General features: G+C 36.4%; 8 protein-coding genes across 9 annotated transcripts in view; 4 read left to right on the top strand and 4 right to left on the bottom strand.

Moving 5' to 3' along the window:
• Positions 1-6,058, top strand: part of LOC112518709 — an 8,519-nt gene extending 2,461 nt beyond the window's left edge. Inside the window, exons 2-7 of the mRNA XM_025126498.1 lie at positions 1,324-1,454; positions 2,167-2,284; positions 3,288-3,404; positions 4,485-4,600; positions 4,680-4,834; positions 5,573-6,058. Of these exons, the coding sequence (XP_024982266.1) occupies positions 1,324-1,454; positions 2,167-2,284; positions 3,288-3,404; positions 4,485-4,600; positions 4,680-4,834; positions 5,573-6,020 (1,085 nt within the window). The 3' untranslated portion in view covers positions 6,021-6,058. The remainder of the gene's footprint in view (positions 1-1,323; positions 1,455-2,166; positions 2,285-3,287; positions 3,405-4,484; positions 4,601-4,679; positions 4,835-5,572) is intronic.
• A 985-nt stretch (positions 6,059-7,043) lies between these two features.
• LOC112517607 (BSD domain-containing protein 1) lies at positions 7,044-8,806 on the bottom strand. Its single transcript, XM_025124950.1, has 2 exons — positions 7,774-8,806; positions 7,044-7,719 (listed from the first exon to the last, which is right to left on the bottom strand). The coding sequence occupies exons 1-2, from the start codon at positions 8,677-8,679 to the stop codon at positions 7,240-7,242; spliced, it is 1,386 nt and encodes a 461-aa protein (XP_024980718.1). The 5' UTR covers positions 8,680-8,806; the 3' UTR covers positions 7,044-7,239.
• A 2,149-nt stretch (positions 8,807-10,955) lies between these two features.
• LOC112517645 (exosome complex component RRP4 homolog) lies at positions 10,956-16,697 on the top strand. The gene is made up of 7 exons (XM_025125007.1): positions 10,956-11,159; positions 11,430-11,531; positions 11,632-11,677; positions 12,054-12,143; positions 13,441-13,506; positions 13,811-13,879; positions 16,085-16,697. The coding sequence occupies exons 1-7, from the start codon at positions 11,005-11,007 to the stop codon at positions 16,541-16,543; spliced, it is 987 nt and encodes a 328-aa protein (XP_024980775.1). The 5' UTR covers positions 10,956-11,004; the 3' UTR covers positions 16,544-16,697.
• A 992-nt stretch (positions 16,698-17,689) lies between these two features.
• On the top strand, positions 17,690-20,030 carry LOC112517946 (transcription termination factor MTERF4, chloroplastic). 2 transcript variants are annotated; one of them, XM_025125381.1, is made up of 2 exons: positions 17,690-17,767; positions 18,181-20,030. In XM_025125381.1, the coding sequence occupies exon 2, from the start codon at positions 18,218-18,220 to the stop codon at positions 19,790-19,792; it is 1,575 nt and encodes a 524-aa protein (XP_024981149.1). In that variant the 5' UTR covers positions 17,690-17,767; positions 18,181-18,217; the 3' UTR covers positions 19,793-20,030. The 2 variants fall into 2 exon arrangements, with proteins under 2 accessions (XP_024981149.1, XP_024981150.1); XM_025125382.1 differs by having other exon boundaries at positions 17,703-17,767; positions 18,188-20,030.
• Positions 20,031-22,929: 2,899 nt separating this feature from the next.
• Positions 22,930-26,609, bottom strand: LOC112518398. The gene is made up of 4 exons (XM_025126072.1): positions 26,233-26,609; positions 25,480-25,690; positions 24,071-24,240; positions 22,930-23,153 (listed from the first exon to the last, which is right to left on the bottom strand). Exons 1-4 carry the CDS (start codon positions 26,488-26,490, stop codon positions 23,127-23,129), a joined length of 666 nt encoding a protein of 221 aa, XP_024981840.1. The 5' UTR covers positions 26,491-26,609; the 3' UTR covers positions 22,930-23,126.
• Positions 26,610-30,722: 4,113 nt separating this feature from the next.
• On the top strand, positions 30,723-51,010 carry LOC112518671 (piezo-type mechanosensitive ion channel homolog). The gene is made up of 21 exons (XM_025126449.1): positions 30,723-30,771; positions 31,387-31,467; positions 33,713-33,869; positions 34,002-34,159; positions 34,928-35,084; positions 35,191-35,377; positions 35,586-35,701; positions 36,185-36,269; positions 37,390-37,605; positions 37,712-37,889; positions 38,317-38,445; positions 38,530-38,703; positions 39,944-40,171; positions 40,296-41,816; positions 41,903-44,364; positions 44,443-44,838; positions 45,962-46,120; positions 47,202-47,705; positions 48,730-48,874; positions 49,826-49,970; positions 50,875-51,010. Exons 1-21 carry the CDS (start codon positions 30,723-30,725, stop codon positions 51,008-51,010), a joined length of 7,383 nt encoding a protein of 2,460 aa, XP_024982217.1.
• Positions 51,011-57,323: 6,313 nt separating this feature from the next.
• LOC112518069 (sugar transporter ERD6-like 7) lies at positions 57,324-61,531 on the bottom strand. Its single transcript, XM_025125635.1, has 16 exons — positions 61,367-61,531; positions 61,234-61,296; positions 60,922-61,011; positions 60,780-60,839; positions 60,568-60,699; positions 60,356-60,431; positions 59,982-60,046; positions 59,815-59,907; positions 59,535-59,615; positions 59,346-59,430; positions 59,155-59,261; positions 58,981-59,040; positions 58,872-58,919; positions 58,713-58,778; positions 58,518-58,632; positions 57,324-57,439 (listed from the first exon to the last, which is right to left on the bottom strand). The coding sequence occupies exons 1-16, from the start codon at positions 61,523-61,525 to the stop codon at positions 57,324-57,326; spliced, it is 1,416 nt and encodes a 471-aa protein (XP_024981403.1). The 5' UTR covers positions 61,526-61,531.
• A 4,373-nt stretch (positions 61,532-65,904) lies between these two features.
• Positions 65,905-68,089, bottom strand: LOC112518256 (probable LRR receptor-like serine/threonine-protein kinase RKF3). The gene has a single exon (XM_025125890.1). The coding sequence runs from the start codon at positions 68,030-68,032 to the stop codon at positions 66,071-66,073; it is 1,962 nt and encodes a 653-aa protein (XP_024981658.1). The 5' UTR covers positions 68,033-68,089; the 3' UTR covers positions 65,905-66,070.
• Between the last annotated feature and the right edge of the window lie 2,980 nt (positions 68,090-71,069).

Raw genomic sequence — 71,069 nt, 5'->3', positions numbered from 1 at the left:
GATATATGTTGGTCTACTCAAAGTGACTTAGACAATTGAAATTGAAATATTTATGTCATGTAAACCATGACTTCACTATTTAGTAAGATATCATGTCCGTATACATGTTATACTCGACCATCTTCTCCAGATGGGATATACTCGACTTATCTCTATCCATTGGTAGATGATATCTTTGTTAGTAACAAAATATGACATTTGCCATCTATATCTTGTCTTTATCCATTGATAGATGATATCATCCCATTGGGCTAATCATCATTCATTTTTAGCAATTGAAAAAACTCTTCTTGAAAATTCCATCCAAACTGCCTTGTTTTCTTGTAGTGGATAATGTATCCTGATATAACTGCATAGAGTTACTCCTTACTGTTGCTCTTTTATATCAGTCATCAGTGTTAGTAACAAAATATCGCATATGCTATTTATATCGTCTCTATCGTCCATTGGTAGTTGATATTATTCCAATGGGCTGATCAACGTTCATTTTTAGCAGTTGAAAAAGCTCTTGGAAATTCTATCCAAACTGTGGGATAATGTATCAAGGGTATAATTGTACATTAATGTGTTACTTGTTACTGTTGCTTTTTTATATCTTTGTTAGTAACAAAATATCACATATGCTATCTACTCACAGTTTTTTTTGGCAATTGTTAGTGTACAGACCGGCTTGTATACATCTCAACTAATGCTATGAGACTGTGAAGAAAACAACTGAAAATCCCTAGCGCCCTAAAAAGACTTGAACTGCCGACCCATCCCCCTAAGTAGCTTTTATTTGCTAGTTGAGCTGGCTTTCAAGGTGACTGAACTTAGATTTCTTAGGTACAGAACCTTAGAAACTGCATGAGTAGAACTCGTATATCTTTTGTTGTGTTGATTTCAAATGAGAAAAAAAGGCTAAGGTTATGGTTACCTTTGGTTAGCTTTAGCTAATTGACATATCTTAGACCATCTTCAATGGTGAAAACAAATCTTACACCAAATACCAAATTTGACACCAAATCATTCGAACAGGGACACCAAATTCGGTATAACGAATAGTAACACACCAAATTTGGTTTGTAACACTATTCACTTACACCCATAGGAAAAGATAAAAAAGAATATACCTAGAGTGTTACATTGTGTGTAAGATTTGATGTTACCCATTGAAGTAGATTCATTGTTTGCACCAAATTTTACACAAGTTTTTATGAATTTGGTGTTACCCATCAGAAATGCCCTTAGAAACTGTACCCTATTTGTCTTTAATACATTTCTCTTTTGTATGATTCTTTAAAGGATATGAATTTGATTCCATGAGCCTTTTTTTAACTGCAGGATCTGAAGAAGTGCAGCCATTGGTAGAAACTGTTAAGATATGTTCAAACCAAGAAGATTTGGAGGCCTGGAGAGCTCAGATCAGGATCAGAAAAGGGTTTGTAGCCAAGGAGTCTGTAAAAGGGCATATGGCAAGTTCTTTCTTTCTCATGTTGAAACTCTCTGTTCTTGAACACAAGCTTGGATTGATGATAGCATCTCCAACACATTCTCTATAATTTCTCTAAAATGGAGAAATAAAAGTAAAATCTCCAAAAAGAAGATGGTTACATTCAACTCTAAATGGTTTCTCCATTTTGAATATTTCAACATTACTAATATTATTTAGATATTCAGTAAAGTAATATCCCAACAAACTTTCAAATAAACTTTGTATGAAATGACATGGGCCGATTCAAATAAGAAATGTAAATACCGTGAGAATATAGGAAAGGAAGATTCATATGTGAATCCACTGAAAGATCCAAAAAAAAATCTATTTGAAAATCAGATCATTCATATGGGTTCACATATGCTTCTTCAAATGAAGTTTTTCAATGATTCACATGTGAAGCTTTCCTTTTTACCTTGTCATGATATTTAGTCTTCTTTTTGAACCTCCCATTGAAATGCTAATACATTCACCTTTATTTGTGGAAACAACAAAAAACATTAAAATTTGGAGAATTTATCTATCTTTCTCCATTTTAGAGAGAGTTTTGGAGGATCTGTTGGGAGAAACAAATTGTTAGAAACTCGAACATCTCAAATTTATCCATTTTGTAGAATCAGTTGTAAATGCTCGAAGATTGACCCCTCTTTTCTTCGCTATGCATATAAGAGTGGACTTCCATTGATTGACAGGTGAACGTTGTAAGAGGTTTGAAGTTGTATGAGAACATACTTGGTGATACCGAGTTAACTCGGTTAATTGACTATGTGCATAAACTCCGAGTTGCTAGCAGAAACGGAGAACTCTCAGGTGGATCCCATGCTTCGTGATGCTTTTTTAGTTAAACAAACTAGTTCATTCCTTTGAGACTGAAGTTTTGACATAGTAAGGGACTGGACAGGTTTGACAATTAAAGTATTCTGCAATTAAATATAGCTTTACTTTCATCGTAGGCTTCGGTCACATTTTTTGTAACCATGGGTATCCAAGATAACAGTAATGAGACCCTCAAGATAATAACCAAGAAAATCTTTGTTTGCCAGATGAGCTAGCTCCAAGGTTTAGACTATGGCACTTTATCCTGAGTGGTCTTGAGTAGACTTGAACTAACGACCAATCGGAGGAAACCAATACTTAGAGGCTGTTTATCAAATGTTTGTCAGGTACTTACCGGGTGTCACTGTGGTGCAATGTCATGCATCGATCTACAAGCCCCAAGCCCCAAGCCCCAAGCCCAATGTTATGCTATATATTCTAGAAGGGGTAAATTCTAAATAAATTGATAGTATAAGTAGGGGTAGGCGGGAGAGTATAAGTGCGTTTCTTAGGAGAGCTCTAGCCTTTCGAATAGCCATAAACCTCTTGTTTACTGTTGAATTTAGCAATCATTTGATAAATACCGGTTCATTTTAATGTTTGTCTGATCCTTAATTTGGGTTCATAACTTTATCCTTTATTTGGCTCTATCCGACGACCTGGGAGGAACCCAATACTTGGCCTTCATTTATCAGATAAGCTGACCCTCCAGGTTTAAGCTTTGTCACTTTAGGCCATCCTTAAAATAGTTCTTAAATATTACCATAAGGAATCCATGTGGCATGGGCACATTAATGAATAATAATGTTTAAAGAAACTCAAGATAACTCCATATACCGATTCTAATCAAGATGATCTCAATCCCTCTTTTGGGAGTTCATTTGACATATTTCTCATGCTTGTTTCATTTTATGTTTTAGGTAAATATTCAATTACAAAGTACTAGTTAATATTGCCGGTCCATAAATCCTTTTTCTCGACATTCTGATGTTATTAGGTGAGACGTTTATCACGTACAACCAGCAATTGAAAACGATCAAGAGAGAGGCTATTCAGTTTGGAACTCCGATATTTGGACAGATAAGAGATGAAACTACAGGTTTTTACCAAGATAGTAAGTAACCGTCAACTAATAGTTGCTTAAATTTCTGGAAACGGATAAACATTACTATTGGAGTTCCATATCAACTAGACTTTGACAATTTCTCCTCAATATATGTTGGAACCCTCTTCTCTCCTCAAACGCTCTTTTGTAGATTAATCTGCTGGGGTTCCACATATTCTCATTGGGGCGTCTGTCTTGTCTAGTCCCCTCTGGCACAGTATGTGCTTGGCTTGACTTGGACAATTTCTCCTCAATGTATGTCGGAACCCCTTCTCTCTTCGAGGGCACTTTTGGGGTTCCACATATTCTCATATGATATCAAAGTCAAGGTTTACCACTTTAGGGAACCCGACTAGCCCCCTCTTGACCCTCTGGCACCATCGGCTAGATTTAGAAAATTTCTCAACTATGTATGTTGGAACCCTCTCTCTTTAAGCACTCTTTTAGACAGTAACCTAGTGCAGTTCCACATATTTTGACATGGTATCAGAGTCAAGGTCTACCACTTTAGGAACTCGACACATGGGGGCACCCTTCTCGATTCTCTAGGACAATCTATTTATGTTGGCTAGACTCGGACTATTTCTACTCAATATATTGGAACCCCTCATTCTCTCCTCAAAGGCTCTTTTGGAGAGTAATCTGATGAGTGATGAGGTTACACACATTCTAACATGGTATCGGAATCAAGGTCTACCACTCTAGGGACTCGACACATGGGGGCACCCCTCTCGACCCTCTAGGACAATCTATGCTCGTCGGCTAGACTTGAACTATTTCTCCTCAATATATATTGGAACCCCTCATTCTCTCCTCAAGGCTCTTTTGGAGAGTAATTTGATGAGGATCCACATATTCTAACATGGTATCAGAGTCAAGGTCTACCACTCTAGGTACTCGACACATGGGGGCACCCCTCTTGACTTTCTAGGACAATCTATACCCGTTGGCTTAGACTTGGACCATTTCTCCTCAATATATTGGAACCCCTTATTCTCTCCTAAAGGGCTCTTTTTGGCAAGTAATCTGATGGGGTTCCACATATTCTCACAATTACATTGATACCTTACTTTATAACATGATCTACAGGCCATATCGAGCCAATACCAGCTCCTCTCGAAGGTGTCATTAACCATCTGATTAAATACCATCTAATTACTGAAAACAGACGACCAAACAGCTGCATCATAAACTTTTTCGACGAGGTATATAATCTGTCGTTCCAAACTTATGCATGTCATTTTGAATAAGGGACAAACTGAAGCCTGTTTACGTTTCATGTAGGGGGAGTTTTCGCAGCCTTTCTTAAAGCCACCTCATCTCGACCAACCCATTTCTGTCCTTTTTCTCTCGGAATCAACAATGGCTTTCGGGCGTACTCTAGCCTGCGATAAGGATGGAAACTATAGAGGACCACTCATGCTCCCTCTTAAAGAAGGGTAATAAGCATAAACTACTCTTTCAGTATGATCAAACTTCTTTAAGTTCCTTCTCAGTTCAAATATTCAGAATTTCAAAGAGTTCCAAGAGACTCTGCTCTATGTTTGGCAAATTAGGTGTTTTGCCGATAAACTAGTTGTTGGCTTATAATTTAGTCATGTTTGGTAAAAATTAGTTGATAAGCTAGATGATGGCTAATAAACTAGTCATGTTTGGTAAAAACTAATTGATAAGCTAGTTGTTGGATAATAAACTAGTCGTAAAAATCAGCTGATAAGATCAAAAAAGGGGCGCTATTGGAAAAAGGTGGAAAAATCTCCTAGAACTTATTGAAACGTTGCTTGAAGTAGTATTTCAAAAAGCTAGCTTATGGCTAATCAAATAAAATCATTTCGATAAGCTCAAAAAATAAGCTAGCTGTTGGCTTATAAGCTAGTCATTTTTAGTAGAATCTAATTGATAAGCCAGCTATTAGCCGATAAACTAGTCATGTTTAGTAAAAATCAGCTACGGAGCTCAAAAAATGGATTTAATTGAGAAAAAAGTGGAAAAATCTCCAACTTCTTATTGAAACACTGCATGAAGTAGCATTTCAAAAAGCTAGTTTATGGCCAACCAAACAAGGCTATTTCAATAAGCTCAAAAACTAAGCTAGCTTATGGTTGTCAAACATGTTCTGTCAGTATCCATGATTTGCAGTAGGATGACAAAAACAACCTTTTCTTCCTCATCTGCAGGTCACTCTTAGTGATGAGAGGAAACAGTGCCGATATGGCTAGAAACGTCATGTGTCAATCTCCAACTAAAAGAATCAACATCTCATTTTTTAGAGTCCGGATAGACTCCAACGACGAAAAGACCTCATCAGCGACAGCAACGGATGATGCCATGACAGTGTGGCAGCCAGGTGTTCCAACACCAAAAGGAACCACTCTTAACGGTTATGACTCGATGGATAAAGTCTCCAAATGGGGTGCACCACAACTGCTAATGTTAGCCCCGGTCCGGCCAATGGTCATGAGCCCGAGACGATTACCTCGTGGTGGCACCGGTGTTTTCTTTCCATGGAACGTTGGATCAAGAAAATCGGCAAAATATGTACCTCCTCGAGCCCAAAGAGGACGGATTCTCGCACTTCCTCCAGCACCGGCTGAACCACACAAAGTGGACCCCGCCTCTGGTTAGACCATAGCTTATTCAGGTCAAGTCTAGGAGTCGTTTACCAAACACTTATTGGGTAAGCACTTGCCAGGTAAGCATCCTTACTTACCTTATCGGGTAACATTACCGGCCATCATAATGGATTGTTGGTGGTAAGCGCTTATTGGGTAAGAGTCACCACTCTCATTACCATGTAAGACTCTCGATTCTTGCATCATCTCTTACTTGGTAAGATTCTCGGTCATTGCTATGCTAGCCCGGTAAGATAAGATAATGACTTGATAAAGTGCTTACCCGGTAAGTGTCCGGTAAATGGTCCCCGACTTGGTCTGCAAATAGGCCATGTTACATTTTGGTAAATGAGTTTAAGCAGGAAATTAACTAGGGTTAACATCGGTGAGTAGGGTGTCCTCTGGATATCAGTATCACTTGAGTGTTTTTGAAGTAATTAGTCAAGTGAAAGTTTAAAATTGTGAATTATTATATAATTATTAATATAAGTACTTAACTTCAAGATTAAAGGGGTTTTGTTTGATGAGTTTACAAGTAAAAAATGTAACTGCCTATGAACCAAGACTATCTTTGCTGCCCAACAGTATCCGAGTTACCCCTAGAACCCAATTTTTCTGGAGGTCAAGGTTCAAGACTTGCTAAGGGGCCGTTTGCGTATCGATAGAACCCAAAAGTTCCAACAGTATCCGAGTTATCAGTAGAACCCAATTTCAGATTTTCTATAAAGAAAAGTCAAATTAATTTCTCCATCTCGAGTTTACCCGCTTTTACATATTGTTACATTATCTTAGAGGAACAAAATGATCAGTAACAATGTAACAATGGTTGTTTCTCGTTCATTTGTATTCGTTCGTTTATATTTGTTTTAAGCTCATTTATGTTTTCTTTAAGTTTGTTAATTTAGGTTCCTTTAACATCTTAACGAACGAACGAACACATTTTTTGTTCTTTTACCACTTGCTTTTGTTCAGTTAAGTTAAACGAACATGAAGATGTCCGTGTCCGTGTCCGTTTACGGCCCTATATACAACTAGTGATACAACAAATGGATATCATTATCAACAATACCTGATTACTGTTCCAATTATAGTAACACAAATGACATAAAAGCACCTGCTTTCTAAAACGACAGGATCCCAGTATAAACCCAAACATAACAACAAATCTGGATTATAACCCACAACAAACAATGCAATTGCAAAACACCTTTGGTGAAATCAAATCTGCTTCATTACTTACCGGTTTTCCCAGGTTCATCGTCATCATCTTCTATATCCCAACTCAAATCTTCATCATCTTCAGCAACATTCAATTGTTTAAACAAATCACCACCATTCTTTAGGCTATCACCTTGAGAAACTCTCTTTTCATCATGTTCGCCAAGATCCTCGATCTCATCCCACTCGATATCTTCCTCCTCATGCGAAGAAGATCCCTGATTTTCCTTGGTTTTTGGAACCGATTCAACGGTCTCATTGGGCAAATCTCGACTACTCGGTTTTGAATCGTCTGCATTGTTCTTGTCAACAATGGCAGCATCAGTGTTCTTCTCCAGATCTTTGTCAACAACATTTTCGCTATGATCGAGATCTTCATTAGATTTTGGCATCGATTCTGCGGTGTTATTGTTAACAATGGCAGAATTGGGGTTCTTCTCCAGATCATCATCAGCAACATTAGAACTTACAGCTTCAGATTCATGAATAGGGTTCTGTTTCGTTTCGATTTGTGACGAATCCTTGATGTTTGAGGTGTTTGATTTCACTTGATTAGATTCTTTTTCTTCTTCATCTTCATCTTCATCTTCATCTTCATCATCAACATCCCAACTCAATTCTTCTTCATCATCAGCAGTTAAGGATCTCCTCACCAGATTAGCTCTCATGTCCTCTTGCTGTTTAAGCTTATGAACCCTGTAGAAATACCTGGACCAAAAGCTTCCATCATCAACCTCATTAGGAACAAGTTTTCTGTAAATTGCTTCTATGGATCCATTATCTCCAATGAGTTTCTCAATCTCGCTTTCCTTATCATCCAACAGAAACCCTAATTTCCAGTTACTATAATCATCTATGTCCTCAGGATCTACGCAATAAGTTCGAGCATCAGTTTGGATCGCATTCAATTGAGACTCGAAACGGCTGTACCCTCTCGAATTCAAACCACTACGATTCTGTGCTGATTCCGAAGCATCAGAATCATCAAAATCTGAAGGTTCGAGAAGAGCTTCCTTACCTTGTGAGATGATATCCGCTGTCGATTTCAACACTCCATCGATCGCTGAAGCTCCGACCTCGATCGAAGACGGTAACTCCTTCACTGCACGGCTCGCGACTTCACGGAACAAATCGGATTCTTTCCTCAAACCTGATCCGAATTCCTTCAGATCTCGACGGTATGTTTCGAGTACTGATTCCGATCTAGTCGTTATAGTCTTCACCAGATCTCCAAAGCTCCACAAACCGCCGCCACCGCCACCGCCACCGCCACCGCCAACGCCGACAACCTCTGCGGAAGAAGTCAAATTTAAATCCGTAAACTCCTCTTCAGCTCTTCCTATTTCTTGATGCTTTGGAGATTGATTTGGGCGACGATCGGTATCGGAATTTCCATGACCGTCCATATTTTCCGGCTCAGTATCGTCGGATAACATAGATTTGAAGAAATTCATCTATAATTCAACTGATTGAGAAAGATTGTTGTCAAAGTTTGGTAAAGAATGCGTGTGATTTCCTTTTTAGGGATCACGTTACGAAAGAAAGAAGATCATGAGAAGGGTTGGAAATGAGAGACAGTTACTGGATAACTACCGCCTTTGGAGTAGAGTGACAGTCTGATAGCTGTACCTTTATGCCATGAATTGGGCCTTCATCATTCAAAGCCCACATATTTAACCCATTTCCATATACACTTGAATAATTACAAACAAATCTCTCTCTCGAAGGGAATTGATGTGACTTGTGAGAGTGTTTGTGATACGGCTTGGTGTCGTTCGGGGTCAAATTGTAAAATGCATCGTATATGTGGTTTGAGAAAATCACATATATTTTTGGGGAGTTTATAAATCGTTTTACTTGTAATATTCAATACTATCACTTACTCTGGATAAGATTTTTACTTCATCAAAATAGTATTGTATGCAACAATTTACTTCGGAAGTTCTAACCATGGTAATAGTTGTCATCCTCACTTACCAAGTAAAATTTTCGGTCATTGTCTTCGCTCTTACCAGGTAAGATTCTTGGTTCTTGCCATATGCATTCGGTAAGGTAATGTGACTTAGTAAGCGCTTATTCAAGTAAATGTTTGGTAAACGGCTCTTTAAACTGCAAAAAACGTATCATACATTGTGGTGTTGTTCATGCGACAGATATATATATATATATAATTAATATGCAGTGCAGTGCATTTGAACCCAGTTTGCTAATTTAAAACTGTATCACATAATGCGGTTTGTAAAAAAAATGCAAACCGCACCGCATTTTGTGGTGCGGTGTGGGTGGTTTATGCTATTTGACAATTCAGATGAACACCCTTAGATATGACGGTCATTGAGAACGATCTCTTTATGTCTCTGTTAAGGAAATATACGTGTATATCTTATATTTCAGATCCTATATTTTGTCGGTGAGATATAATAGATTTATTTAATTAGATATAAGTAACAACAAAAAAATTTACAAGTTAAATATTTAGAAGAAATAAATAATATTTTATTAAATATATAAAATATTTTAATAATATTATTAACGTCATAGCCTAAAAAAATTGTTGGATTTAACGTAATTTTTATAAGTAATTTTAATGTTTTAAGTAATTTTGAATTTTAATTTATTATTTTAATTTTTTTTAATCTATAAGGGTGTGTTTTGTTTGCAGAAATGTTTCTGAGGGTTTTGGATTCCATGAGATTTGGATTGGATTGGATTTAAAATCCATTCCTGTGTTTGGTTTGCAGGATTTGGACATAATATGACCATAGTGTATACCATGAACTTCAACTATATATCTTGAAGAATCATAAAACTGCATATAGAAGTTGACTAGAAATAGCAAAATTCCTATGATCATGCATCTGAAGAATCAGTTTAAGCAAGCATATAGCAATGACGATGAAACCATCATATGTACAGAGCACACTTAAACAAAAACTATATACTTGAGAAAAGTTTTCAACAAACAAGGAGGACTACTCTGTTCATACCTATTCAGATTTAAGCATCTACAAACGGTGTTATATGATTTACCTGCTGAGAGTGATACGAGAAGGCGGCGAACAGGAAAGGCGTTTTGGCTCGAGGGGTTTTGGCTCAAGGCGGTTCAGGGGGCAGCTTCGTGAGGGGAAAAGGAAGGGAGCACCGGCGAGACGACCTTAGGGCACAGCTTCACAAGGGACGGGAAGGGAGCACCGACGAGACGACTTTAGGGCACAGCTTCGCAAGGGACGGGAAGGGAGCACCGGCGATGGAAGGGAAGCGATGGGAGGGAATATGGGTGAAGGAAGCGGGATGAAGGAAGGGAGACGCAATAATCGACAGGAAGTGATGGGAAGGAAATGATTGGATTTGAAATCCCGCCCCTTTGCAAAGGATTTCCAAATCCCGCATACACTGGATTTTAATCAAATCCCTGGATTCCAAATCCCTTCAATTTGGCAAACCAAAAATAGGATTGGAATGAATTTAAAATCCAAATCCCCCCAAATCCATTTCATTCCTGCAAACCAAACGCACCCTAAGAGATGGTTTAAGAAAGATGACACAGTAGCACAAGGACAAAATGGTAAATTGCACCATTTATGTGATTGCTAGAAAAATAATTTCAAAAAAAGGAAAAAGGTATTCATCAAGAATTCGGATCCGGGTGCGGGTCGTAACCAAATAGCGTTTAAACATTTGGGCCTATTCAAACATTAGGGTTTTCTGCAACCGGAAAAAACAAGGTTTAGGGTTTATGCATCTCTTCTCTTCATACAGATCGAAGAAAAATTACAGAGATGAGAGGTATGGAGATGTCATTGAATCAAACGCAAAAATTGAGGCTGCAAAGAGCACTTGAACTTTTGGAAACTCTCTCATCGGGAATTAATTCTAATTCTTCTGTCACCGTTGCCGATACCATTCCCGTTAACCAAGAAGATGGCGTCCTCAAGTAATCCTAAACCCTAATTATCTTGAAATATTTTTTTTTCTTTCTGTTTTTTGATTTCTGACTTCGAGTAATGATGTAGAAAGTTATTAGCAAGGAGAACCAATTTTGTAATGAAAAACCCTATCCATTTTCATTCGTAATCATTGTAATATAATTCAAGTTTTGGAACAGGAACGTTTAACTTTTGAACTGATTTGGCTACAATTATAGTTACAGAATTGGGTAATTGTGTTTCTCTTTCCAATTTCTAATACTGTTGTGATCTTTTAGAGGCCATGGGACGACAGAGCTTGAGGGTGAAGTTGTGGCAACTGTGTGTGGAGTAATCGAGCGTGTAAATAAACTGGTTTATGTTCGCACTTTAAGAGCCAGGTCATCGGTCATTTCTTTATCTGAATGTGTGTTTCCTTATATCACTCTAAAGTGATCTTGATAGAGTTGAAGCTAAATGCTGGATCTGAAAATGATGTAGGTATAAGCCTGAGGTTGGTGATATCATAGTAGGCCGCGTTATTGAGGCAAGTGACAACTGGATTTCCTACTTCTCTTGACTTTTATGATATAGCTATACCAATATCTTAATCTGGCTGTATATGACCTTCTTCTCAACTGGAAAAAAGGAAATTGTTTAGCAGTTATCTTTTAACATTTAGTGAGCTTAGAAAGGGTCGTTGGTAACCCGGTTACGGGTAGAGCCCAGCCTTTCAAACCTCACCGAAGGTGAGGAATGTTTGTGAATATATGTTGTATGTAAATATTATATACTTAAAAAAAGTTTTACACAAGCAAGGACTAGGAGTGTGGTAATCATTTTTTTGCTAATTTGATCAGTGACTAGTTGATAGCTAAGATCAATTATGGTAAAGGGAGTTTTTTTTCTTGATATATGTGAAGGTTGCTCCAAAGCGGTGGAGGTTGGAGATTAATTTTAGCCAAGATGCAGTGTTGATGCTTTCTTCAATGAATTTGCCTGATGGCATCCAGGTATATCTATCACCATGGCGTATCAATAAATGACTCGTATACAATGGATTTTCATCAATAATATAATTCTGAGCTGGATGGTTGGCTGGAGTCACATTTAAAACACTAGCCGTGTCGCCAACTTTTAGCTTCCAATCGCTTGCATCAATATCTTTGATTCATGTATGCTATTCTACAGGCTATTCTAAAGAACAAAATTCTCAACATGTATTGTAGTCAACATAAAGTTCTAATCTATACGAATGACACAAAAGTGACCTTGAACATGCTGAGAAGCATAATTACCATCTCATGGATATTACATGTCACTGTTAATAATTGAACAAACAGTTGTACAACTGAGTAGATAGTCAACACATTGTTGGAAAGTGAGAGCAGGGATGAGATTCTGACCACATGTGAAGGTTAAATTTTGTACTTTTATGATGCCCTAGAATTTGTGCTGGGCTGGCATATATCTAGCATGGGATCTAGTTGGCACATTATTTTTAATGCCACCATACTTTGCCTTACTCAAAGCAGATGTATATATATATATATATGTATATCTATTTATATATATTATACCACACATTTCTAGGGATCTACAACTTATCAATAAATCTTTTGGTCTTGAAGTTGAAAATATTTCCATTACTAATAAAGAACACAACTCCCTGTCCCCCTAAAAAATGCAATGCATGACTTGGCATGTAATTTTATAATTTTATTTGACTAGTAATAAAATACCTAAAATACCAACAAGATGAAATTTCAGAAACGTATGGGCCACAATCAACGCCATAAATATCTTATAATGATTGATGATGGGCAGATAGGTAAATTTGGATTGTTTTTTTTTTCAATAAAAGAGGCATTGCATGTGTTTGAGGACAACCCTAAATAGAAAATAGTCCATTTTTTTGGGATGGAGGGAGTATCGAACTTCAGTTGTAAAAATCTGTTTAACTAAGAAGAATTGTACATGGATTCTTTGAATAACTTCTGTAATGTTATTGTTCCAAATACTTCTTGAACAATGAAATAACTTCTGTAACGGAAAAAGTCAGTATATATGAAACGTTAAATTGCAACCATTTGAATGCAGAGTGTCGACCTTGAATGAGCGAGCAGTTGGGCATGTTCGCCTTTAGTGCATTCTGCATTTTTATTTATTCGTCTATCGTATTATCAGTAAGGTGTATGTTATTGGCTTAACTCTTCACAAGGAGTATATATTAACTCTGATTCAATTGTTATCTCTAAACTTGTCTGGATTGGTGTGATTTCTCCATCTCATTTATTCTTAAATTGCTAGAGGCGGCGAACTGCAGTGGATGAGCTCAATATGCGTAGCATTTTTGAAGATGATGATGTCATCTGTGTAAGTTCATAACCTCTGCGCTGAAACTAGTCTAGTATCCCTTTGGATGGTTTGTTGTGCAAATTAAAGTTGACATCAGATTCTATATTGTTCTTCGTTATAACAAGTCATTATTTGGCAAATAGCATCTAAAATGCGTGCGTAATTTATTCTAGGACCGTTCTTAACCTTGCATTTTCATTCTCTTACATGTGGCTTACTTAAGATTTAGGGTGGGGGTGGCATAAGTTAAGTTTACATGCGGACACCAATGTTAGAAAATATTTATACTACATAAATCATGTGCTCCATTTTGTTCTTCTAGGCTGAAGTCCGTGATTTCATGCGTGATGGGAGTCTGCAACTGCAAGCAAGGAGTCAGAAGTATGGAAAGGTTTGGCTTGCCTTACTCTAACCTATGTGGTCATGTTATGCTTATGTGGTCTTTTCTTATCGCTTGCATATACAGACTTGCATATTGTTGTAAATGTAAATCAAGGGTGCATTTGGTACGTTAGAGGATGGGACATGACAAGACAAAAAACTTCTTGTCCCACTTTGGAGCGATTAGAATGGGACAGGACAGGACAGGACCGAGTGGGACAAAAATACATTTTTGTTGTCCCAGCAAAATAGGTGGAACAAAAAATCAGGGAAAGACGACTAGTTTGGCAAATTACTAAACTAGCCGTATCAAATTATAACCCTAAAACCTTCGCATAATTCTTTGCCCACCGACCTCACTTTCACCCGTCCGGTCCTGCCACGTCTAAGTCATGTCCAGTCCCATTTATGTACCAAACGCACCCCAAGAGAACAAACGCAAGTGCTCATTTGCAAGCTCACACCACCCACAGTGTACCGAAGTAGATGATGTTCAATTCATGTTCTACACCCAGCCTGTTATAAGTAATCCACTCCCCCTCTACACCCCACCCCATGGGAATTCGGCCACTAGATTGCAATGCAACACATTTATAAAAAAATGAAAAATAAGACTCGCAGATGAGTAAAAACACGAGAAAAAAAACCACTTTCATTGGTTAAGTCTCACAATGCTGATGTCAACTTGAAAAACCTGTTATTTGCAAACCGCAATGAGCATTTAACTTTCACGGCTGTTAGCAATCTTTTGTAACGAGTTCTTGTGCTACAAGCACGGAAATGTTCTCATATTTAGTGTCAGTCATTATATTGTTTACCTAGAGCCGTTGTTTATTTGTTTGGGGTGCGTTTGGCACACTGTACGATATAGGAAGATGTGACAATTAGACCGGGACTGGACAAGACTGAGTGGGAAAAAAAATACCTTTTTGTCCCACCAAAATAGGTGGAACAAAAATCAGGAAGATGTGACAGGTTTGGTGAATTACTAAATTACTCATGTCAAATTACAATCCTAAAATGGTAAAACCTCCCACAATTCATTCACTTGATACCCCCCTCTTGTTCGTCAAAGCTCGTCCAGTCTCGTGTGCGTACCAAACACACCCTTTTAAGATTGTTTACTTTATAATTATAAATTTTAAATCTTTTATGATCTTTGTTGAAAGACTATTTTGTACGCAATAGTAAATATGCTTGTTTTTCTATTTCTTTATTTTCTTCTATGATCTAGCATTACTTTGATGGAATCTTTGTGAGGGATTTGGATTTGGGAGGATTTTGGATCGGAAGGATTTGGAATCTTTGGTGTGTTTGGTTTGTAGGATTTGGAATGTTCAGGGTCCGTTTGGTTTACATGATTGTTTTCAAGAGATTTGGATTTCATGGAGGGATTTGGATTTGGAGGGATTTGAAATCATTGTTGTGTAGGATTTGGAATGGAATTGGACTTCATTATTTATAGAAAAAATTATAAATAATTGAATTATATTTTTATTTATTGATTATTGCAAAACAAATATTTTTAACATTTTTTAAAACTTTATTGCATACAATTCTACGAAATCCTAAGAAATCCCGAGCACTCCCTAAGGATTTCAAAATCCTATATTTGAAGGATATCAATTAAATCATAGGATTTCAAATCCGGACAATCCAACAAACCAAACATGGGATTGGAATGGATTTGAAATACAATGGATTTGATTGTATTCCATTCTTTGTAAATAATTAATAGAAATTTATAAAAATAATTAAATTACTTTTTTATTAATTGATTATTACAAAACATATGTTTTGAACATATTTTAAAATATTATTACAAACAAATTCTATGAAATCCTACAAAATACCAAGTACCCCTATGGGATTTCCAAATCCCACTGTTTGTGAGATTTCAATTAAATCCCGGGATTTCAAATTCAAATATTCCTTCAAACCAAATATAGGATTGAAATGAAATTCAATTCCAAATCTCTCCAAATTCGGGAAACCAAACGGGACTCAAGTTTTGGCAGGGGGGGTCTTCTCGGAAACAACCTTGTCTCGTGAGACAGATGTAAGGTCTGCCTACATCTTTCCCCACCAAACCCTACCTTCGGGTGCGATGTACTATGTTTGTTTGCGTGGTTTAATTTGTGATCCCAAGCTCTGTATGGGATATACAGGTTCGTTTGGTTCAGTTTTATTAATGATACTAAATTCTTTTACGCAGCTAGAAAGGGGTCAAATGCTCACAATATCTCCGTATCTAATAAAGAGGCGCAAACAACATTTCCACCACCTAGATCAATACGGAATCGACTTAATCCTTGGCTGTAACGGATTCATCTGGGTCGGCGAGCACGTTGAAACCAAAGATAACATGATAGAAGAAGAACCCATTAAACCTGACCCACAAAACAACAAATCCAAAACCTCAATGAGCCTTGAAGAAGAAGAACAAACTTACACCCCACTCGAAACCCGACAAAACATATGCAGGATTGCAAATGCTATTCGGGTTTTGTCTACATTGGGATTTAGTATTACCATAGATGTGATTCTGGATGTTGTTGATCTGAGTATATCTAAGGGTCTCGACATCCATGAGATGCTTGGTGCCGAATTTTCTGTTTTGGTTGCTGAACGGGAAGCTGAACGAAGAAACTCGTCGACCCGAAGGAAACGGTGAATTCGAGTTTTGGTTGGATCAGAGATGTATTTGTAGTTGGCCAGAAAAGTAAAAATAGTTTGTAGTCATGATAGAAAGGGATTTTGTATTAGAAGTGAGGGATTTGTTGTGTTATAACTTCAATTTTAATTGGTTTCATGGTTTGGTTTAGTAATTTTGTTTTCTTGTGCTTAATGCATAAAATAGCAATTACTTCCATATATATTTTTTTATCGTAGTATTGTATTTTTTATTTATTTTTAGATACAGAAGTTTAAGAAGGTACCTGGACCCTTGATTACATTTAATTTTAAACTCATTCATGAATCGCTCTTGTTATGGGGATTGATCCGGTGCATCTCATTATAATGTGTATTCAAGGGTGAAGGTCTTTTTTATGTTTCTTATCTTAACTTTCTTTCTAACCAAAACCCTACCCTGTAGCAAAATAGGTAAATTTTCCAAAGTAATTCTAATTAAAAGTACATTATTGTAATAAGACTAAAATTAATGTACAAAGTTATTGTAATTCTTTTATGATAGTACAATTTTTTTTGGTTATCTTTTTGCTTTTTTTTGAGATGGTAACCATCATTCGATTCCAAGTTATGTGCGGTTTGTCTTGTTTATGATACCAAAAGAAATCAAAACTGTTTTGTCGGCTTGGTACTTGGACTCAACTAGTGATGCAGATTGCTCGAACTTTTTTAGGCATAGGTCTTTCAAACGTATTTTCTATAAGCAAAAACGAGTCTGGCTCGGGTTTTTGGGTGTGAAAATAGGACTTATTAGGTTTTTAAAGCCAATTTTGCAAGCTCTTGGAAAACAACATTTCATGATCGAGCTTTTAGGGCTGGTATGACTCAAGCTTTTTAGTCGAGGCTTTTTGTGCATTTCTAGATGGGATAGGGGCTAAAATAGAATACAACCATAGAATAGGGGCTAAAATGGCATACAACCATAGAATAGGGGNATACAACCATAGAATAGGGGCTAAAATGGCATACAACCATAGAATAGGGGTTAAAATAGAATACAACCATAGAATAGGGGCTAAAATAGAATACAACCATAGAATAGGGGCTAAAATAGAATACAACCATAGAATAGGGGCTAAATCCACAATTAAGTTGCATTATAATATGGTGGAAATATCCGGTATCCAACAGACCAACACACTTGAAGTATCGCAAATCCAACCAGCAGCGCTCCTCCGCTCACCGGCGGTTTCTTCCTGTCTAACCGGTAAGTCCTTCTCATGATTCCTCCGTCTGTTTTCATTTTGTAGCTCAATTTCTAAACTTATTCATGTATGAACAAAATAATCGTAGATTTCTGTATGTTCAATGCGCAGTTCGACTTTCTCATCCTGTTGTCAGTGATTATCCCTAGGGTTTTGTTTCCCCGTTTATATTGATGCCTAATATCTCTGTTTACTAGCAATTTGGAACTGAAATAGAAAAGAATGAAAAGCATAACTGTAACGTACTTGCAGGTATTATCATAATTGGTGTCGTAAATTGTTACAGTTCGATGTTTATTGTACACAATGGACCTTGAATTGATCTTTTTGTTGTTTGTATATTGGTTCCAAGCCAGCCAGATGCTTTTGATGTACTCGTTTGAAGCCCAACGCTTCTAATTTTTGCAATTTTTAGGGTGCAGATTGATTCGGATGTGCAAGGTTCAGCAAACATGAAGATTATAGGCTATAATTGTATTCCAAAATCAAGTATATTGCTCGTGAATCATGATCTATCCGCCCTTATGTTTTGCAAAACCCTAACAGCTACTGCATCAACCTTAGTGGTTTCAAGTAATTACCAGAAGAGGATTAATTTAGTCGGGAATTTGCAATGTTCTGTTGCCAGTAGACCATATGCATCTAATTCAGTAGGTTCGTCAACTTCCAAGTCGGAATCTGTTCGTAGGAGTAGAAAACAAGGAGGATCCTCATCATTATATGGTCGTGCTAGTTTACTAGAAATGAAGAATGAGAGGATTGCAACTCGAGCCCGTGTTTATGATTTTTTGAGAGGTATTGGTATTGAACCAGATGAGCTTGATGGTTTGGAGCTTCCTGTGACAGTTGATGTTATGAAGGAGCGTGTGGATTTTCTTCACACCCTAGGGTTAACAATTGAAGACATAAATAATTATCCTCTTGTTCTTGGCTGTAGTGTCAAGAAAAACATGATCCCTGTCCTTGATTATCTGGGTAAATTGGGTGTTAGGAGATCCACTTTGACTGAGTTTTTGAGACGATACCCTCAAGTTCTTCATGCCAGTGTTGTTGTGGACCTTGCACCTGTTGTTAAACATCTCGAAGGCATGGATATCAAACCAAACAACATTCCTCGAGTTCTTGAGAAGTATCCGGAGGTATTGGGATACAAGCTTGAGGGGACAATGAGCACATCTGTGGCTTATTTGGTTGGAATTGGAGTGGCAAGAAGAGAAATTGGTGGGATTTTAACTAGATATCCAGAAATTCTGGGAATGAGAGTGGGGAAAGTGATCAAACCTTTCGTTGAATATCTGGAAAGTTTGGGAATACCGATGCTAGCTGTGGCCAGATTGATAGAAGAACGACCTCACATTCTTGGGTTTGGATTGGAAGAGAAAGTTAAACCAAATGTCAAGTTTTTAACAGAATTTGGTGTCAGAATGACATCTATTTCATCTGTAATTGCACAATATCCTGAAATTATAGGACTGGACCTTGGAGCAAGGCTACTTAAACAGCAAAGCTTCCTCAACTCCGTAGTTGATTTCAGCCCGGAAGATTTTGGGAAAGTTGTAGAAAAAATGCCACAGATTGTAAGTCTGAGCAACACACCGGTCGTGAAGCATGTGGACTTTCTGAAAAGTTGTGGCTTCTCTTTAGATCAAGTGAGAAAGATGGTTGTTGGGTGTCCACAATTGCTTGCTTTGAATATGGATATAATGAAACTCAACTTCGATTATTTCCAAAGCAAGATGGGAAGGGAGTTGGATGAGTTAGTTGATTTCCCAGCGTTCTTTACTTATGGTTTGGAGTCAACCATAAGACCAAGGCATCGGATGGTTGCAAAGAAGGGACTTAAATGCTCTCTTGCATGGCTTCTTAACTGTTCTGATGCGAAATTTGAGCAAAGGATGAATTATGACACGATAGACATGGAGGAAATGGAAGATGATTCATCATTCGACATGAATACTCTGATGGAACCCAGAAATGAAGAATCGGATTCTGATTACGATGAGGACAGTGATGAAGAGTACTTGTAGTACCGATCATGCCAGCACAAGGCGGAGTTTTGTTGTAAAATGGAGCCTTCACAAGCAAACTACAATGAGGTTAGCTAATATATTCTACCCTAAATTAATCAACTTTTATCTCTCATGTATTAGTTTTTTCATAATTTGATGACAGAAAGAATGATTAGTTAGCAATTAGCAACCAAACATGCAAACCAATGTCGAAAACAGGTTGAAGAAGTTAAGATTGCATTGATGTTTCTGTGTATATTTTCTTGGCTCCCAGTTTCATGCATGCATACTATTACTTGGTAGAACTTTTTTTGCCCGAGTATTTGCATCTTTCAACATCAATGGAAGGAAGGACGCCCTTAGGCAAAGGATGAGAACCATATGTGTAAAATACTAGAGATGGGCATAAATACCAGACCTTTCGGTCTAGATTGGACTGGTCCCTGACCAGACCATGACGTCATCAGGCTGAACCAAACCAGACCACCGGTCCTACCGGTACAAGGGTTTTTATGAAAATTAGAAAATCAAACCAAATGGACTAGACGAAGACCGTAGCAAACCACATTTTCAGTACTGGTCCTGTGGTCCATGCATATCTATAGAACTAGACTCTAAATTCAGAGAAGAGACTTCTACTGCTAGTGAAAGTTTGAAGCAATGGTTATCTACATTCAGATGGTGAACAGGGTTCCCTAATGGGACAAGGCAAATCACCATGCCTAGCAGGCGAGGAGGTGGGCATCCTTGCAGAATAAGTAAGACCTAGAGTTCGACTCCAAGCACCACCCACCCCTGGGACTAGCAATTTACTTCCTCATGATGGCCGTGGCGTCATATCCCAGAGAGAAGAAACCTTTTTTAGCACTCTGAAAAAGTAGAGTTACTGTTCTTTCTCCCCCATTCGACCATTTAATTATTCAATGATTGATGTTAGATTCTGCTTCTTCAGTCTATATGCAGAAAACGAATACTGAGGGAATTTTATTTTATTCGCCTCGCTTGCTAGAATAAGCACAATGGAGATAAAGTTTGGTTGAGAGAGACAAAATGTACTAGCGGTATGGAGTTAAAAGCCTTTACTAGTTGTTTACCTTCTATTTCTACGTCTTAGGGTCTGTTTACCTACTGGTTTGCCGGTATTAATTCCGTCAGGACTGCTTACTCAATTGGCATCAGCTAGTTTACCTAAAACGACTGATCTGACCGATGGCATTGAACAAGAACGTACCTGGCCAACCTTATTATTTCACTTGCCGGGTCAGCACAAGATGATAAAATGTATTTTATTGGTAAGCACTTATGACAAAATAAACAAACATTTTCAACCGGTGCTTACCCAAACCGAACCTCTTACCCGTACCACATTCTTTACCTGTTAGCACCTACCTAATTTGTGTTGGTAAACGGCCCTTTAGTCCGGAATATTGTCTATTACTAAAGACCCTCTTTAGGAGTCGGTAAGGGACCAAATGAATTCCCGTTTGTTATAGGTGACTTGAGTATTTTTATTTTGGGTAACCATGATTGTTTTGGACAACTCGAACGCATCTTGACTGATCCCATGAGAGACCCTGGAGAAGAAAATCCTCAACGGCCTTGAGAATACTTGAACCAGTGATCTATGGGAGGAAGAGCCTCAAAGCCTCACCTTTATTTGGCGATCAATAGTTTGTTGCTCCAACCATGCTCCAAATATTGGGCTTTAGGTTTTTTTACTTCAAGTCTCAAACATTCGATCCACATCGTATTGGTATCCTGTCTTAACGATCAGGTTCTAGAAAACGTCATTTTCTAGTGAATTAGCTTGGACAAGAGCATGATTAATTTGAGAGTAAGGGGAGTCACTATCTTACTGCATTAATATGACAAGGATTAAGAATCTTACCCGGTAAGAGGTAAGGCAAAAAACCAGAGTCTTACCTTATAAGTGAGGGTAACAACTCTTACCAGTAAGCGCTTACAGGGTAAAGTTGTTGCGGCCATTTTGATAGCCAAAAATCTAACCAATAAGCATTTTGGTAAACGGCCCCTAAAACTAAGGATGCATGACAACTTCAAACTTGTAATATGGCCATTTGATTTATCGAGATTAATGGTCTCCAAAGTTACCTTTTACTCCTCTTGATGTGGCCTGAACTAGGTATGGCAACGGGGCGGGGATGGGGAGAGTTTTGTAATCCCCGACCTCGGTTTGTAGTAACATTCTTTGGCCCCGGTCCCCGGCGGGTACGGGGATTAACATCCCGTCTCCGGTCAAACCTTTATCAATCTCCGGTCAAACCCCATTAAGAATATCCATTAATTTGAGTCTACCGTGGATCCCAGGACCCGGGGACCTGTTTTAGCGGGGAATCCCCATCCCCGTCGGGTTGGGTGAACCGGGTTCCCCATTGGGTCGGGGCAAATCACTATCCCTAGCCTGAACCTTATAAAAAGATGTACACCACCCTTTCGAACACCTCACTGCACCGGTCCCACGACTGTCATGAAAAGGTAAATCACTGTTAGTTAACAGTTAATGGTGGTTCCATGGTTGTGGATTCCACCATTCTTTGGGAAAAGAAAAGAGACGATGAATTCCGAGCTCGCAAACAAGTGGTTACATTAAAAGCCATTTGATTCCATTCCATATCTAAATTTTAGCAGGTTCTTTGGTTCGCAGAATGAATTGATCAGATTCCATCGAATTCCATGGTCGAGGGATTTGACCATTCCTTGGTATATGCGAAGGATTTGAGTTACATTTTGATGATAGATATAACAAAGTATATGATTTAGTGCTAGAAAGACTAAAATGGCCTCTACATCTAATTTAACCGACACCATCACCACCACTCTCACTACCGTCAATTAAGATCATCGTTCCATCACACAATGCCATTATTATTCACCACATCCACTTAACCCCCCACCTTAATTTTACTAAAATAGTTTAATTAGCTCTCGAGGTATTATAAAATGAGATCCCACCCCACACTCCCTGTCTCTATACCATCACACCACTAGCGTCATCATCACAGCCACCAGCCTCACTCCTGACATATGCAAATTCCTTCCAATCAACCAAACGTTTAGTCAAGTTTCAATTCTTCTAAGTCAAATTTTTTGAATAGATTCCAATTCCACCAAGTTTCGTTCCGTGAACCAAAATCTGCCAAGAGTCCATTTGTATTGTGGATCACAAAAGGTATAAATTTCATCGCTAATTTTAAACACATTGTGAACATACATACAAAAATAGGATATACATTTTCCTACCTATTGTAAACAGACCTTTTGTACTTGGATAAACTATAAAAATTCCAAAACCCCAATTAGTTTTTCTGCATAAAGATCTTCGCAGCATGACCTAATCAGTTTTCTGTAGCCATCCAAGCTGCACAAAACATCAAAACAATTTCATTCTTTATAGATAATTTATAAAATAAATTATAAAAATAATTAAATTGCATTTTTTTCACCGATAATTACAAAACGAATGTTTTCAACATATTTTAAAACATTATTACAAATAAATCCCTTTAAACCAAACGTAGTATTGAAATGTAATTCCATTTCAAATCGAGCAGACCAAACAGGCCTTTAGATAAATCATTTAAACTTCAAGATTACAACATTTATCGACGTTCAAGTACAAATCATTAACGTATTAAGAGATATGGTTCGTTAAAATATTTTGGCCGAAAACATGTCTCACGTATAAGCAGAGTAAGTTTGATGCCTATAAAAGGAGCACAAGATTTCGGTTTCAAAATGCCCCAATCAAATGCACTTAAATGGAGTACAGAAAGATGAGTTAAATCTTAGTTTTACACGCACAAAAAACCTGAAGCCCAGACCTAGCAAGTTCAAAGCCCAGGCCCAAGTCATGCCTAAAAGCCGGAGCGGGCCAAGTTTTTTTCAAATGCCCTGGTCTAACAAATCCAGAAAAAGCTGGACCTGTCTTGTTTTTGGGCCCGGAAAACGGACACAAGGCCTGAACCTCATGCATATCTAGTTTTACATCCCACTTTATAGCACGGTGAAGAGATGCACAAGGCCGGGCCAAATCTTTTTTCAGCAAGCACAAAAAAAGGCCCAAGCTTCCCCAAAATTCCGGCCTGATCAGGCTTTGAGCTCACTAAGCCTAGGATTTTTCGAGCCGGGATTGGGTCGGACCTGAACCGAGCTTGGGGTTTTTTGTGCATCTCTAAGCACGGGTACCCAACTAGTACAAGTTCTTTTTTTTTTATATAGACAACTAATACAAGTTAATGAAGAGAAGCAAGGCCGATGAAGTGCAAGAAATACTACCTTCCATGCATACATAGCGAAAAAAGCCATAGTATCTGCAGACCAGACGAGCGCGAAAGATTTCAAGAAAAACGGGATTGTGACATTCAGCAACGGAACAAGGAGAAACAGATAATTGAGAGCTTCCTTTTCATTCTTTGAGCAGTCTCGTGCACGAAGGGAAGGAATAGCTGTAAAACCGTAAAAGCTTTTTTAACATGACGTTCCTATTAAACTATAACCTTATAATCGTTAGGGTTGCTCAACTCGATGTCACCAATTCAAATCTCCTCGGGCCAAGGACCTTGAGGGGGTTTGCATACTATTAGCTTCAAGACATCAGGGGATTAGTCGAAGCCCTACAAACTGGTCTAGACACTCACAGTTAGAGATGCACAAGATCCGGACATTTGGGCCCAGGGTTTGCATGACCGTTGTAACACCCTACTTTTATATTAAGTTAAACATTTATGTTTTAAGCCTTAAATACAAGGGTTATAATTATGCAAAATACTCCAGCAGCTGAAGCATCCTTAGATTCCATACTTATCAATTATAAGTAGCTTACAAGGCAAAGCATGAAAAATCAAACCTAAAGTGATGAATTGTAGTAAGGGCTAGAAGTATGACTAAGTAAGTCTACTAAGCATAACAAAGCAAGCTAGTTATGAATTGGTAAAATTCATGATGACAATCAAAAGTTAGAAGCATGACAAATAAAAGCTAGAAGAATGACAAATAAAAGCTAGAAGAATGACGTGTCAAGATTCTTTTATATTAAGCATGAGGTGTCAAGATTCTCTTCTCCTCAAGTCGGTGTTAAACTCTCATAAGAGTACATGTTTGAGAGCAAAAAGAACAAGTAACTAATGCAATGAATTTATCTTAAATAAGGATTGAAGTGTTATTATTAGCTCCATACCAAAAATAAAAAATCTCTCTTTTCATACATAATCAAGCTTGAAGAAAGGAATCAAGGGATTAGTCGAGGCCCCACAAGCTTTTTGAAGCACGGGCCAGGCTTTGGGGTTGAAAAAGGCCCGATTCGACTTTTTTAGGCCAGGGTTTTTTCGGGCTTAACTGGGCTTCTCCAGGCCAGGGGATTAGTCGAGACCCCCATGAGCTAGTCTAGACACCCACAGTTAGAGATATACAAGGTCTGGGCTTTTTTGGGCCTGGGCCCGAGCCTTCCAAGCCAGTTTTCAGTGAGCAATAAAAAGGTTCTGGGTTTTTTAAGTCCCTTTGGGGTTGAAAAAGGGTCGGATGAGATCTTTTCAAACCAAAAATTTTCCAGGCTCTTCCAGACCAGGCTTCGGCTTTTTTGTGCATCTTTATCCATGGTTACCAAAAAAAACAGTAAAAACTTGTGTGCATATAGAAAGAAAGATTTTGGTGAAGATATATGATGAGATCAGAGTGGTAGTACTTACTGAACATCCAGATTGACCACATCCCCATTAATCTCCATATATCAGGTTCATTTGAAGGGAATATGAGGTTAAAAGAGAGAGCTCCACCCACCAACATTGATGCATAGGCTTGAACCTCAAAAACCGTGTATAACGTTGTTCCCGGTACCGCTGGGTTCTTTGAAGCCGTCGACGCCCTCGGTGCAAACGTTGCAGCGGTTTTCTGAACGACCTGTTAGAGGGGGAGAAAACCTGAATATAAGACGCGGATCGTCATTGCATATGTGATTTATGCAAGAATCGTATGTGCACGGAGCAGACAACACTTTTGTGCAAGTGTCATTACATGATCTTAACACCTGACCATAAGCACAGTTGGTTCCGGGTGGTATACTTGCACAAACGCCTAACATAGTGTTTCCTATGGGGTCCTAAGGGTGCTTTTGGTGGTACATTAGACAAAAAGGACAACACAGAACAAAAACCTGTCTGATGTGAACTTTGACTTAAATTGAAATTCAATACCAACTAAAAAGTGAATTTGGATATTACAACTATTCTAGTCAATTTCCTCTCCAAAATATCTACCACTTTAGCTTAGTTGTAGATGCTTTAATGTTTTCTTTTTAGGATTTCTGCAACCGAACTACCGAAGAGTTTCTTTGACTGCTGATTACGATCGCTATAATTGTTAATCTGTTAATCAACTCCTAATTTATAACTGCTCATCTAAGATTTGAAGCAAATTGTAAGCTTAGTGAGGATTTGTGTTACCTTTTTTAGGTCTTTCTCGATTGCTCCACTGCTCGTTGTTGCTCCGACTGAACTCTTGTTCGTCACTCCAATCGATTCCTGGTACTCTTCTTTGCCTTCATCCTCCACCGTTTTCGTACCTAATTCGTTTGAAGATGCATGGATATTGAAGCAGGTTTTGCCGCGAAATCGAGGACTTAATCTAGGGATTGTAGGATTGATGGAGAAGAAATTGGACAACGGCGGTTTGTAGACAGACGTCTGCAATAAAGTATTCATGTTCTTCAATGGAGAAGGAGGAGGGGGAGATAAGGAAGGGGAGGAGGAGGATGTCTATAATTTCGAAACGGTTTCGTCGGTGAAACGACGTCGGATTTGTTTTTACAAGGGTAAATTACACTTTTGGTCCCTTTGGTTGCTACAAAGTATTAAATCTTGTCACTGTTTTGAGATAATTACATTTTTAGCCATTGTAATTGCTACTTTTTACATTTTGGTCCTTTTCACTGATGCTATTTTGAAATTGTTACACTTTTAGCAATTGTGATTGTCATTTTGTTATACTTTTAGTCCTTTTGGTTGGTATTCACCGTTAAATCTTGTCATTGTTTTGAAATAATTACACTTTTAACCATTGTAATTGCCACTTTGTTATACTTTTGGTCCTTTTCGTTGCTACCCACTTTTAAATCTTGTCACTATAGTAATTCTGGTTATACTTTGTTACACTTTTGGTCCACTTAACTAACTTTTTGTTAATAGTTTGTTCATTCAGGGGTGTTTTAGTCTTTTTATCATTTTCTCTTAATTGTGTCTATGTCAAAGCAAACACATAGACATAAACATGCTTAATTGTATCTCGACCATCGTCCTTGTGTGACAGAACGTGAGCTTTTCACATGCAAAACCCCGTTGATGTTCTAACCGAGTTCCTAAATTGACGAGGGAGGAAAAGGAGAAGCAACTGCAAAGGGAATCAAGCAAAGGGTCAACATGGGAACATAAAATCAAAGCTAAACCAGTCTAGACGAACATGAAAGTCAGGTTAATCAACGAACATCAACTTCGAAGTTAGGATAACCTACTGGGATGGGGGTGCATTAATGGCATAAGATTTGGTAAAAGAACAATCTGTATTTACATTAACCGGCTTTTTTTCTTCACAAAAGCTAGTCAAAGGGATAAAAAGTGTAACAAAATGATGACGACGGTGACTAATAGTGTAACAAAGGCGCAACCACCATAATCAAAAGTGTAATTGTTTCAAAACAAAGATAGACTTAGATGATGTTTGTTTTTTAAGAGGTGCTGAAGTCTTATCTCACTTTTGATTACTCAGAGGTGGTGCTAAAGTCTGAAATCTGAATTAATAAGATTGTTTGTTTTTGTAAACTGACTATTGTCTGAATTTGTTTAAATTGTCTATTTTACCGATTAGAAAACCATAATGTTGAATGTATAAGTAAATTTATACAATTTCACATATTTATTCCTCATCATTACAAAATTTATATTTAAATTATATAATTAACATTCACTTAAATGAAAATATGTCATTAACGGTGTTTAACATATTTAAATCTCATTAAAATACTCCAATTGAGATATGTGAGGATCAATTTGGTAATGATCGATTGAGAAACGTTGTTGCTAAAGGTTTCAAGAACAATAAGAGGTTGGTTTACCTCTTACCAGATAAGAGGACAATAAAATATAACTGCCTCTGGAAAACTGGAAAAAACAAATTGTCTAACCCTACCTCTTAAGGAATCAGACATAAAAAACTAATAAAAGTTTAAAAAAAAAAACAAACAATGTCTTATAATGAGTGACAACCATAACAAACAAAAATATTATTTATGTTAAAGACCTTCCAGCCTAGTGGTAAAGGCTTGAGAATGACATAGTCATGAATCCGAGTTCGAGCCCTGGGAGGGGAGTGTTGGCGACATTTAAGTGGGGCCATGTTTAGCCTCCAAATTTGTCGGGGATTAGTCGGGTTTTGGCTCGGACACCCTTACAAAAAAAATATAATTTACTCTTTTACATTGAGGCCTCCATAGTTTGCAAAGATTGCTAATTAACCTTCTACATTAACTCTCAAAATAAATTGTTTTCTAAAGTATCAACTTTATAGTTTTTTTTGGGTAATCGTGAGTTTTCGGGTCAATTTATGTACATTGATTGATCCCCGGACGACTATGAACGGTTTGGAGTCATTGTAGATGAATCTCCATTACCACAAAAGCTTTGACAATACCTGAAGTCATAATTATAGTTTTGTTAAAAATTAATTATGATTTGTTGAATGAAAAAAAAAGAAAAATTGCATAAAAAAGTAACGTATTTTAACTTGAATGAAGACTAATTTTAGAAAAAAAAAATTATGTCACTAACCACGTCAGCAAATAATATTGAGTTGGATACTACATCACTCGTCACATCAACATGATAACCGATTAATGCTTCAAACGGTTACCCGAGTACTTCAATGTTTAAAAACTTTACATCTTAGGTACCAAAATAAAAGTTTTGAAAGAACGTTACCAAAATATGAATCAAGTTAAAGTACAATATTTTTTCATACAATTTGTCCATAAAAAAGATTTTTATTTCAATTTAGTCATTAAATCTTAAAAATCGCACCTAAAGTTGTTATAATTTTCAAAATTAATTATTTTCATTGATTAAATTCAATTGAAAACATGTAATGTGTTAACAAAATTGAATTATTTTTTATAATAATTTTAAACAATTAAATGGTTTTTGTGGTGGTCTTTAAAAATTATATTATTTTAATAAAAAAAATATGAAAATAGCGAAATCACGTCCAAAATCATATCAACTTTGTATTAATTGCCAATGCAAAAGTATGGTGCCTGAGTTACATGTGATTTTATACGTATTTTTAATAAAAAGTTACATGTGACTCGATCGTTTTCTTATTCACTTATTTTGATTATTGTTATGTTTTTTTAAGTATATAATATTTATATACGATAAATGCAACAATTAAACTCACACACTCTCTTCATCTATTGTAAGGTATGAACCCATAACCTCCTAAAACTCCAAATGCTATGATACCACTAGGCCAAAGGCCCTTTGGTTTATTGTTATGTTATAAACCACTCTAATCGTATTTTTAACGAACCAAACACTAGGAGTGTCAAATTTGTATCATGACAAACCAACCGAATCATATATCAACCGTACCAATTTAATTGGTATCAATTCAGTTGGTACCAACCTAATTGACTGGTAGTACCGTACCAACTATCTAAACTTGATTGGTACGTGGTATTAAAAGTCGTATACCACGGTAATACCATACTGACTTATGTTTTATATTATTTATTAATTTTAAAGTTTAATTTTAAATTTTAAATGTTCTTATTTTCAGTTCTACTAAATTATGATATGGATAGATAGATAGAACTTGACTGAATTCATCTGCTCAACCCTTACAATTTTAGTAACTCGTTCACACCTCCATATTCCGTCATATTAGATTATTAATTAATGATTGTATTATATGAAAATTAATAAGTGGTACTACACATATCAACATGTTATTTGGATACTCGATGCTTTTAGTGCATCTAAATCTTGTTGGTAAAGATGCAATATACATACATTTGTAACTTTAACTTTTAGTTCGTACAAAACTGTACCAACATGCATCAACCAAAAAAAGTTGGTATCGATTTAATTGGTATCATGTATAGTTGGTTGTTACATGGTGTAAAATTTTCGATATTTGAAAAGAAAAGGAAAAAAACAAATTGCATGAAAAAGTAACGTACTTTAACTTTATTCTTATTTTGGATAACGTACTTTCAGGACTTCATTTTGGTACCTAAGATGTAAAGTTTTAAACATTTAAATACCCCGATAACCGGTTGAAGCATTAAACGATTAAGCCATTAACCGATTACCATGCTGATGTGACGAGTGATGTGGTATACAGTATTATTTGTTATTCAACCCTTTCCATCCCATCACTCGCCACAAGAACATGGTAACCAGTTAATGCTTCAATCTGTTACCCGAGTACTTAAAAGTTCAAAATTTTACATCTTAGATATCAAAATAGAAGTTTTAAAAGTATGTCACCCAAAATAAAAATATATTATTTTTTAATGTAATTTATAAAAAAAAAATGTAACATGTTCCAACCAAACAGCCATGACAGTTAAATAATATGTTTATTATCTGATTTAAAAGTTATTTATATTATGATGTAGATACGTGTTTCCTTTGTAAGTAATCGTAGATGAACATGGAGTTTGCTAATTTACGTAAATCTTCCATTCGAGATCTAAATTTTCTTTTGAATTTGAGTTCAAACTGTTAGTTTAGAGAAATCAAAACCAATACGTGAGAAAAGAAGCTTCTTCTCGACTCAATTCTGTCGAATTTTCAGCCCGCCAAGAAAAATTCCACTGAAAAGCTGATTAAATCATCAACTGATGATATGAACGATCTGATTTCGACCTTACGAGTCAACAATGAGGGTATTAGTCGGTGGATTTATGTTGGCTTTGCTACTATTTACAGGTAACATTTTTGTTTCTTCGTTATCTTAAATTAATCAAGCAAGTTTTATTTGAAGATCATCTGAAAGTGACGAAGAATGTGGATTGTTCATGCACGGCGTTTGATTTCATTACTTGAATTAATGTAGATGCCTCGGGTTTATCATCAAATTACACATAATAGTTATATGTTTTCTCTATCTAAGCTTATATTATGAGATCACTGGCAAGCACGGACTCCTGAGAACCTAATTAGCTTCAGGTTTTGAGATTCAAGTTGATGCATGATATCTGTAGCTGCGGCATTGTTAGTGATTATGTTAAGTTATTGTCGATTCAAATGGTAATGATAAGTGAGTTCCAATTGATTTAGATTTATCTTCAGTTTTTGAGATTCAAGTTGATGCAATGATATCTGTAGCTGCGACATTGTTAGTGATTGTGTTAAGTTATTGTCGATTCATATGATAATGATAAGTGAGTTCCAATTGATTTAGATTATTGGTACAATTAACTGTGAGTCAGCGCGGGGGTAAATGTTTATGGAATTCTAAACTTCTGATGTTTAAATCTTCCTAATATAAGGTTTATTTTGATTAAATTTCTATATATATGCTCATCCTTTCTGTTTCTGCAGCCGCTTTAATGAATTGGAGTTTGATATCTCTTGGGAACTTGCTAGCTTCTCTACTTATTCTATTCGTTCATCTGGAAAAAGGTACTAGTATGTGTTTTAAAGATAAAGTTGATCATTCATCTTCGTTGTCATAGTATCAAGTATGTTAAACTGCTGCTACATTGTTATCATCAGTCTCGCATTGTAAATAGGTAGTGCATCGAAATGCATCATTTAATGTTGCATTTAATCTAATATGATTTATTTCTATTTCAAGGATTTAGGCATTAAATTTTTTTGTTTGAAGTTAACCATTGAAAAGAAGGGTGTTTCTTATAGCTATTAGTTTGATTGGTTATATATTCGTGTTGGTGCAACATTGTGGGAACTTGGGTGGATTAGGTCAGGAAGAACCATTTTTATCTTGGTTTTTGTTTTCACTGACTAGCCACATGGTACGAGATATGTAGTATTGGATGTCTTTCCGGGAAAAAGAAGGCTCAACTATTCCAGGACTCTAGCATGGTGTACCCTTTCCATGGATGGTGGTTCCAGGTGTACATTAGATCATTATGCTAGTGATGTTCTAAGATACCTAGATCATTAGCCTAGTTAACAAATATAATGATTTCTCCCATACATTCGCCTTTAATGTTCAGATGACAGATCTTCAATTATGCTTGAGAATTAGGAAACAGTTGGACAATTCAGTAGATTTTTGTATATCTTCAAATATGTGGAGATAATGGGTGATGTGTAAAAGTATGAAAATACTCAAAATAGTCATTATAGTTGCTCCTCTAGTTGATGACCAAACTGCTATCCTTTCACAAACACTAGCTTCTCAGAGTAAGGATGATATTCTTTTTGAAGCTGCACCAAGTTTGCGATTTCTTTTGTATGTATACATACGACCTGCCTACCTTTACTAGTAACCAAGAAAAGTTTATTCACCTATTACTCACTACCACTCTCCTCCGTTCTGCTTCACTTGGTCATGTTTTCCAAGTCTTTTTCCTAATGGTACCCAATAATTTGGATCAAGTTTATAAACCAAAGATGTCCTAAACTATGATGCTGCATACCAAATTACATTTCACCATCGCATAGTTTCTCCCCTCCCTTCCCTTGGCTTCCTAAGTTTCCATGCAACCAAATTTAAGGTTAATTTGAGTATGCAAAAGAACTTTCAAGGCTTGTTCCTTGTCACAATTGTTGAACTTTGTGATAGAAAACAACCACACATACTGCTGTTGTATGCAACTTGCATAGGCGAGGCCTTCCAAGTCGCATGATTGCATGAAAAATGAATCAACTTTAGGTACACTGCAATCGACTTGTTAAGTGACTTGATCCAATTGCATGAGAAGTCATGTGGATGTTGGGATACTTTGGCTACATTACACGCGATATGTTACGCGATTTTGTTTATTGTCGCGTTTTGACTAGGGTGCCAAGTGACTTGTTAGGTGGCTTGCTTCTAGTTGTGTCCAAAGTCGCCTACAGGAATTTGAGGAACCAAGATAGATCCAAAGCAACGTCTAAAGTCGCATACGAGCTTTGGATCAATAATAGACTGCTAGGTCCAATTTATTGTTGCTGCTTTTGTGAGAATTGAAACATTCCATTGTAAATAGAGAAGAACAAATTTCTAAGCACTTTGTTTGATAGTTTGTGAGATTATTGATCGTTAGTTTTCGTTCTCTCTGATTTGTAATCCTCGTTTGATTCATGAAATACGATTGGCCTTCTTTCCGTCTGGCTGTACACTATCACATCGACAGTGGAACCATGTAAGTCTGTGTCATATTTGTGTTGCTTATTGTCATTTTCGTCGTGTGGTTGCATTTGTTTCGCTATTGAATTAGGCATTTTGACGTTCATGTTAGATTCAATCAATTTTTGTTTCCATATTTGTTGTTGAGTTGGTTCTTGTATCTGATCATTGGGATACGAGGTTTTTGATCCCGATCATGACTTCTTAATACTTTTTTAGTCAACTATCTCCCCAAAGATTATATGTTGACCGATGAAGATATATGGTGTCAATTGGATCTTTTGGAGCTTAACAGTACCTTGTATAAAATCTATGGCCCCATGTTTCCTATTAGGAACACACCTACAATAAAATCCAACCAAGATTTATTTCATATCCTTGTTATTTCTGGATAGTCAGATACATTAGGACTGCTTAACAATCTTTAAATTGTATGAAGGCAAGCTCCAATTCCTAGCTGCATTCTTTAAGCATTATAACAAATGTGTCTGGCAAAACATTTCTTTATGGTGTATCTGTTTAACAATTGATACCATGTCAAGCTTACTTAGATTATTTTGCTTTTTGTAGGATTTCACTCAAGGGGGAGAGTGGTGCTATGGTTTATTGTTGTTTTCTCACTTGTTGCTATCCTTTCACGAGTGACTTTTCTTTTGGCATGGGCCATTTGGTGTGGAAGATGCAGTGCAGAAGAACCTCTGTGGGCGAAGATAATAGGATTCAAGATGTGAGATTTTAGTTTCTATCTCAATACTATTATCAACATCAACTACTCTTGCTAAATTTTCAATCTCGTCAGCTTCAGCTGCTCTTGCTATGTTTAATCTGTTATGCATGCTAATGAAGTATGTTTTTGCAGAGTCCAATCATGGAAATCGCCAATAGTAATTTATCTTTTGATCTTGCAACTATTAGCGGCGTTCAGTGCTTTTACTGAACTCCATGAAATCAGATTACATTTGTTCACATGGGCATCTTCATTTTTGGAAAGTCTAGCAACAGCTGTAGAGCAAATAGGTTGGTACAACTTGATAAATTTGAAGCTTTGCTTGATGATTTCTCTCTGACATACCAAGCCTCAACTTTGCATTTTCTTAACACGTCTTGATCTTCTTCAATTTTGACACATGAGAACTGAACCGTGGAATGCCTATTGCATTATTAGTATGGCATTAAGAATTGTCATCTGTGATTAGAAGATAATTTTCCCGTTTGCTGTGGCTTACCCTTCTGGTAAAGGTGTAAATTTGGAGGGCACTGAGATATGACCCTTCTCTAATACTTCTGTCACTCAGGTGCTTCAACAGTCTATTTATCAAGAAAGTTCTGTTATTGGATACTTAACTGATTATGGGGCACCAGATGGTAGAACTTCTTTGTTTTTGTCATTTATATGGTTTATTATCTTGCTAATTTGACATATTTCAGAAGTGATGTTGCTGTGCTCAACTTTGTTACTAAATTGTACCCTCGAAGCTAGCATGTAGTCTGTATTCTGCTACGTTAATTGCTTTCTTCATGGATGCTTAACACATTTACAATCCTCTATTCTTTACCTTCCATAGTTGTTGCATAAGCTGAAAAATAGAGAACGATATGGGTTGTTTTGAGATAAGAGTAGTCTAAGGTTTGCTTTTCCTAGTTAAATTTCTGTGGTGGTTGTATGGTTGTGTATATCAAGATAAAAAAATGATGCTAGTTTTTTGTTTGACTTAACTTGAGTTCTTAGGATTTGATGTCATAATTGACTGGAATTTTTCTGTCCCCATTTGACACGTATGGAAGGTTCACATGTGAAGGTTGCTTTCTTCTTGCTGTTGCCAGCAGTTCAGTTGGTTGTGGGTATCAGCAACACTTCTTGGGTTTCTTTGCCATTTTTCATTTCTAGTTGTGTGGGTCTTGTGGATTGGTCCTTAACAAGCAACTTTCATGGCCTCTTCAGGTGACTTTATAGTAGTTTTTGATAATCCTAGTACAATGATATTGATTCTTGTTGTATCAAGTATCATACATTAATTTTGCTTGCTTTTGCTTACATTGTCATGAAGATGGTGGAGACCTCTTTGGCTGTACGCGGGCTTCAATATTTTCTTTCTCTACGTCTATCAGCTCCCACCACGATTACCTAAGTTCTTGAATGTGATAGGTGATTTCATCGGTCTATACAGAATCTCTTCAGCATCTGATTGGACACAAATTTGTTCTGGTCTTTCGCTGATCATATTTTTCTTCGGGGTACACCCCTTTCCAGGAACTTGTAGGGTATTTTTTTTAGTTTTTAATTCGTTCAACATTTAATTTTGGGGTACACATTTTTCCGGTATATAAGTCTCTATTGTTTGGTGTATTTCTATTTAACTACCCATGTAGAGGACTGTAAGTTATGCTACTTTACCTTACGAAGCTTTGGTATAGTTTATAAATTTGTGCAGCATTTACGCAGTTATCTTTTGTCAAGATTGACTTGGAGGAAATGAATTTCATCATGTCCATGAGAGAAGGCAACTTGACCGAACATCTTCTTCCATCAATGAATTCTTTTTTCATTCGTGAATCAAGGTAATTGATTTGAAATATGATGCAAAATCCATCTATTTCATTATCATACTGAATATATTTCCTTGTCATCAATAGTGCATTTGCTGGACAAGAGAAAGTCGGTATAGATTACCAGCCAATTGTTGGGGTTAGCATAAAAAATTTGCATTATTACATTGAAATGTGCTGCACTAAGTTTTTGTTGAACAGCTATTGTATTGTCATTTTAAATCTCTATGAGATGTACAGTCGATATAATTTCAAATTTTGTAAAAAAAAACACCATTTGGATGACTGCTGCCCAGATTTTGTGCAACTACATAATTATGTGTGTATCACTGAGATTCACATCCAAAGTCATCTCAATGGAGATAACTGAAATTCCTGTTACTTGTTTGTCCAAACTAGCTTCTACTTAAGAATGTGAACATGTCAATTTATTTACTCACACACAGATCTATCAAGGTTTTCTAGAGATATAATTTAATGCAATGTCATTTGTAGACCTGGTGAACGGGACACCAATCTTCTGTTAAGGGGTGCAGTTTTTCGTACATTCAGCATCAACTTCTTTACCTATGGTGGCCCGGTACATATCCTAAACTGCACATACTCATTATCTTTTGATATATAACAGACAAGCGTTTGAATAATTTATATCTAATGATTATTTTAACAAATATTGCCCCTAGTTTTTGGCATGGCCATTTTAATATCTTCTCAAAATTTCATATAATAGAACCAAATCCTGTTTCTGGAAGTATCAAATGCTCTTATAGTCCTATGTACTACTACGATGTAAAGTTCTACAATAAACATTGAACAGAAGGTTTGGCCTAAATTAATCACTAAGCTTAGCTTGTAAACATGAATTTAGAATTGGACCTAGTTAATCTGAGTACTACATTGGCACGACCATTCTAATAACTTCTTAAGGATTTCATAAAACAGAACAAAAATATTTTTCTGGGAAGTCTCAGATGCTCTCATATACTACCATGATGTAATGTTCTACAATAAACAGAACGATAGACAGAGGGTTTGGTCCTAAATCATCACTAGGCTATGCTTGCAAAGAATTTAAAATTACCTCAAAACTAAGTGATTGACCAATAAATGCACATGGTATCTGGCATGTTTGGAGGTCAATGACATGATCTAAGTGAGTCTGGAAATCAATAGGTAACTAAATCTTCTCAACAGACTATAGCTGCAAAAAGAATGCAAATTTCTTGTGGTAGTTCTACCAAAAAGAAAGGGTTCAAGGAGGTTACTTGATGCCTTGATCCTAATCTAGGTAAAGTCTGATTTTTCTCCGCAAAATCCAACTCAGAACTCAGAAGTATGTAAGTTTGTGATGCATTCATTTATGATATTGCATATACTCCAATCAACTCTTTGGCTTACACCTCCATCTTCACCTTTAAAAGCTGTTATGGTCGCATATATCGATGTGCTTCTACAGTATTTATGATGCTAAGATTTTCTTCTACAAACGCTGGATCAACTGTCTTTGGATCTATACTGTTGACCAGAACATGGGATTGTCTTAATATCTTATATGAATCTTTTTATTTTGTAATTGTACCAATTTCCCCCATGATTGTTGCTTCCTTGGCCTAGATACTGTATTCTGGTTTCAGGTTGAGTTGAGCATGTCGAATATCTTTCGGCTTATTTGTTAAATTTTTCAGTGATGAAATTGACAGGTCTCCTTGTTTGCTCTTGCTTTATGGAGCTTCTATTATGCAAGCATATGTGCATTTGGATTACTTGGATATGTCGGCTACGTTATATTTTCTTTCCCATCCTTGTTTCATTTGCACCGGCTAAATGGGCTGCTCCTTGTCTTCATTCTTCTGTGGGCTGTTAGCACATATATTTTCAATATAGCCTTTTCATGCCTGAACTGGAAAGTCGGAAAGGTAAGTTTTACTAAAGTGACTGCCTCTTTTCTTGAGGTTTATTGTTCCCTTTTGTGAAAAATCTGACCCATACCAGCTTTTTTATTGTCCTAAATTGCATAAGCAGGACACAGAGATTTGGGAAATGGTGGGGTTGTGGCATTATCCTTTTCCTGGCTTCTTTATCCTTGCTCAGTTTTGTCTTGGAGTTTTAGTTTCCCTTGTTAATCTTGTGAACAACTCTGTTTTCCTGTACATCTCTGATGAGGTCCACCATACTGACGATGTGGACCCTGCTCCGGAAGGTGAGTAGATGCTTACGTTTTACTAATTGGTAACTGATAATCTTTCCTTCTAGGTTTTAAACTGAAAGAATAGTTAAGCCTCTTTATCACATCTACATGGCCTGCATTTCTTTTTTGGGGGGGACTAAGCGATGCATAACTTTCCCATTAATAGCCACCATCCTGCTGTTGTAGATTCATACAGAAGATTTTTCTAGTTTGTTTGCAGTTCTATGTGATTTGAACTTTCTTCTTACACAACTCAGACGGTTTGAGCTGAATCCTTATTTTCTTGTAGTAGATGTGCATGCCTTTCGTTTTGTGCTTTATGCTTTCCTTTTTGTCATCAATAGTTTCTCATTTCTCACTGAATGTGGAACATTATACTTGATCAGTCGTTATTCTTATTAAAAGCACATGCTCGCCTTCTGAATCATCCTAATTGCAGTTGAAGAAGAAACAAAAGTGCTGATTGTAGCCACAATCGCTTGGGTACTGCGGAAATGCAATCGAGCTATCATGCTGGTGCAGATATTTCTCATTGCAATGAAGCCAGGTTTCATCCATGCTGTATATAGTACGTTTTCTAACGATATCATTTACTTTCTAATCCAATTATGGAGCCAGCTCTTATAAGTGCTAACATTTATCTGTGCTTCAGTGATATTCTTTTTCCTATATTTATTGAGCCACCGCATCAGCACAAGAGTGCAACAATCCCTACTTCTTCTGTGTGAGATTCATTTCGCGATCTTGTACACTCTCCAGATAACTCTGATCTCTGGAGTAAGGGAGAAAAGTGAGACCACAAGTTGGGAAATTTTATCTCAATTAGGTATCATCTATTTCTAATTGGTTCACTTTAAAATACTTCAGTAGCATGGCAAGCTACGGGTTTCATTTTCTTAATAGACTTTTGTGACATCACTAGTTCAAAACAACAGACTTACCAAATAATTTTCAAATCACCTTACTAAGGATTTATAAGACTCATAATTCTAATTCATAACCAATGTAGCGAGGAATTGTCGCAAACTCTCTCACTTAAATTCCATACATCCTTGTTAGACCTATATAATACTCAAATGACCCATATCAGTACTCTCACGAGATGTATGAGTCCAAGAAATCACTTGTCACGTCCCGCAAGAATGTTCCTTGAGAAGCCACATTACTAAATACTCCACGCTGTTCTAGGGTTTATATGTATCTAATCCTTCTATGCAAATATCAAAGTAGAACATTCTAGACTTGTACATACTACATAGAGGCATATAAATAGATGGTAGTTCCTTGTTTGTAAAGCACCAAGAGATTGTTGATGAAAAATGATAATTATATACGATAAAAAAATGTAATATATAAACTTTTACAAAATAATTTTTTAAGTTGGAATGGATCACTAATGAACAACAAAAAAGGTGAGATCGGGTTGGAGTTGAAGATTGTGTAGGTGGAGGGTTGGATTGTGGTCATGGGCGGAGCCACCGTGGAGCCAAAAGTGGCATTGGCTCCCCCTCAAACTTAAAAAATAAATTTTGATATAGTCTCAAACCTCAATTACCCACTTGAAACTTTATTTATTCGAATCAAGTTCTTTTTCTTTCTTTATAAATGTCAAGTTTTCTAAAGGTTCTAAAATAAACACGTTACTTTATTGAATACACAATTTTTTACGATAAATTTCATGTATTTTCAAAGAGCTTTTCTTATTTACATGGTTATCTATGCATATTGTATTTGTTTGTATAAATATAGACATAGTTATGTCATTTAGGTCACTAATGATTTTGAACTCTCTTTTACAACTAATTTTAGGGCAACTGTTTGATTCAAAAACATATGTATTTAATAGGATTTTCTCAACCTTAAAATCATGAATTTTCTTAATTTTTTCTAGGCATCCCCTAGATAAATTTTCTGGTTCCGCCCCTTATTGTGGTTAAATATAGTGTTAGTAGTACATTGCCCAGGACTTATAAGGAACTATTAATTCTAACTAGTAACCATTATCACACTCTTTTTACTAAGATTTTTTTGTTCTGTTAATAAGATCTATAGCCAAATTCATGCAGGTCTCCTTGAATGTGATAGCTCCTGGAGTTTTGTGGAAATAGCTTTGCTTGCATGTTTTTGTGCCATTCAGAAGCATGGTCACAAAGTTCTGTTTTCGTTCTCCGCTATTGTGCAGCACACACCTCGCCCACCAATTGGATTTAGCATTTTGAAAGCTGGTTTGAATAAGTCAGTTTTGTTGTCTGTTTACGCCAACAATAATGAAGATGATGATAACCCCTCCCAAGGTTTACGTTGATCCATCATTAAATTTAATGTCCCAATACAATGCCATCTAATATTTTAGTTTATCCTTTACTTCTTATATTTTGAACCTTTCTGATGATTGTATGTCCACATATCTTCTTTCAGAGAGAAAAGTGGCTTCATATCTCAGCGCGATAGGCCAGAAGTTCCTGTCATTGTATCGTTCATTTGGCACTTACATCGCATTTGTAACTATACTTATCACAGTTTACATGTCAAGGCCCAATTATGTGTCATTTGGGTACCTCTTTCTTCTCCTTTTCTGGATTACTGGTAGACAACTTGTTGAGAAGACAAGAAAGCGTCTATGGTTCCCATTGAAAGTATATTCAATTGTGATGTTTATTCTCATATATATTTTGAGCATCTTCCCCAGTTTTGAATCATGGATATCCACAAAAGTTGATATTTATACATATCTTGGCTACAATTCAGAAACATCAGTCTTTGAAAATGTTTCCGAATCCTTGGCGATAACAATCGCAATGCAACTTTACAGCTACGAGAGGAGACAAAACAGGTATCCTAACTTAGAGGACACAAATCGGCTGCAATTTGGGGTGATTGGGTTCATTAGAAGGCTTCTTATATGGCACAGTCAAAAAATTTTGTTTGCTGCTATGTTCTACGCCTCAATATCTCCAATAAGTGCATTTGGTTTCTTTTATCTTCTTGGAACCGTCTTCTGCTCGATTTTGCCAAAAGCGTCGAGGGTACCATCCAAATCATTTTTAGTTTACACAGGAGTTCTTGCGTCATCAGAGTATTTATTCCAGTTATGTGGGGACCAAGCTGCGATGTTTCCTGGGCAAAAGTACTCCGCTTTGTCTAACTTTCTAGGTTTAAAGGTATATCAGCCTGGACCTTGGGGGTTGGAAGCAGGTTTAAGGGCTAAGGTACTGGTGATTGCTGCATGTACCCTTCAATATAATGTCTTTCATTGGTTAGAGATGATGCCCAGTTGGCTTTCAGGTGTAGGTCAATGGGAAGAACCTTGCCCATTGTTTTTTTCTGAAGAAGATGTGTTACCAATTGCCTCCATTTCAAATGGAGATAACACTCCATCTGTTAAGAAAATGGGGTTGAGAACCAGCAGCTCATGGCCGCCAAACATCCAAGAATTGTCTGGTGATGCGGGTGTGGCACCAGGAATATCCAACAGTAGCAGCAGGCGATATATGCTCGGATCTTTCTTGGGAAGGGTTAACGAGAACCAAAAATGGAACAAAAAACAAGTTCTTTCCTTGAGAAAGGAGAGGTTCGATATGCAGAAGGCTTCCCTAAGGATATATTTGAAGTTTTGGATGGAGAACATGTTCATCCTCTTTGGCCTTGAGATTAACACGATTGTGTTGCTTCTTGCAAGCTTTGCTCTTCTTAATGCCATATCTTTGCTGTATATTGCATCACTTGCTGCTTGTGTTCTTCTAGGCCGGCAATTAGTACAAAGATCATGGTCGTTATTTGTCGTCTTGTTTGCTAGTGTTCTCTTACTTGAATATTTTGCTATTTGGAAGACTGAAAGGTCTTTAAGTGAACTTGCTCCAGGTGAGGCTACCTTGCATTGCCATGATTGCTGGAGGAATTCGGAATCTCATTTCAGCTATTGCCGATACTGCTGGCTAGGTACTGTCATCTCGATACCTATATCCTGACTGCCTACTTTGATGGTTTGCATTCTTCATTTTTGCTCACTTTCCTTTTTCGTGTAGGACTTGCTGTTGATGATCCAAGAGTGCTGATCAGTTATTTCCTAGTCTTCATGTTTGCATGTTTCAAGCTTCGAGCTGATAGATTTTGCAGTTTCTCGGGATCATATACATACCGCCAAATGATTTCTCAACGTAAGAATGCTTTTGTTTGGCGAGACCTCTCTTTGGAAACCAAAACCATTTGGACTCTTCTTGACTATTTGAGACTATACTGCTATTGTCATCTGTTGGATCTCGTGTTTGCCTTGATCTTAATCACTGGAACTCTTGAGTACGATATTTTGCATCTTGGATATCTTGCTTTTGCTCTAACCCTGTTCCGGCTGAGGCTTACGATACTAAAGAAAAAAAACAAGATCTTTAAGTGGTTGCGGATATACAACTTCGCAGTCATTGTTCTCTCTCTTGCATATCAATCCCCGTTCGTGGGTGCTTTTAATGATGGGAAGTGTGAAACCATAGACTATGTTTATGAGGTTATTGGATTTTACAAGTATGACTATGGATTTCGGATTACCTCAAGATCTGCGTTGGTTGAGATTATCATATTCATTCTGGTATCATTGCAGTCATACATGTTTTCCTCCCCAGAGCTCAATTATGTATTTCAATATCTTGAAGCTGAGCAAATTGGTGCCATCGTACATGAACAAGAGAAGAAGGCTGCATGGAAAACTGAACAGTTACAGCATATTCGTGAAGATGAGGAGAAGAAGCGTCAGCGTAATATGCAAGTCGAAAAGATGAAATCTGAAATGCTTAACTTACAGATTCAGCTTCACGCTACATGTCCCGTTCATGCTCATGGTAGTGATGATTCACCTCATTGTGAAGGTTTACGGAGAAGGAGAGCCGTCTCTCTAAATACAGATCATACCAATCAGAATGTCCACAAAGAGGAAGACATTTTTAAGAAACAAGAGTCAGATAGTAATGTGGACTTCGCATTTCCTTTCGACTTTCATGGAACTGAAAGCTATTCAGCACTTGGGTCTCCAAAACATTCACATCTTATTGAAGTCGCTGAGTTTGAAGAGGATGACACAGAGATAGAAAAGAAACACAAAAGCCTTAGGAGAGAAAGTACATTGATATCTGCTGTACAGTTGATAGGTGATGGTGTTTCTCAGGTACAGTCAATTGGCAATCAGGCAGTTTCCAACATAGCAAACTACTTGAATATCCCTCCARAAGATTTAGATTCAGATGACCCTACTTCACTTGCCGCGACTGGTAGACATAGTGAGACAGAAAGCCAAAATGGGAGTCGCATGGCTTCGAATCGTTCATCTTCTCTTCATTCTGAAAAAAGTAGAACTAGTTCCGATTCAGCAAGTTGTGGGAAAATATTTCAACATATATGGGGCCAGATGCAATCAAATAATGATGTCGTGTGCTATTGTTGCTTCCTGCTTGTATTTCTTTGGAACTTTAGCCTGCTTTCTATGGTGTATCTTGCAGCTCTCTTCTTGTATGCTCTATGTGTGAACACTGGACCTAATTATATTTTTTGGGTTGTAATGCTGATCTACACAGAGTTCTATATCTTGATTCAGTACGTATATCAGATCATCATCCAGCATTGTGGTTTCACCATCGAATCGATCTCTCTTCCAGAGTGGGGATTTCCCACAAACAGAATAACCTCTTCATTCGTTATCAGTTTGTTGCCACTTTTTCTAGTCTACCTATTTACCCTCATTCAGAGCTCTATAACTGCCAAAGACAGTGAACATATTTTCTCAACCGAGTTCAGCAGTCTTACAGGGAAAATTGTCAACCCTAAGGAGGTTCTTTTTAGTTCAAGCTGGAGAGAAAATACACAAAGGATGCTTCAGCTTGCAACAAATATTGCCAAACTGATCATTGGAAATTGTCTTAGATACTGGAAATCACTGACACAAGAAGCAGAATCTCCCCCTTACTTTATCCAGTTATCACTAGATGTTCATTCATGGCCAGAATACGGGATTCAACCAGCAAGCGTTGAATCTGGAGTAAACGAACTTCTTAGATTTGTTCATAATTCAAGATGCAAGGAATCAAACCCTGACACTTGCTCTTGTGCCAGTAATGTCGTAGTTCGCAGTATTGAAAAGAGTAAAGACAACCCGAATGTGGCCTTGGCTGTTTTTGAGGTCACATATGCATCCCCAAGGGAGGAATGTATTTTAGCCGAAAGGTACATGTCTCTGACGCCTGCAGCTGATGTAGCAAAGGAGATAGCAGAAGCCCAAGATGCTTGTCTTTCTAAACAACTAGGATTTCCATATTCTATTATCTCGATAATAGGGGGAGGCAAAAGAGAGATTGATCTATATGCCTATATATTCGGTGCGGATTTGGTTGTTTTCTTTTTGGTTGCCATCTTCTACCAATCTGTTATAAAGAACAAAAATGAGTTTCTAGACGTTTATCAGCTTGAAGATCAGTTTCCAAAGGAGTTTGTCTTCATGTTGATGGCAAGTTTCTTTTCCGTTTCATGGCTAACTTTTGCTCTTTTTTATGGCACATTTTAAAGTTCCACTACTTTTATGCAGGCTATCTTCTTCTTGATTGTCCTTGATCGTGTTATATATCTACGTTCATTCGCCACCGGTAAAGTGATCTTTTACATCTTTAACCTCATAATATTCACATACTCCGTCACCGAGTATGCCTGGAGTATGGAACCTTCACAGCATAATGCAGCAGGTTTGGCACTCCGTGCGATATATCTTACTAAAGCTATTTCTCTGACCCTGCAAGCGATGCAAATACGAGCAGGGGTTCCACATAAGAGCACTTTATATAGGCAATTTCTGACTAGCAGTATTTCTAGAGTTAATTATTTGGGTTGCCGGCTCTACCGTGCACTGCCGTTCCTCTATGAATTGAGGTGTGTTCTTGATTGGTCATGCACCACCACATCTTTGACAATGTATGACTGGCTCAAGGTTAGTATTTCCCCTCCTCTACACATTCCGTTTTTAGAGACAAACTAAATCATGTTTAGTGGATCTCTTTTGTCTTAGCTATTATGCATATTTTACTGATCTGCAGACAAACTATATCATGGTTACTGGATTTCTTTTGCATTTGCTATATATATATATACATAGGTTCATATGTGACTCATTGAAAAAATCCATTTGAATATGCATATATGAACCCATATGAATAATTTGTAACGCCGGTTCACATATGCATCTTCAAGTAAATTTTTTCAATTGTTCACCTATAAACCTTCCCTTAAACTTCCCTTCTTACCTTATCACGATATTTAGCCTTATTTGAACCGGCCCCTATATATTTACATATATACATATAATATATATATAGGGTTGGGTTCCGGTAGCAATTCAAAATTTCGTAGGAACTACTTTGTTAACGGAATTTCACAAATGTTAACATTTAACATTAAGGTATATTGACTTATGTTAACATTACCATGTTAACATATGCGAGGATGTTAACTTCTGTGAACCTCTGCTAACAAAATGGTTCTAGTGGTTCCTACAAAAAAAATCCTACATGATATATGTATATATATAGAGCAAGGATCATGTGAGAAGTTAAAACATTTTGCGAGAAGGGTGAAAGTCTCAATATCATATATGATTAGACTCCTTTGGGTGTTTTTAATCATATATGATTAAGCGTCTATGTTTGTCAATGCAACATGTGTTTAATCATATATGATTAAGCTTGTGTATCATGTGTGTAATCATATATGATATTGAAACTTTTCGTCTTCTCGCAAAATGTTTAACGTCTCGTTTGAACCTGACCCTATATATATGCATATTTTACCTGGCATATACATCGACTACATAACAAAATGCTGTTATGGTAGGTCAAGAAATTGGCCCTTCATGCCCCAAAGGATTTTTCATTTTCATTTTCATTTTCATCATTACACGAGTATGAGTGAGTTTTCACTGTTTGCCATGGGATTAAAGGCCTATGGCGTTGTTTCATCAGTTGCATGCTCTATTGCAAGTATTTTCTTTTGCTGTGCAAGTTGCTTGGATGAGTGTTCTTTATATAAACTGATATCTGTTAATTTTCCGGTTATAGTTGGAGGACATAAATGCAAGTTTGTACCTTGTCAAATCTGATGCAGTTCTGAACAGGGCAGATCATAGACAAGGAGAGAAGCAGAAGAAAGTTACTAAATTTTGCAATGGCTTATGCTTATTCTTTGTATTAATCTGCGTCATCTGGGCTCCTATGCTTGTAAGATATTTCCCTTTTGATCTCCTTGAGTCGTTTTCATCTCAGTAGAATAGTCTGGGCTTAAGCTTGGTAGAATAGAACCTGACCTGCTTTCTTGCTTGACTTTCTTACTGATTGTACCTACATGTTTAAGTTCTTATATACATTAATCCACTTGTATTACATATTTTACCTTATTATATTGTCTGCTTGCACATCATTGAATCGTGCACATACAATCGAATCTTATTCTACCTGTTATATTTCCGGATTACCTGTCATATTACCTACCTTATTACCTCTCTCGACAATTCTGCACACATCCTACCCCTCCCAAACCCTTCTTTCGAGTGAGATATATTGGTTTCATTTGGATAGAGTGGGCAAATTCTTCAGTTTACGTATTATATCTGGGGCCTAAGCTCCGTAGATTAACTGGTTGCTGTTCTTCTGTACCTCAAAATTTATATCATATAAGCAATATGAGGCACCATGGAATTGTCGATTAAATGCAAAAATTGTCCACCTTGGAATCCTTTAGAACTATCTCCGTTGTCCCTAACATTTGATGTCTATAAATCCCTTTAGACTGGCCAGAATCTATCTACTTATATATAAGTATGAAGACTTCATATCCATTTTGCCAAGAGTACCCTCGATGAAAACATTCATGAAGTATCTCACAGTTGTCAAAATAATCCTTGCATGCCTATAGAGGAAGGTGTTAAGTTGTAATTGTTTCTCAGTATCTTTGTGCTTGAACAACTACTAGCCATTTATTTCAAAGCATAGATAGACTAACTATGAAGCCAAAAGAAATTATAGAGTATGCGACTAAAAACAATCATAAGCGATGAACTCACCTGGAGTTCCAGAACATGAATGGCATCTTTCCATGTCCTCCTTTTGAAAGCCAACTTCTTAGAGCATCTCCTACAGCTTCTTAGAAAGCCAAACTCTGGGTGGGATATACTGGGTTGGTTTGGTTTGGTTTGGTTTGGTTTGGCTCGGCTTGTAGAAATACAAGGGAAAATATTGCACTAATAATGAGATGCTTAAGCTTAAACAATTTGCTAATATTTGTTGGGATTTTCACTTGCAGATGTATAGTAGTGGTAACCCGACAAACATAGCAAACCCGATTAACGATGCCAGCGTTCAGTTTCATATAAAGACAAATGGTGGACGGTTGATGTTATACGAGACAACTCTATGTGCAATTACACCATGGAATGTGTTGAGACGTTTTGTTGATCTTGACCCTAATAATTATCTTGATTCATATAATGTGGATGATATTCAAATGATATGTTGCCATGCTGATGCCATTAGTTGGTGGCTTGTTCCTGATGCTATTCAAAGAAGATTCATTCAGTCTCTTGATATGGCCATGGATATGAAATTCTCTTGGGTACTCACACGAGACCGTCCTAAGAACAAAGAAGTTGTAAAATACGAACAAACAATACAACGATCAGATCTTCCCAAACCATCGGACCTCGAGAATGTTCTTAATGGTTCCAGCGACAGCTTTAGAATAAATAACACTTTTCCAAGGTACTTTCGAGTAACTGGTTCTGGGGATGTCAGACTCTTCGACCAAAAGGTACATACATACATGCTCTATATACATACATGCATGCTTTATATGCATGCATACATACATATATGCTTTATATACATACATACACACATGCTTTATCTGTATCTGATCTCTCTATCTCATCCACAACCATTGTGGAATGGTATAAAATTCACATGTCCGCTGACTCCATGTCCCATCACTGTCCCACCAATCATGTGAAGATACGTTAGTATCTTAAGTAATTCATCTTTGTATTCATATTCTTCTATAAAGTAATGACGTGCCTTCACATGATTGGTGGACATGGAATTTGGGGACGGGTGATTTTTATACCCTTGAATGGACGGATTTCCATCAAACTCATTTTAGGGTGGCCAAAATGAATACCGATCTTGGATGAGTTTCCAGAATCCGCTAGAACTTTAAAACACTCCCACATGCTTGGAATCCAACTATACATAGAGCCATATGTCATCTCATATGGGCATGTCGTCTTCTAATATTTCTATATGGATTTGTTAAAAGGGGAAAATGCAACAAAAAACAAAAGAATGATCGATCAATTTAACAAAGTTTCAAATTTTCCTCTGGCTCACAAATGGAGATCAACCTACGCACGGCACCGTAGTTTCAACACCATATAAATGGAAATTACAAAATGGTGAAATATATTGCGGAATGTTGCATGAAAATGCAACAAAGTTTGGTTTAGTTCTTATTTAGTGTAACGGAAAAAATTCTTAAAATTTCTATTTTGTTCCCATTTTGGGTTTTTGATGGTATTCTGCTAATACTGTAGCATTTCATGACATGAATATCCATTTTCCTTAGCTTACTAAAGGGTTCTATAGAATGAACTTGTTGAATGCTATTAAATGTTACAAGATCAACAAGTTATCAGTCAAAATAGGTACAAAATAGAAAATTCTGAAATAGAAAAATTATTTGAATGTGAACTAAGACAAACTTTGCGCTTGTTAAAAAGATTCACTGTGAGCAGTTGGCCTGTGAAGTTTTAAGAATGCCAAATGCTGTTATTTTACAGGCAGGCGGTGTGGACGCAAAACTTCTCCTGAATCGTCGAGGGGATTCAGAATGGTGGTCCTTTTTCGATATTGATTGGTTCAATTCAAATGTGTGTGGAGATTTGATGGGCCCCAAGGCCATTGTCGTCTCAGAGGAAACACCACGTAAGTCTTGCATAATTGAATTGAAATTATATATACTCATTTACAAACTCAATAAATAGTACAAACTTACAAGCCAGTTTTCATGTGTTATATGTAAAAGATCTCCGAAAATTGTGTCAAAGGTTACTCGAAATAAGAAAAATGTGATTCCAGACAAAGCAATATTCGTACAACCAAATTTTTTCAGATTGGAACTCTTAATTCTTGTTCTTTATCTCTCAAATATCTATTTTTAGAATCAACTATTTCACATATGAAACAACGCTTGTGAAAATGCAATATATATATATATAGTGTTGTTTTATATGTGAAACGTTCAAGACTGTTCTGTGTGTGGAAAAAACAGGCTCACACGTTTCACATATGAAACAACACTATGCCAAACATTGTATTTCCTCACCTTTTGTTTCATACTCATGTAATTTGTAAATTTGTACAAATAATTGGTTTTGTAAAAGAAAGGAACTAGACATATAAGAGAGAGAAGGGGGGGGGGGGAGTTCAATTGCAAACTGGGACAAATGATAACGTGAAGTTTTTACAACATTTATAATAAAGTCTTGGAATACGTGACGCGCTCTCGTTTGTCTCCTGATTCACAGTGAACCTACCTATATACATAATATATATATATATATATATATATATATATATATAGACTTGGGATCATGTGAAACCAACAAGTTTTCATTAGACCACTTTTTTATACTTGAAACTTCACAGTAAAACGCTGTGAAGGTAACCTTCATAGTGTTTTTGTTGTAAAAATAACCTTCACAGTGTTTTTTGTTGTGAAGGTTCGGCTTTTTTTTTTACTTTTGCAGGGTTTTGCTGTATCTCACTTGAACCCAACCCTATATATATATATATATATATATATATATATATATAGTAACATTTATAAAATAATGATTAACTATTGATGATGTTTTTCTTCTTTGTGAATGTAAGAGGGGCTTCTTGGTGAGACGTTGAGCAAATCCAGTATATGGGGTCTCTACATTACATTTGTGTTAGCAGTTGGTCGCTTCATAAGGCTTCAGTGCTCTGACTTGAGAATGAGAATCCCATTTGAAAACCTTCCCTCTTGCGACAGGTACCCTCTAAAACAAATCCATACATACACCTCTCCACAATTTATAAATACACTTTCTTTGGACCTTTTTTCCAAACATAAAATGGGACCCACAAGCAAAAAAAACAAGCTTTTTGTCTTTTGTGAGATTTTTTCACAAGCTTAAGTGGCCAAAAGCTATTCAAAAAACTTCATTGTGGATGCTCTAAGAAACAAACCGAGATAATATTTTGGACAAAATGCGTTAACATTCAATGTAGTTGCACATAGTTCATTCTTATTGTAATCAATAACATTCTTTCTCAATCAATGTGACAAAGTTTCAAAAAATTATTTAATATTAACAAAGGTTTGACACTTTCTATTTTTACTCATTTTGACATGCTGATGTCGTCACATTCACTTTGCTGCAACCTCTTTTGTAAGCATTTCCTAATGCGTCAAAATGCTAATGTCTTGATTCAGAGACACATCTAGATTTTTTTTAGGTGGTAATATCATTTTACTATAAAAAAAACAAAAATGATATTTTTCATAAAATAATCTTTGGTCTATAGGTTAGTTTTTTGTTTTTCATACGTGGGATCGTGTGTTCAATTCTTTTATTGCAAAAAAATTTAGAAACATAATAAAATCTGAAATTAAAAGCTAAAAACTAAGGAAAATGACACAACGTCATGCAAACCAACTTTACCAATGAAAACTTGTGTCATATTTCAAAATATATACTTTTGTACAAAATAATACGGTAGCATCTTTCACGACCCTATAAATGTTTACACTATGACGAAGGAACGAAACGGCACGTATCTATTAAAGTTGGTCCGTCCCTGTAAGTCATCAAATTCTACAACATCAACAGCTCAAAATTTGTTGGATTTTATGGCAATGTTTTTCACCATTTTGTGGGTGGTTTGGTGTGTAGGTTGATTGCAATTTGTGAGGATATATATGCTGCTAGAGCTGAGGGGGAGCTGGTAGTGGAGGAGGTTTTATATTGGACATTGGTGAAAATATACAGGTCACCACACATGCTGCTAGAATACACCAATCCTGATTGAAAGAAATCACAATGGTAAGTTCTTTTTCTTTTTTTAGTAGAGAAAATACATCTATGAGTAAATTATGGTTTTTGTCTTTGTGGTTTGGTAATAATTTGGATTTTCATTCATGTGGCTTATAAATTGCGATTTTTTATGGTTTATAATTTATTGTTATTTTCATTTCTGAACTAATTCCTACCTTTTAAGTACAAAGGACCAAAATAGTAAAAAATTATAAACCACGAGGACTGAAACAATAATAAATTGTAAATCATATGGACGAAAATAACAATGAATTACAAATTATAGGGATGAAAATTACAATTATTAACAAAACCACAAGGACGAAAAACTTAATTTACTCTAGATTTATTGATAGTTAATGTTAGGGTACGTTTATTAATGTTGCAAAATGTATAGTGTATATATATCCATCAGATGAGCAGCCAGCTCATAGGGTTGTAATCTAGATTGTATCACTCAGTCTTTTTTTTTTCTTTTTTGAATATATGATATTTATATACGACAAATGCAACAAATAAACTTACATACCCTCCTTACTTATGGTGGGGTTTGAACCCCTGACCTCTTAGGAGGCCAAAATCTACGATACCGCTAGGCCAAAGGCTTTTTGGTTCATTTAGTATTTGCATGCATTTTCTCCCTTCCAATTCTTTTCTTTGAAATATGAATTAAAGGCTGTTTATCAAAGGATTATTGGGTAAGTATTTACCGGGTGTCATTTCTTTTACCGAGTTTGTTTGGTAATGACCGAGGATCTTACCAAGTGAGGGGAAAAAAAACTCTTACCTGGTAAGCTTTTATGGAGGAAATACACTTACCAACAATCCATTTTGATGATCAAAAATGTTATCTGATAACGTAAGTGACAACGTAACCGCTTACCCGGTAACCATTAGGTAAATAGCCTCTTAGAGCATCTTCAACAAATACTTTAAAATAGAGATTTTGGAGATTATTTTGTTCGAACAACTATTCTAAATAAAGAAAACAAGAAATGTGTTATCGTTTTAATTGTGGAGATAGAATTATTATCTTAATTGTTTCCACCACTAAGGTTAATGGTATTTTCTATAAAGTTTTCTTAGAAATATTTGGAGGATGAATATTTTTAGTAATACAATTAATGTTGAAATCTTTAAAATAGAAAATCTGTTGGAGTTGAATATAATTTTTCTTATGTATTTTAACTTTTGATTTTATATTTTAAAGAAATTATAGATTATGTGATGGATTCCTTATTAACCCATGTGTTCTTAAAGAAAGGGTTCGCAACTTGAAGAGTGTTGAAGAGGACTCACATTTTGACTCGGAGTTTCGACGAAAATGCCATGATTTATGTTGTCAAGGTCGATAATGGTTCGGGTATCTACACTTGCACATTTTTACAGAAGCAATCATTGCTTTGAAGCGGTTATTGAGAAAGTTGGAAAGTCGTTCAATGAAATTGTTGACATGAAGAGAGCCATGAAAGAAGATGAGGAGCATGAAAAATGGACAAGTGGTTTTTTTGAGCATATTCTTGTAATAGTACGACATTTGAGCATATATTTGTAATAGTTCGACCATTGAGCATATATTTGTAATAGTTCGACCATTGAGCATATATTTGTAATAGTTCGACCCTTGAGTATGTATTTGTAATAGTTCGACCCTTGAAATTATATTTATAATAGTTTTTGAACATATACTTGTAATACAACGATCCTTGAGCATATACTTGTAATACGACGATCCTTGAGCATATCTTTGTAATAATTCGGTCATGAGCATGTGTTTGTAATAATTCGGTCGTGAGCATATATTTGTAATAATTTGATCATGAGCATATATTTGTAATAACTCGATCATGAGCATATATTTATAATAATTCGGTCCATGAGCATATATTTGTAATAATTCGGTCCATGAGCATATATTTGTAATAATTCGGTCCATGAGCATATATTTGTAATCCATGAGAATATATTTGTGATAATTTGGTCCTTGAGAATATATTTGTAATAATTCGGTCCTTGAGCATGTATGTGTAATATTCCGATCATTGAGCATGTATGTGTAATATTCCGATCATTGAGCATGTATTTGTAATGGCACAGTCCTTGAGCATATAGTCGTAATGGCACGGTCCTTGAGCATATAGTCGTAATGGCACGGTCCTTGAGCATATATTTGTAATGGTACGATCCTTGAGCATATATTTGTAATGTTACGATCCTTGAGCATACATTTGTAAATACTACGATCCTTGAGCATACATTTGTAAAATTTCAATACTTGTGCATATTTTTGTAGTAGTTTGATCCTTGAGTATATTTTTGTAATAGTTTGATACTTAACCATATTCATGTAATAGTTCGATACTTAATCATATTTTTGTAATATTTTGATCAATTGTTAACAGATCAATCGGATGCAACCAACTTAGGTTCACACTAAAAAGTTATATGTTTCCCATCAAACTACTAATTTTTCCACATCACCACAACCATGTTCGCAAACAAGTGTCAAAAATGTCATCATTTTTTGGTTTCCGGTTTTTGAACAATTATTAGAACCAAGTCTCAAATGAATATGACGAATTCTATGTAGAACCTTTAATCTGAATTAAGAATCTTATCCTAACATATTTTTATAGATTCCAAGAAAAAAGATGTTAAATGATTGACTACTAACAAGTATTTGAATCAATTATATTCCAATTCTCCTATTTTATTTTTATCCACCATTTACATGAATACGTGTAAATAAAGAGAAAATGTAAATATGAATTAAATATATCTTAATCTTTTTTTAAGCATATAATATTTATATACAACAAATAGAACAAATAATATTTATTTGGTGAGGTTTGAACCCTTTTCCTCGTACCAATGACTCACATACTGCTAGGAAACAAATAATCTTTATGGAAAATATTGTATGAAAATCAAAAACCATAACATTTCATCCTCTAAAAAACTCAAATCGTTTGTCAAAACTCTCAAGATTCTTACATAATTCTATGAGTAACTGCAATGATTTTTTCTAATAAAAGGAAAAATATATTTTATCATCATTGAAAACCTGTAAAAGCTTCCAAGAAATACGTACCAAATGTATGCATTAATGGCGATAATCCGTTGTTAGTTAGTCAACTTTCCGAGCATCTTGACCGTCGTACGGCGGCGATACTTGCTCTCCGCCACGTTGATCATCATCCAGGAGCCACATCCTCAATCGACCGTCTCTCAGAGGACTCCTCACCAACTGTGGCCACCGATTCGGTACCATAAAGATCTGTAACCGTCCATTCTCCCTAACTGTCACCAGATCGAATCTCTGCCGTCCGTTTATGTTCAAAGTCGATAAATCTGGCGGGAAATCGTAAGCCTCTTCGTATCGATAACTCTCTCCACCTCTCATCCGATCAGGCGAAATCTGCACCGCCTCTTTCGATTTTCCTCCCGTCGTTGCATCAGTAGCACCGCCGTTAACAGTCGTATCGGAGTTTCCAAGCCCTAGGAGATCAATTTCGGGATTTTGCAACGCAACACTCTCATCCTGATCTTCTTCCTCAATATTCTCGTTCTCCAGATTTGATGATCCTTCTTCTCCATCGTTCTTGTCGTTGTGAACATATTCTGGTGGCTGATGAACATCGGCCGGCGGTGACTGAGAATCGTCGGCGGTAGTGGAACTCATGATGATGAATTCCACGAGATTCAACACCGACAAACTTTACCCATGATAATAGTAATGGAACTGATCAGCGATTCACTATATACAGGGATTGCTTGGATTTCGATCGAGAGATCCATCAATAGAAGAGAAATCGTTCAAGAGAAATTTCAATATTTCCGAAATCAAAAACTTCCGTTTTAATGCAAATTGCGGCGGTTTTTGCATTTTAATTCTAATGCTAATATATATATTTTTAAATATTTCCATTTTATAAGATAATATTCCATCTACTGAACCAAATCAATCGTTATGTTATGGAATTTGGTAACAACCATGGAAATAAAATATGTTATTTTTACAAATATACCTTTTAAAAATATGTCTTTTATTATGAAATGTTGGCAATTTTGTAATTTTATTAATATTTTTAGGGTAAGTTATATGAAAAAATAACGTATTTTAAGTTGATTCATATTTTGGTTAACACACTTTCAAAACATCCATTTTGGTACCTAAAATGTAAAGTTTTAAACATTTAAGTATGTAGGTAACTGGTTGAAGTATTAACCGGTTACCATGTTGGTTGGCTTGGTGAGGGTGATGGCCATGCCGAAGCTCTCCTCCTTGTCCTTCCTTTTTTGCCTTTCAAAAAAAAAATGTGGTATCCAACTCAGAGTTATTTGTTGAAGCGTTAAACGGTTACCATGTTGATGTGGCGAGTCATGTGGTATCCAACTCAATGTTATTTGTTGAAGCATTAACCGGATACCACATCAACATGGTAACCGGTTAATACTTCAATCAAATATTCGGGTATTTAATTGTTTAAACTTTACATCTTAGATACCAAAATGAAAGTTTTAAAAGTACATTACCTAAAATAGAAATCAAGTTAAAGTACGTTATTTTTTTCCATTCAATTTACTCACATTTTTTAAATGGCTTTAATTTCTTTTTCTTTTTTCTTTTTCCTCCCACATCTGCAAGGAAAGTTTTGGGAAGAAAGTTATGATTATTTTCCTATTTGTTTCCTTACGTTTCCCTCCTAAAAAAAATTCGAGAACACGGGTTTTTTTTTTCCTCTACTTTCCTTACCTTCGTAAAAAGGTTTCGAGAACACAGCATAAAGACATATTCTATCAGGAACCTCATTTTCATTGATAACCGGAGAACCATGATAGTGCGTCACATATGCTTAGTCATGATAAATATGGATGGATGTGTATTTTAATGAAATCTGTATTCATAATGCATGTTTTAAAAATTCACATCTATATTCATTATGAATTTGAACATGTGGCGAAGTGTGGCCCCAATGTATAAGATAATGTGTGACCGCTTCCTTTCTCTACGTCAGATAAACAAAACCAGCGTTACGAAAGGTGTCACTGTATTATAATATGGGTGCAAGAGTATATATTTTGAAATTACCATAATAACATAAGTTTGCAATGGTAAAGTTGGTTTAGACGGCTTTTCTCCCATCCTAGGAGCGGGTTCGAGTCAGGTTTCAATCGTTTTTTTTTAGCTGATAATTTCAGGTTTACAAGTTTATTACATTTCTGGGGGAGAAATATGACAAAATACTCGTACACAAGACATCACATACGAAAAATGAGGAACTAACCAACAGACTGATAATGATTTTTTTGAAAAATAACCACAGCTTTATTTCTTATAGTCAAATGAGGCTACGACTCGAAAAACCTAGGTTTGCCTCTGCATGCGTCGCGCTCTCATTGGTTCCCCGATTCTCAGTGAAAATGAGATTCCTAACGAAACCTCACGTTCATCAAATGTTGTAGTTGTTCTGTTTTTTGGTATACTGAATACTGTTACGTCAAATGTTTTTTGGTATTTTGATAATGTTTTGTTAACTATAAATAAAATGTGTCAAAATATAATGAATTTTGTCCTATTTTTCTAGTAGTATAACGGTGAATTTATATTTTCGGTCAGTATCACGAGCTCTTAAAAAATTGATTTTCCATCTATTTTGACTAGTAACAGGTAGATCTTATAATTGTTTATAACGTGCATGTCAAATTGTCTAAGGGCCTAAGGGGTTGTTTCTTTACCTCTTAATAGTTCCATTAAGAGGCAGTTTTTGAACCGTTAAGAGGTGAATCTTGTTTGGCCAAAAAAAAATTATGTCACTTAATGGTTTTAAAACTCTCTGAATGATTTTGTATCTTGGGTCTCCCTTAACCATTCAGCGTCCTAATTTCGTTGTAAATAATTACCAAACAATTATATTTCATTTTGCATTATATCATGAGAGTCTTTTAATCATTCCTACCACTTGATCATTCTGTACCAAACCATTTAGCAACTGTTAAAAAGTCCCTAAATTATATCGTAACTTCCACCCACGTGGAATATGTTACATCACATCTACCGATGGCACGTAATTGAGAACTCGTTTATTAAATAAAATGGATATAAAACACGGAAAACTGAAATTTTGTTACACAATCTTAGAAAAAAAACCGTTGTTACACTAAATAAGAAATAAGACAGATTTTGTTACATTTTGATGTATTTCGACTTTAACTAAAAACGACATTAATACGTTAAAACAATAAGGAAACTAAAAAACATAAACCTTATCAAACGAGTTATATAAATGAACTCGATCCAGTGATTTCTAGCCGTTAATGGCAGCTTGAATCTGTTCCAATGTTCTTCCTTTCGTTTCGGGCACCATCTTGATCACAAACACGATTGCAACTGCATTTATCGCTGCGTAAATGATGAACGTACCTGTAATCACACAAGAAACTGAATCAATCACACTGTTGCAATGTCATTCGCTTTTGGGTTTTCGTTGGATATAAGGCTTGAATTTGACTGTAAAAAAGGGATGACGCCAGCCAGTAGACTGCTCCTACCGTACTGGTAGGTGTGAACCTATGAAGGCCCCAACAAGATCCCATGCACCTGCGCAATCGATTTTTGCAAGTAGAATTTTTCTGAGGTATGAAAGGTGCACACGCTAAACTTTGATGGTACTGATCCAAAATGTTAGAAAATACAAAGAACATAACTAGAAAACCGAAAAAGTCTCTCGAAATCAACTAAAAACCCTGAAATTGTCTCTCGAAATCAATAAAAAGGGGGGAAAAAGTCTCACGAAATCAACTAAAAACCCTGAAATTGTCTCTCGAAATTAATAAAAAAGACGGGAAAAGTATCGTGAAATCAACCTAAAACTTGAATCCCTCGAAACGGGAATCTGACTAAAAACATATCGGACAATTTTACGGGCCTTTGATCCATCTTGAAGACAAAAATCTTGGATCCACCCACTGATACCGGTCCCACGACCATCGTGGGGAAAGTAATTCTCATGTCCCACGGACATATTCTATTTTGAAGTATATGATATTTATATACGGCAAATGCAACAAATAAACTCACACACCCTCCCCATATTTGGTGAGATTTGAACCTTTGACCTCCTAGGAGGCCAAAGACTACGATACCGCTAGGCCAAAAGCCCTTTGGTTCCCAAAGCCATATTATTGGTGGTGTGCCTAGAGTCTTCATTCTGCAAAGATATTCACCTCCTTACCCGTTATGCTTAATATGCTAAAGTTGTATAGTCGTTGTCTTCTAGGTATATAATATGCGTATACAGCGAATTAACACACACCCTCATCATCTTTGGTGATATTTGAACTCTGATCTCTAAAAAGTTTGAGTTACCGGATACAGATAAAGATACAGATACGGATACATATACAGATACAGTTGTCGAATGCACTTTGATCACAATTATGATTGTTGATGTTATGGTTAGCGACTTTGCGTGTGTGTGACTTTTGCCGTATAAACTTACCATAGGAACTCCAGCTTAAGAGAAAATTAAAAGTATACGAAATCGCCCACGCGCCGAACCAATTCACCAGAGTCGCGAGGCTTCCGGCCGCTCCTTTTATGTTAATCGGGAATATCTGAATAAAAAAGCAGGTGTTCGGTTATTGTAATGAACGATAAATTTATATACAAGAGAACGGTGTCGATCTTGAATTACCTCGGACATTATAACCCATGGAATTGCTCCCATTCCGGCTGAAAACGAGCCGATATACAACAGTACGTGTTCAAGAAAACGTTAAGAATTCAGAGCTCAAGCACACGACGACGATATCAATAGTTCAGTTTTTCGATTAATCTTTGAAATTACCAGAATGCCCGTTACGGCAAGTGCGGGTGCTACTGATAGTCCTATTTCGTACGTCTGATAACAAAAGATAACGTCAGACGATGGAGAAAAAAGGTATAAACGAACGGAATACTACCTTAAAGTAGAACGAAAGTGCCGTTAGTAGACATCCCAAAACCAATCCCGTCGACGAAACCTTGAAAGATAAACATAAACGTTACAGTTGTCCGTTGCTAATGGTGTTTGCGACAGAAAAGGTGTCGCTAAAAACATGAAATGCGTCGTGTTTCGTTGGAGGTATTCTAGTTACCAATAAAAGAGGTTTTCGACCGGCTTTGTCTATGAATAGCGCATTTAGCGCGGTAATCACGATCTGTAACAATGCATAGATTATCGTTCCAAGATCAGCGGGAAATCCTGAAAGAGGCAACGACCCAGTTGATTAAACACGTTATATGATATTGATATGGTTAATGTGACGGACGAGGGCTATATATATACCTGCGGTCTCGAAAATACTACTCGTGTAGAAACAGATACCGTTGATTCCTCCGAATTGTTGGCAAACCATTAGCCCGACTCCTATCTTCACGTTACAAGCCAGAAAACGTTAAACATTATGGAACGAAACGTTCCATAGGCGTAATCCAAGAATTCTAAGAACGGTATTCGAAAACGAGATGAACTTACAACGACAGATCGAGAGTATCGTTTCTGAAACAAATCAAGTAGTCTAGTTTTCGGGAGCTTTTCTAGCGTTTCTATATAATCCTGTAAACAATTACGTAATGTGCAGATACGACGAGGTCAGAGGTACAATCCTACGTGATCGATAACCGCATTATATCCGAGCTGGAGGTGGGGTCCGGCGGTGGGAAGTATGCAGATTTGATCTTTACCCAAAGAGGAAAAGAGTAAGAGCAATTGTTTCCATGAAAACCCTGATTTCGAGAGTTTGTGAAACACAAACCTGGATTTCTGCGGCTTCTTCGGATATGTCGGCATCCTTTCCTCGAAGTTTTCGAAGCGCAATTGCGAACTCTTTTTGGTTTCCGATCTTAGCCTGCACGTTTATCAAACACCGTTTTCTTGATCCTCTTTTATCGTAATCTAACTGCGAAAACAATAAGATCTTACCAGCCATCTTGGCGATTCAGGTATAAAAAACAATCCGATTACGAGAACAACGCATGGACCCACTCCTGCAACCGTTACAACTTCGATCTGTCACTATTCAAGATTCCGGTAGCAACCGAATTCATTCCAACAAGTGTCCTTTCACCCAATTGACCTATAGCGACGCAGAGTCGTCGCTGTAGGTTTCTGTTGCGATGAACAAAAAATCGTCGCAATAACTTTCCTTTTTTAATTATATATAATAGTTATATACGACAAAACTCACAAACACTCCTCACATTATGCGAGGCTTGAACCCAAATACCGTTGGACCAATAACCCACTGGTTGGCCCGTTTTCTTGTAGTGTGGTGTATGTGTTTCGACCGTTGGTACCTGTCAACGCTAAGATCCTCCACGGCGTCACAGTCCCGATCACGAAGGCAAGGGACACGGCTGCAACGATCATAAGCTGCATATACCGATGACAAAATTCAACGTAAAACTTAGCACAATCCAGATATCTGAAGATACGTGAAATCTCTACAGATCACTTTCCAAAAAAGCCCTTAACGACATAACGGAAACTCCAACAATACGATCATAACCTGATTTGCTGCCGTCAACGATCCTCGTAGGTTTTTCGGTGCAATTTCGGCTATGAACACCGGTACAACGTATGAAAACACTCCCATCCCGTATCCCGTTGCTAGTCTTCCGCTATCCAGCACCACGGGCCCCTTTCGTAAAAGAAAAACCTCTTCATTTTGTGCGATTATAACACAAATTCGCAACGAGGAATACGAGTTTATTTACGTACCATAGCAAAGTAAATCGCTAGCCACCCGACCGAACAAAAAACGCTCGATATCCTCAAAGCCTGTTTACATTTTCCGTTACCCATAATTTCGTGTTGCACAAATGGCTGATAACATCAAAAGATTCGAACTCAAATAACTTACCCCTTTACGACCAACAAAATCGGCAATCGGTCCACTCGTGATGGCCCCGATCATTGCACCAAATGTCAAAATTGAGCCGAACAACGAGTACTGCAAAAAGGGCGATTCAAATTTAAGCTCGGTAACTGTTAGAATATCTGGAACCCATCAGACTACTTTCAAAACTGCCTTAACATGAAAGTGAGGTTCCCAACGGATATCGATGAGAATTGGTCAAAGTCTATCGAGTGGACTTATCAGCATCACGCTTCAATAACATTAACGTTGAGAATCATGTTTGTATCGAGATGAAACTGAAATTACTATACTAACCTCGGCTAGTGACAGATTTAGATCTTCCCGGATGGCGGATTGGGTAGGCGACGTGTAACCCGCCTGGAAAAACGTGTACCGATCGTTATTGGTTTTACGATTTTAACGAATATGATACGGATTCAGAACTTACACATGATCCGAAGGCGAAAGAACCACAAACAGCAACAAATGTGCTAAGATAAACCATGAAGTTGTTCTGCTTGCAGCTTTCTTGTTTGCATTCGTCGATCGTTTGAGCTACGAGCGGGGCTCGTATCTCGTCTTGAATCGCGATCTCGGTTTTCGCCATATCGAAAATAATTCCGAATCAAATGCAAGAAAGATCTGCAAATGAAATTAAGCTGTTTAGCTGTGTTTCATCGAACTAGTAGTGTATATATAGTATACATACACATACGTATATATATATATATTACTCTATATATATATATATATATACAGTATGCTCATCTTGCTATTTTTAAAGGTTAGATCGATGGATGTTTGTAAATCCTCACGTGGGTTGCTATTTCTTATCGATGGCAGTTATCCAGACTTGCTACCTGATCAAATATGCGACGGATTTTTGCTTTTTAGCGACGGATTTTGCATTAAGCGATGGATTCCACCAAAGCTAAGGTATTGTTTGTTTACCTTAATAGTTTCATTAAGAGGCAACATTTGAATCGTTAAGAGGTGAATCTTGTTTGGCAAAAAAAAAGTCTGTCTCTTAATGGTTCTAAAACTCTCTGAATGATTTTGTAGCATGGGCCTCCCTTAACCATTAAGAGCCCTAATTTCAGTGAACACAATACCAAACAATTACATTCCATTTTACACTATATTATGAGAGCCATTTAATCATTCTACACCAAATCATTCAGCAATTGCCATACAGCCCCTAATATTGCTTTTGGATTATCTGAAAGGACAAAATGTTCAAAATCCAACAAAGTTTGGTTTAGTTTTCGGTACAAATTGTATGAAAAAGTAATGTACTTTAACTTGTTTTCTATTTTGGGTAACGTACTTTTAAAACTTTCATTTTGGTACCTAAGATATAAAGTTTTAAGCATTTAAGTATTCAGGTAACCGGTTGAAGACTAATTTTAAATTAAAAAAATTCATGTCACTAACCACGTCATCAAATAATAGTGAGTTGGATACCATATCAACATGATAACCGGCAAACGTTTCAAACAGTTACTCGGGTACTTAAATGTTTAAAACTTTACATCTTATATACCAAAATAAAAGTTTTCAAAGTATGTTACCTAAAATATGAATCAAATTAAAATATATTATTTTTTCATGTAATTTGTCCACGTTTTCATTCAATATAACACTAAATTTGTTTAATTGATGTTCAAAAGAATTAGAAAATTTTGGACCTCATTACTTTTGATAAGAAATTCTGAAACGATTGAGAAAAAATTATTTATTACACTAAATAAAAACTAAAATAAACTTTATTGAATTTGTTAGAAATTCTCCAAAAGAACACAAACTTTAGCGACTCTTCAAGGCTTTTGTGACGGGTAGGGGTGTTCAAAGAAACCGTTGGACCGTTCAAACTGATCGAACCAAGTGTTTTTGACGTTTTGAGTAATATGTTAGTCTACGATTCGACGTTTTCATGAACAGTTTGAACTGAACGTACCATCAAAATACACATGTATTAATTATATTTAGTTTTTATGCCGTAAAATTCTCCAAATTTGGAGATTCTGCCTCTCTCTATCTTTTTCTATTTAAATATACATCACAACATAAGTGTTGGAACAATCTTAAATATGTAAAATCTCTATTTTAACATAACTATTATAGTAAAAGTTATATTTTAAAGGGCAAATTTTCGGTAACGTACTTTCAAAACTATTATTTTTGTACATAAGACGTAAAGTTTTAAACATTTAAGTACCCAGGTAACTGGTTAAAGCATTAACCGGTTATTATGTTGATGTGGCGAGTAAGGTGATATTCAACTCAATATTATTTGTTGACGTGGTTAGTAACATGAATTTTTTTTAATTTAAAATTAGTTTTCAACCGGTTACCCATATACTTAAATATGTAAAACTTTACATTTTAGATATCAAAATGAAAGTTTTGAAAGTACGTTACCTAAATAAAAAATGTCTATTTTAATATAACTGATGTGTTATTCAAGAAGACGTTGAAAATGATTAGTTAATAGTTGCAATTAATTTATTACTCTATTTCCAGTTGTGGTTTGTTGTCGTTATGGTTGGTATCAAATATTTTACCATTTAAATTATCAAATATTTATGCAAATTTTGCAGAAATTTTTGTCATTTTTATTAAATTAATGCTATTTCAGATCTCTATTTTTGCAGGCCAAAAATAATTAATTCATATATTAAAGGATAATGTGCTAAAATAAAACCTACTCTATTTCAATTATATTTATATTAATTTTATAATTAAATAAGTATTTACTATTAAACTTTTAAAATATAACATTTAAAAAATAGTAAATATAATCATTTTATAAATATTTATTTGGACAAATTACATGAAAAAGTAACGTGCTTTAACTTTATTCATATTTTTGGTAACATACTTTCGACACTTTTATTTTGGTACTTAAGATGTAAAGTTTTAAACATTTAAGTATCCGGTTAACCAGTTGAAGCATTAACCGGTTACCATGTTGATGTGGCCAGTGATGCAGTATCTGAATCAGTATTATTTGCTATTCAACCCAGTTTCATCGCATCACTCGTCACATCAGCATGATAACCGGGTAATACTTCAATCGGTTACCCGAATCGGTTACCCGGTTACTTAAATTTTTAAAATTTTATATCTTAGGTACATTTGAAAGTAGGTTACCCAAAATAAGAATCAAATTAAATAACATTACTTTTTCATGTAATTTGTCCTATTTATTTAACATGTACGATGAGAAAAAAAGCAATTAGAAGATGTCATTTATAAAATATATATTTTTACTTATTTACAATGGATTATAATTTTATAAATATTTATAATTATTTTTTTCCGTCCCTTTCATTCCTTCCTGAAAAAAGAGTTGGGAATGCAGCGAAAAAGATGATACGAAAGGCTCATTTACCAAATATTTATAGGGTAAGTGTTTAACGACAAAAATTATCATTCTCACTTACTTTACTGATTAATATTCTCGTTCATCAAAATGGATTGTTTGTAAGCGTCTTTAATCCGGTAAAACGCTTATGAGGTAAGAGTATTTTCTCTCGTGCTTATTGGTAAAAAAATTTGTCTTTACTATGCTTCTTATCGAGTAAGACTTTAGGTCCTTGTCATACTCACCCAATAAGGTTGATTACACATGCTAAACGCTTAGGGACCGTTTACTCAAATGTTTACCCGGTAAGTACTTACCGATAGGAGTCAACACTATAATTTATTTTTCTGGATAAGATTGTAGTGCATCAAAACGATATAGTATGCAACAATTTACCTGGTAAGGACTTACCCGGGTACGAGTCTTCACTCTCACTTACTGGGTAAGACTATCCATCATTTCACCACTCTTACCGGGTAAGACTCTCCATTTTACCGTTCTAACCGGGTAAGATTCTAAACCCTTACTATGTTCATTCGGAAAATAAAATTACCCGGTAAGCACTTAGTGGATAAGCATTTGGTAAACGGTTCCTTACTCAATAAACATTTGGTAAACAACTTCAACGTAACCGCCTAAAATAACAATTAGGCTTTGATCGGTGTTGAAAGTGTAATTAAGCTTTGGGGATTAATTTTCTTTAAATACTTTGAACCCTACCCCGATGGCCTAATTCCAAGTATCGTTTGGCTTATTTCCGAAGATGAACGAGTGAGTTTGGTTGCAGACGTGATCGGTGAAAAAGAACTGTGAAAGATTTTAGTATTTTAAGTTTAACATAAATAATTTAGTAATTTATTAATCTTGTTACATCTCACTAATTATTGTTCCACCTGCGGAGATGGTCTTACTTAGTCCTATTGTGTCCTAAACTAATATTGCATCAAACGTAGAATAAGTTTTTGTTTCGTCTTACCTTATCCTATCATGTGTACGGAACTACGCTTTACGCCGGTGCGTCTAACCAATTCTTAACCAGATTTAATTGATCTCCGGTTTTTGGGGGCCAAAGTCTAGTAGACTGTAGGATCTCGTCTTTTTGTACGTCTTTATATCAACTACATCAAGTGGTTGTTTGGTTGGTTTTCTATTAAGTCATATATGAGTAAAATTGTTTGTGTAGATTAATGTCTGGATAAATTTGAGAATGTTTGTGTTCGGGAGTGTTTCTTCTAGATGAAAGAAGCGTGTTTTTAATTTGAAGGCACAGGTTTGAAAAAAAACAAACTTGACTTGCCTTTCTGTATAAAACTCCCCCTACAAAATAAAATTTAACGTTATTATTTACTTATCGGATAAGATTTTAATCCATCAAAATGACATCGTATGCAACAATTTACCCGGTAAGCGCTTAACGTGGTAAGAGTCATCGTCTCACTTACCGGGTAAAACTTTTGATCTTTATCTCGTTCTTACCGGGCAAGATTCTTGGTCTTTACCATATTCATGCGGTGAGTAATGTTACTTGGTAAGCACTTACCCGAATAAGTGTTTGGTAAACGGCCCCTTAGTTTGATGCGTATAGTATGACCATGACTGAAATCGGCGATCTTAATTGGTTGATGTGAAACACGCCTATTCGGCATGGAGCATGTTTTACGAATAATATACAAGTGTAAGATTCAAACTCAAAACTTTTAAGTTACAAGAATAAAATTTCACCCACGTAAAAGAATCTGAACCCGTGATAATAACAAAATCATGAAGTGGTACCTCTCTCCGGTGCTATCGGCAATTTGAAAGACGACGTTCTTCTTCTTCCACCTCCTCCCTGGCGACGGGCCGCCCGTCCTCAAACATATACGCTTGGTACCCTCTAGGAGTAGAAAGTTGACCCGATCCATTACTACTAACGGATTTCTCGATATCCTCAATCCCCGCTATAAGCGGTATCGGTCTTTCGGGTATGGAAGGAACCGGCAAATCCGTATCCAACATCTTCAATACTTGGTCCATTGTTGGTCGGGCGTACAACTGCGGGTGAGAAGAGAGAACCGCCGCCAACACATACTTCTCCATGATCTCCGGCGAACCACATTCCGACATCTCATCGTCGATAACTTCTAATGGTGTACCTTTTCGCACCATCGACCAAGCCCAATCGGCTAGAAGAACCGGTTGTTGGCCATCCCCGATTCCAAGAAGAGCCTTTTTCCCACTTAAAAGCTCCAAAAGCACGACTCCAAAGCTATAAACGTCACTTCTTTCGGTTAATTGACCGTATAACGCGTACTCTGGGGCCACGTAGCCCATTGTTCCGGCCACCCGAGTGCTCAGATGGGTCGCACCCTCGGGTGCGAACTTTGCCAGCCCGAAATCGGCCACTTTAGCCTCGAAGTTCTCATCCAACAATATGTTGCTCGCTTTTATATCTCGATGTATGATTGCGGGTTGCGCTCCATAGTGCAAATAAGCCAATCCTCGTGCCGTACCTAATGCAATTTTCCGGCGAATCGGCCAATTGAGGTGGCTCCGAATCGAGGAATTCCCGAAAAGATGATCGTGAAGGCTGCCATTTTTGACCAAATCGCAAACGATGATCCGTTGGTAACCTTCGAACGGGGTGGTGGCGGTGCAGTAGCCTCTCAACGCCACCAGATTTACGTGGCGGACACTGGCGATGACCTCCACTTCATGGGTGAAAATGGCGTCGCCGGCGGCGGAACAGTTTTTGAATCGTTTCAGTGCGACTTCAGATCCATCTGTCAAAAAACCTTTGTATACGTTTCCATACCCTCCTTTCCCAATTATGTTGTCTCTCGAGAAGTTTCTAGTAGCTTCTTTGATATCATCAATGGTGTATCGAATTAGGGTTGTACTTCCGGTGATCGAATCTAAAGCAGAGACGGAATTGATTTCAGCTACTCTGGATCTTCGTTTTAGCTTCAAATTCTCGAGTTTTTTCCTCCGATAATACCAAAATCCAATCGAAATTGCCAATAGAAAAACCGTAATGATCACAACGATGATCACAATTACGATTGTATTCAATTTGTTCTTCGAATCTGCAGAGGCGAGATCAAGGGAGAACAAACAGACGGCCGTACCTCTATCTGTGGGACCGAATCGGTTGGCGAAGGCGGCGGCGTAGATAAACGGATAAGCACGGCAGTCAGTTAGGTTTCCGACGGAGGCTCCGTTCAAGTACGACGCCTGGAGATTAGAAAGTGCGACGGTGCACGCCGAACAGGAGGAGCCGGAGAGTGACTGATTACATGCTGAAACGGCGGTGTTTAACGAAGATCTAGATACGTTACCTTCAAATTGTCGCCGGTTAGTTATATTCATACAACCGGGGACGGCGATCCAGTTCGTTTCAAAGCCGCAGTTTCGCCGGAGGTCAAAATTAGGGAAGAAGTCAGCGACAACGGTTTGGTATGAAGCCCAACACGACTCGGCGGAGTTAAGCGGCGGCACGAAGGAGCTCGTACGACGAAGGTAATCAGCTTCTACTAACCGGAGACCTTGTTGAGTGTACCGGCAGACGGTTTGAGGATCGAGGCTAGGGCGGAGGGAGCCAACAAGCCGGCGAAGCAAGTCAAAGCTCAGAGGACATGAAACGTTGGCGCTTTGGAGTAGAGTCCGGTGATGGTGGTGGTGGTTATCGGAGCTGGTGGAGAGAGAGAGTGAGGGTAGAAAGAGGAGGAGGAGGAGGCGGCGGAGGAGGAGGTGGCGGTGGATGGCCATGGCGGAAGGTGGAGGGTACTGGGTACAGGTGGTACAGCAGGATGTACTAGTGGTAAAGATCCCGACGAGGAGGGGTGTTTTTGACTTTTTATATGGTCTCGAGTTAATTACGTTTTTCATCTCTCTGGTTTATTAAAAATTATGATTTTGGTCCCTATAGTTTTAAAATACTGTTTTCGTCCCTGTAATTTGTATTTGTTATTATTTTTGTCCCTGAACCTACACCTACTTTTAAGTATGAAATACTATAACAGCAAAACAAAGTAAACTATAGGGACCAAAACAGAAATAAATTATAAACTATAAGAACTAAAACAAGAATAAATTATAAATCAGATGAAAAACTTAATTTCATAAACACAGAGTTAAAAATAGCATTTTTAACAAATCACAAGGACTAAAACTGTAATTTACTCTATGGTCTAAATTGGAAGCAGCCATATGACAGAGGATTAAATCGGACGACCAGTTGCACGACACGTGGCTTTCTCTTCATGGCCCACGTTTATGGATAATTAATTCTTGCTTTGCATCGTTTTAAATAAAAAAAAGCCCACGCAATAATATATTTGTATATTCTCACATGAGGCATATTTGAATATTAATATTTTAAATATGATTAATTTATGTGACATCATCTTGTTTTCATAAGATTCAGTAATAACATTTATATTACAGAGCAAAAAATTGTTGGGTTTTTTTTCCAAAGATTTGGTATTTTTTTATAAGTTTATAATGTTTTATTGTAGAGTTTTAGTGTTATTTTATGATCGATCTTATGAAAACAGTCTGATCTCATATGATTCCATAATAATATAATGCTTTAGTTTGGATTTATCTATAAATAAAAGTATATGCTTGATTTATATATGATTTCATAAAAAATTATTTATTATTGGTTAATTTTTAAAATATTTTGTGATAAGGACAAAATTATGATAAATTAAGATTAAATTAAGATTATCAATTAGATTTGTTAGTTTTAACTTGTTTACTTAAAAAAACGATTATGGTATTATTTATTTTTAGTTAGTTAAATTAGTCATTCGACTTAGGGGCCGTTTACCCAAATGTTTACCTGGTAAGCGTTTACCGGTAGAAGTCAACACTATAATCTATTTTACCAGGTAAAATGGTATATATTAAAATAGTATCATATGTAACAATTTACCCGGTAAACGTTTACCCGAGTAAGAGTCATCATCATCATCACTTATTGGGTAAGACTCTCTATCCTTATCATTGCTCTTACCGGGTAAGAGTCATCACTTATCAGGTGAGACTCTCTATCCTTATCATTGCTCTTACCGGGTAAGATTTTTGGCCCTTTTCATGTTCATCAGGTAAGAAAATTTACCCGATAAGCACTTGCAAGGTAAGTATTTAGTAAAAACGACACCTTGGTCCTTTTGCATGTGGTTGGTTCCAGTTTAGACAGTGTAACAAGTTAAAAAGCTCCCCTCGTCGTCGGAATCTCTATAGCCCACCAAAAAAACACATGTTCTACCACTAGAATGTATGCTTGTATCGTTGTATCCTCCTCTTTCTACCATCACTCAATCTCTCCACTGCCTCTAACCACCACAATCACCACCATTACCATTGGACTCTGCTCCAAAATGTCAATGTTTCGTGCCTTTTAAGCTTTACTTTCTTTACCAGTTTGTTAGCTCTTGTCACCATACCTTCAATGCTCAAACCGTTTGCCAGTACACCTTGCAAGGTCTCCCGTTAGTATAATCAGTTAAAGGTTGTTGAAGTATCACCGTTTTATGATATACAAGCATGCAATGTTAATCAGTAAAAAAATACATATATAAACAAAAAATGTATTTTTTTTTAAAACGAATAAATAATGCATTTTTTAAAGTACCATTTACTTTACCTCACATTTTTTTAATTATATAAAACGTGAATTATTATATTTATTTATTTAATCATGGCAAATTAAATTATAATTTTTTTGAGTAAATTATGCTTTTTGTCCCTATTATTTATTAAAAGTCATCTCTGTTTAGAAATTGTGATTTGACGTTTTCCTTTCATGTGATTTAGCATTAATTATTATTTTTGAATTATTAAGAGGTGAATTTTATTTGAAAAAAAAAAATTGTCTCTTAATGATTTTAAAACCCGCTGAATGATTTTGTATCATAGGTCTCTCTTAACTATTCAGCACCCTAATTTCATTATAAACATTTATCAAACAATTATATTTCATTTTACACTATATAATGAGAGTCACTTAATCATTATGATCATTTAATCATTCTATACTGAATCATTCATCAATTACCATAAATTCCCTTACTCTATTTTATTAAACAAAATAGATACTTAAAAGTCTTCCTTTGAAAAAAAAAGGTTAAATGCACTAATTGTCCACGAGTTATTGACTTATTTTTGCATACCTTTTTTGACTTGTTTTTCACTTCAAATAGGTTATAATATTACCAAATTAAAATTTTATAATTTAAAAAAAAAAAACGATTGAGGCCCGATCAAGTTTCGGCATTAAACGAGAACATACTAATTAAAAGAATACGAGAATAGTTGATACATATTAGTTTATATTGCAATCACATAATATTACAGAAAGCAGTTGACATAAATGTATGGGGCATGGTTGGCCCACGAGGCCATGACTTAGGTGGCGTTTGTTTTTTAAGAGGTGCTTAAGTCTGAAGTCTGAAGTCTGAATTCACTTCTGAATTTTAAGAGGTGGTGCTGAAGTCTGAAATCTGAATTCACTTCTGAATTTTAAGAGGTGGTGCTGAAGTCTGAAATCTGAATCAGTCAGACTGTTTGTTTTTACATCTGAAATCTGAATCAGTCAGACTGTTTGTTTTTACGTCTGAAATCTGAATCAATAAGATTGTTTGTTTTTGTAAACTAACAAACTTCTGAAGTCTAAAATCTGAATCAATTCATTTCAATTAAATTTAACTGAAATATCCAATCATTTAAACCATTTGTAAACTACCATATATTTTTCACACATTCAAAAATTCAATTGAAATACGTCCATTGATTCAAC

Source organism: Cynara cardunculus (genome assembly GCF_001531365.2).
Source record: "Cynara cardunculus var. scolymus isolate 2C chromosome LG 9, CcrdV1, whole genome shotgun sequence".
Lineage (NCBI taxonomy): Eukaryota > Viridiplantae > Streptophyta > Magnoliopsida > Asterales > Asteraceae > Cynara > Cynara cardunculus.
The sequence above is the reverse complement of the archived record's forward strand: the minus strand, read 5'-3'. Positions and strand labels throughout refer to the sequence as shown.

What these genes read in the sequence shown, in the direction of transcription:
- LOC112517607 (XM_025124950.1), bottom strand. Translation starts at nt 8,679, where the DNA reads ATGAATTTCTTCAAATCTATGTTATCCGACGATACTGAGCCGGAAAAT. An exon ending in AAGAAAAAGAATCTAATCAA is followed by an intron (nt 7,720 to 7,773) that starts GTGAAATCAAAC and finishes GAAACGAAACAG; the next exon opens with AACCCTATTCATGAATCTGA.
- LOC112517645 (XM_025125007.1), top strand. Translation starts at nt 11,005, where the DNA reads ATGAGAGGTATGGAGATGTCATTGAATCAAACGCAAAAATTGAGGCTG. An exon ending in CAAGAAGATGGCGTCCTCAA is followed by an intron (nt 11,160 to 11,429) that starts GTAATCCTAAAC and finishes GTGATCTTTTAG; the next exon opens with AGGCCATGGGACGACAGAGC. An exon ending in GTTCGCACTTTAAGAGCCAG is followed by an intron (nt 11,532 to 11,631) that starts GTCATCGGTCAT and finishes AAAATGATGTAG; the next exon opens with GTATAAGCCTGAGGTTGGTG.
- LOC112517946 (XM_025125381.1), top strand. Translation starts at nt 18,218, where the DNA reads ATGAAGATTATAGGCTATAATTGTATTCCAAAATCAAGTATATTGCTC.
- LOC112518398 (XM_025126072.1), bottom strand. Translation starts at nt 26,490, where the DNA reads ATGAATACTTTATTGCAGACGTCTGTCTACAAACCGCCGTTGTCCAAT. An exon ending in TCGAGAAAGACCTAAAAAAG is followed by an intron (nt 25,691 to 26,232) that starts GTAACACAAATC and finishes CCCCTCTAACAG; the next exon opens with GTCGTTCAGAAAACCGCTGC. An exon ending in TCGCTATGTATGCATGGAAG is followed by an intron (nt 23,154 to 24,070) that starts GTAGTATTTCTT and finishes TGTTTTGTGCAG; the next exon opens with CTTGGATGGCTACAGAAAAC.
- LOC112518069 (XM_025125635.1), bottom strand. Translation starts at nt 61,525, where the DNA reads ATGGCGAAAACCGAGATCGCGATTCAAGACGAGATACGAGCCCCGCTC. An exon ending in CTGAATCGCCAAGATGGCTG is followed by an intron (nt 59,908 to 59,981) that starts GTAAGATCTTAT and finishes ATAAACGTGCAG; the next exon opens with GCTAAGATCGGAAACCAAAA. An exon ending in CTTAAGCTGGAGTTCCTATG is followed by an intron (nt 57,440 to 58,517) that starts GTAAGTTTATAC and finishes GTGTGATTACAG; the next exon opens with GTACGTTCATCATTTACGCA.
- LOC112518256 (XM_025125890.1), bottom strand. Translation starts at nt 68,032, where the DNA reads ATGGCCATCCACCGCCACCTCCTCCTCCGCCGCCTCCTCCTCCTCCTC.